We start from the raw sequence: 62446 nt of genomic DNA on the forward strand, positions 1-62446 counted from the left end.
AGGGCCCCTCTTTGTTTTATTTTCTCCCTTTTACCCTCATCCTCACTCACCACTTCCCTCCCTTCTCTGGTACCCACTCTGGTGTAGTTAATGTATGACCTTCCAGTCCGTCTAGTAAATGTCTGTTTAGATAAATGTGCATCCATTTAAAAAGTGTTTGTAAGTGTATGTTTTAAAACTATACAAATAATATTGTGCTACAAATTTTATTTCTTACTTTAACCTTCCAACTTTACATTTTTGAGAGATATCCATATGCTACATGTAAATCTAGTTTTATTTTTTTATTAATTAATTTGTCTTTTTTTAAATTTTTTTTAACGTTTATTTATTTTTGAGACAGAGAGAGACAGAGCATGAACGGGGGTGGGGCAGAGAGAGAGGGAGACACAGAATCGGAAGCAGGCTCCAGGCTCCAAGCCATCAGCCCAGAGCCCGACGTGGGGTTTGAACTCACGGACCGCGAGATCGTGACCTGAGTCGAAGTCGGACGTCTAACCGACTGAGCCACCCAGGTGCCCCTATTTTATTTTTTAAAATTTACATCCAAATTAACATATAGTGCAACAATGATTTCAGGAGTAGATTCCTTGGTGCCCCTTACTCGTTTAGCCCATCCCCCCTCCCACACCCCCTCCCGTAATCCTCAGTTTGTTCTCCATATTTATGAGTCTCTTCTGTTTTGTCCCCCTCCCTGTTTTTATATTATTTTTGTTTCCCTTCCCTTATGTTCATCTGTTTTGTCTCTTAAAGTCCTCATAGGAGTGAAGTCATATGATTTTTGTCTTTCTCTGACTGACAAATTTCGCTTAGCATAATACCCTCCAGTTCTATCCACATAGTTGCAAATGGCAAGATTTCATTCTTTTTGATTGCCGAGTAATACTCCATTGTATACATATACCACATTTTCTTTATCCATTCATCCATCGATGGACATTTGGGCTCTTTCCATACTTTGGCTATTGTTGATAGTGCTGCTATAAACATGGGGGTGCATGTGTCCCTTCAAAACAGCACACCTGTATCCCTTGGCTAAATACCTAGTAGTGCAATTGCTGGGTCGTAGAGTAGTTCTATTTTTAATTTTTTGAGGAACCACCACACTGTTTTCCAGAGTGGCTGCACCAGTTTGCATTCCCACCAGCAGTGCAACAGAGATCCTCTTTTTCCCCATCCTCTCCAATATCTGTCATTGCCTGAATCGTTAATGTTAGCCATTCTGACAGGTGTGAGGTGGTATCTCAGTGTGTTTTTGATTTGTATTTCCCTGATGATGAGTGATGTGGAGCATTTTTTCATGTGTCAGTTGGCCATCTGGCTGTCTTTTTTGGAGAAGTGTCTAGTCATGTCTTTTGCCCATTTCTTCACTAGGCTATTTGTTTTTTGGGTGTTGAGTTTGAGAAATTCTTTATAGATTTTGGATACAAACCCTTTATCTGATACGTCATTTGCAAATATCTTCTTCCATTCTGTCAGTTGCCTTTTAGTTTTGCTGATTGTTTCCTTCACTGTGCAGAAGCTTCTTATTTTGATGAGGTCCCAATAGTTCATTTTTGCTTTTGTTTCCCTTGCCTCTGGAGACGTGTTGAGTAAGAAGTTGCTGCGGCCAAGGTCAAAGAGGGTTTTTTTCTGTTTTCTCCTGGAGGATTTTGATGGCTTCCTGTCTTATGTTTAGGTCTTTCATCCATTTTGGGCTGATTTTTGTGTATGGTGTAAGAAAGTGGTCCAGGTTCATTTTTCTGCATGTCGCTGTCCAGTTTTCCCAGCACCACTTGCTGAAGACACTGTCTTTATTCCATTGGATAGTCTTTCCTGCTTTGTCAAAGATTAGTTGGCCATACCATTGTGGGTCCATTTGTGGATTCTCTATTCTGTTCCGTTGATCTGAGTGTCTGTTTCTGTGCCATATTTTTTAAATTTTTTTCAAGTTTCAGTTATTTATTTTGAGAAAGAGAATGAGCACGTGTGCACAGGCAGGGGAGGAGGGGAGAGAAAGGGAGAGAGAGAATCCCAAGCAGGCTCCCTGCTGTCAGCACAGAGCCCAATGCTAGGTTCGATCTCATGAACAATGAGATCATGACCTGAGCCAAAACCAAGAGTCAGATGCTTAGCCAACTGAGCCACCCAGGCGCCCCTGCAAATCTAGTTTTGATATTTCCACCTGCTGCATACTATTCTATCATATGCACTTGCCAACTGTACTTATCCATATATTTCAGGACACACCCCCAAGTTTTGCTCCCAAAACACTTCTATGAACATCCACATATATTGCTATACTTACACTGCTCTCTAGGCTAGTCAGAGAAACTATCCCTAGAGAGAAGTGTTCAGTTTCTCCTCTTTCAAAACTGTCTGGTTTTTCTGAGGTATGTCCTCCCTAGGAGAGCTGCAGTCACCTACCTTCTCATACCCGTTGTGCAACGTTTTCTTTCAACTCATCCTCACCAGCACTTGGTATGTGTCAGACTTTATATAGTTTTTACCAAGCTGATGATGTGCGATGCGATCTCAGTGGTGTTCTGTTGGGCTCTTCTCTGACTGCCAGTTGGGCCGATTTTCTGTCTCCTCACATGATTATCTGTCACTCAAGATTCCCCTTCTGCTGAAATGCCTTTGCATGTCCATTGTCCTTTTCTCTCCGTTGTTGTTTCCATCTTTTCATTAGCTGATTTGCACCAATTCCTTGCACATTCTGGCTGTTAACACTCCAAAGTTTTGGGTATTGCAAATATCTTCTGGACTGTCACCAGCCATCTGTCACTGTTAGTTTTGTGATGTCCTTCATTGAACCCAAGTCTTCCATTTTTGTATTGTTGTCATTCATCAATTTATCTCGACATTTTCAGTTTATGAGGTTTTTACTTAACCCAAAGGCAAACTAGTATTCCCCAGTGTTTTCTTCAATTAGCACATTTTGAAGTCACTGCATTTTGAGACACTTTTTAATGCATCAGGATAGGGGTTCAGTTTTATTTTTCTCCATTTAGTAAAATCGTCTTCTCCACGATTTTTGAAATAGTCTACACTTTCACTCTATATTCATTTAGCAGTCCTTATCATATACTTGCTTCTCCTAGATGCATGCTTTATTTGGGGATTTTTCATCCTTTCCACTGGAATGTTTGCTAGCTCTGCACTTCAGCCTGACAGTTGTCATTTCTATTCTTTCTCGAATGTCTCATTTTCAAGTAGAGTGGTTCAGTCCCTTGCTTCTTCTTTTTCAAAGTGGCTTGGTTCCTCAAGAGCCATTATTCTTCCATATAAAATTTGAAATCAGCTCATCACAATCCCAGAAATGCTTGCTGTGAATTTGATTGGACTTGTAATGAACTATAAAGCAATCTGGGGAGCAGAATCCCTAATAGTACCTAGAGTTATCTGTATTCAAATGCGAATGTTGCAAATGTTCGCAGGTAGAGTTGAAACAAATAGGAATATCCCTCTTTTTTTTTTCTTATTTGAAGTCTTTTTATTTTTTTTCAATATATGAAGTTTATTGTCAAATTGGTTTCCATACAACACCCAGTGCTCATCCCAACAGGTGCCCTCCTCAATACCCATCACCCACCCTCCCCTCCCTCCCACCCCCCATCAACCCTCAGTTTATTCTCAGTTTTTAAGAGTCTCTTATGCTTTGGCTCTCTCCCACTCTAACCTCGTTTTTTTTTGTTTTCCTTCCCCTCCTCCATGGGTTTCTGTTAAGTTTCTCGGAATATCCCTCTTTTTGCTCTGTCATTGTTCACCTGTTCCACTGGGCTAGATACTCCACAAGAGCAGGGACATGGTCTGTCTTGTTCATGTGCTTAGACTGGTGCCGTGCACAGAATGGACACTCAGTAAACACTTTTGGAATGAATGAAGGGAAGCCAGATCTATCAGAAATGGAACATCAGCTCTTTCTGGTTTCCTCACCTCATCTATAGGCATCCACCAACCTCTGGGGCAGGGAGTAAGGTCACCAGATACAACTTGCTATAAAGTGCTTTCGTGGTGCAAACAACTGCCTAGTTAAGGGCCAGCTCAAGGAGCACTTTGAATTGATCTGCCTGGAATTCTAACGAGAAGAGTGAATCCACATGGCCCCTGACCTGACTTAACCCCTTAGTTCCAATGAATCCACACATTCCTGAGTTTATCTTCCTGATAAACTGAGTAACCTGAGATATCGAGCCCCTGGCAATGTTATTGAATGAATGAGTAATGCAACAAGTTACAAAGTTCTTCAAAGAAGGTTGGAGGATTATCTCCTCCCTGTTCTCTCCTGGTTTTCCAGCCTCTGCTCCTGGCATATAGTGGGTGGAATTGTGGGAAGGGAGGTCATACGAAGTGATGATCGATTGTTCTGTTTTTGTTTTCCTTTTGCTTCTACTCCCCTCACTTTGTTTTTCTGAGGGAGAGAATGAAGAGGACAGGACTGGAAAGGTGGCAGATTTCTAATGAAATCACTTTTTTTTTTTTTTTTTTTAAGAAAATGATAACACTAAAACCATAAGGCAAACCAGTAGGGGGTGTTAAAGATAAAATTACCACTCAGAAGTCAATGGAAATGCAGTTATAGGCAATTATTGCATGTTCTCTGTGTCCCTTGTAAGCGAATTGACCTTTAAAAATAAAATTGCTCTTGATTGTTTTTAAATCTCATTTTCTGTGTCTCTGAGATTGTTTCCAACTGGTATCTGTATATTTTTAAAATCTCCAAGTGTACCGTCATAAATAATAGTAATCAAAGTTTCTTGCATTATTAACTTTCCCTTATATTAAAAAAAAAATACTCCTATTGCCCATCTGGCCATGAATAAGCAAGTCATAATAGTCCCCTAGACTGGAATATTATGCAGCCATTAAATAGTGTTTTAAAGAAGTTTAAGATATATGGCAATGTTTAATATAGAATCTTTTCTTTTTTTTTTTTAATTTTTTTTTTCAACGTTTATTTATTTTTGGGACAGAGAGAGACAGAGCATGAACGGGGGAGGGGCAGAGAGAGAGGGAGACACAGAATCGGAAACAGGCTCCAGGCTCTGAGCCATCAGCCCAGAGCCCGACGCGGGGCTCGAACTCACGGACCGTGAGATCGTGACCTGGCTGAAGTCGGACGCTTAACCGACTGCGCCACCCAGGCGCCCCTAGAATCTTTTCTTTTAAATTAATGTTTATTTATTTGAGAGAGAGAGAGAGAGAGAGAGAGCATAAGCAGAGAGAGGGGAGGGGCAGAAAGAGAGGGAGACACAGAATCTGAAGCAGGCTCCACGCTCCAGCACAGAGCCCAACGCGCGGCTCAAACACATGGGCAGCAGACCACGAGATCATGACCTGACCTGAAGTCAGACGCTTAACCGACTGAGCCACCCTGGCGCCCCTATTATATAATCTTATATAAAAAAAATAAGATACAAAACCACATATAGAGAATATTCTTTTTTGAGTTTTTTGATGTTTAAAATAATGATTATGGGATTATGGGTTGGTTTTATTTTCTTCCTTATGTAGCTCTCCTCTGTAATTTCCAGGTTCTCTTCCATAAATGTCATTCTTACAATCCAAAAAAAAGTATAAAATTACTCATGTCTTTCTGATGGAAGTTAATTTGTCCTGGAGGTATCTTTTGAGGTAGGTAGGAAATAGGTACGGTTTTTCTCATTTAAAGTAGATTCCTGAGACATCATAAAGAGCCCTGCCTCAAATCACATAATTCATGACAGAGAACTGGAATCTGAAAGAGAAACCAACCTCTTGGACTTGGTCCTGGCCTCACTTAATAAACCTGGTGAGAAAAGCACAGGGCTGGTATCTTCTCAGAGCCTCTACTTGGCTGGTTCAGAGGAACATCCTTCCTCCCTGCACTGACAGCCCCTGGAGGAGACCCAGACAGAGAGTGAGCTGAGGCTCCCCTTCCCAGGTAAACTCTCTTCAGCCTTTTGCCACGGGAAGGGAAGAATCTGGAAACACATCTCTGGATTATCACGATTTCCAAGTGAGTGGCTCTATCCAACTGAGATCGCTCCAGATACAAATGCTGTTGTCAGCAAAGAGCAATGTGTCCATGTTCGTAAATTACTGGAAGGCTAACTTCAGATACGTCGTGTCTCCAATCCTTGAACACTTAAGAATAGGGATTGTGTCTATTCTTTTCCGAAGGCTCCTAGCCAAATTCCCAATACAGAGACATTACGCTTGCCATGTAATCTTTCTAGATACTCATTAACTCACTAACCATTGGCCTTAGAACATTGTACCTTGAGGGCACTTCTTCAAATTCAAACCCGGTGGACAGTGTATGAAATGTGCAACATCTTATTACGATGTGAGGTGACTCATTCATCAGTGTGGGATCTCTACATTGCCATTCAGAGAATCGATAAATCTTGTGATTTACTTTCAAGTGGCTCTTTTAATTTTTTGAAGGGCCAAATGACAACTATTTCTTTTGGTCATAGCTCTCGATAAATTGATTGCCTGGGCTCACCTACAGAGATTTCGCTTCAACTGACCCCCAATGGAGCCCAGGCTTTGGAATTCTTTTAAATCTCTTTTGATAATTCTATTGCTCAGCCAGGGTTGAGAACTATTAATTTAAAGTCTGAATTTCGGCTCTATGACATATTTAGTATCCATGATTTATTTGATGGCAAGTCTTTGGTCAAGAATGTAACATCCAATTATAACACAGATCCCACGGGTAAGATCAGATTTAGGATTTTCCATGAGATTTCCAGAAATGTACTGCAGCAACAATCAAGTATTGTTGGATATTTTCTATTTGTCTAATACCCTCCGAAGAAGCACTAGGAGAAACCGGTTTTCTTAAATCTGTAGCTCAATTTAGGGAGAATGACTTCCTTGCAGTATTAAGCCTTCCAAACCATGAACATTATTTATTCCTGAATTTGTTTAGGTCTTATATCAGCCAGGGTCCAGTGACGAGATGGAAACCAGATCAGTCATTTGAATGGGGAAATTTTAATATAAAAATTTATGTCCAGGGTGCCTGGGTGGTTCGGTCAGTTGAGTGTCCGACTTCGGCTCAGGTCACGATCTCACGGTTCGTGAGTTCGAGTCCCGCGTCCAGCTCTGTACTGACAGCTCAGAGCCTGGAGCCTGCTTCCGATTCTGTGTCTCCCTCATTCTCTGCCCCTCCCCCGCTCATGTTCTGCCTCTCTCTCTCAAAAATAAACGTTAATTTTTTTTAAATATCAAAAATATTTTTTAAATATTAAAAAAAATTGTATGACTAGTACAGCTAGAACAAAGGTGGGTATCTATTCTTACAAGGGTAGAGGGTGACCCTAAGGGGTACGGAAGGAGCAACCACCAAAAATAGCTACTCCCTCTGGATAGTGAGGACATGTGAAAGGGTCCCCTTCCCCACCACCAAGGCTGAGGTTCAGACCTCTCTGGAGGAGGCGTGGCTACCATGGGAAGCTGCAACCCACGGGTGATGGGGAAGCAGGGAGGGCCGCAGCTGACTCCCAGGAGTGACCAACCACTGTGCAGAGGGGGACGTTCCTGGAGGGCACGGGCTGAACCGCTGCCTACGCAGGACGGAACTTCCTGCGTAGTGGGTGGGTGGGGGTAGTAGCTATCAGGCACGCACCCCCAACCTCAGAGAGAAAATTGTCACTCTTTTACCAGATCTCTTTTCTTGATGGTTTTAGAGGCTGTGGGCAACACCCAGGGAAAATCACGATGCAGTTCTACGAGAACCCAGCCCTTTGTTAACAGAAGGATATGCTACTTACGGTAGCAAGAGCAGCCTTTAAAAAGGAAAATGTGGATACCAAAGAAATCTCGGTTACCTGTGTTGAAAGGGAAGACTTTTGCTGCTAAGCCAGCAGCCCTCGCCCCAGGGCACTGGGCTCCCGGGGGGGGGGGGGGGGCCTTCCAGCCTTGCCTCAACTGGGTCCAGAATCGGTCCTTCCCCCCACCAGCCTTCTCTCCCACAGCGCGGGGATCTGATCTTCCACATACGAAGCACAGATCCGGGCACAGAAAGACAGAATCTCTTCTGACTAATTTTCAGAGGAGCCAGGGGCAGAGGCTCTTCTGTGTAAAGGCAGAGACGCGGCTGGACGGATGTTGTGGCAGAGAAAGAAACAAGAGTGGGTGAAGGAACAAGGAGATTCAAGGCATTGTCCATCTGGCAAGAAAGGGGACGGGAAAAAGACAATAATGCCTCAGGGGCTGTAAACTATGATTCCAGATCGATATCAAAAGAGCCGTATCAGAAACTAGTTCTGGAGAGGAAATTGGTGAACTTTGCTTCAGGACAGGATACGGTGGATAAAATCATCTTAGGGCTGCTTTTCAAATTTAAGCAAGTGACCTGATCTGAGGCCAAGGGCACATAAGGGAGCCTGTTGGGAGTTGGAACAGGCTACTTGGGGCTGCCTTGGCACTTCCGACCCCCTGCCCTATCTCCAATGTCTGCCGAAACCTTACCCCAGCTCCAGGCCCAGACCCTGCCCCCTCGCTACTGCCCTCCACGTTCTCTTCAGATTCGTCCTCCTCCAGCAGCTGGCAGAGGGAGGAGAAAAGTCCAAGGATGCTGGAGCCCAGGTGGCCATGAAGTGTTGCTGCGCGACATCACTCAGTAGCTTGAGGAGACCCCAGACAGGTGTGACACAGGGCCCCGGGGACAGTCACGGGAGAAAGAAGAGGCTTCCCACGAAAGAAATAGGGCTCTTCCTGAGCTAGGAGCCCTGCAAGAGATTTTAATTTAATGTTACCTTGACGCCAGCTCGCAAAGAGGAAGAGGCTTCCTTGAATTCTCTGCAATTCCGAGTAGTAGTGCGAATGTGTGTATATCTCTGTGTGTGTTTGTGTGTATGTGTGCGTTCAGATGCAGCTCCCTTGAGAAAGGGATAAAAGGAGGTTGAGTGGGATTTTTAAGAGGAACCTATATGAGTACCCAGGGCATCGTGGAAAACTCTATTTTAAAAGAACTGATTCTGGGGCACCCGGGTGGCTCAATTGGTTGAGCGTCCAACTTTGGCTCAGGTCATGATCTCATGTCCGTGAGTTCGAGCCCTGCTTCAGGCTCTGTGCTGACAGCTCAGAGCGTGGAGCCTGATTTGAATTCTGTGTCTCCCTCTCTCTCTCTCTGCCCCTCCCCACTCCCTCTCTCTCTCTCTCAAAAATAAATAAACATTTAAAAAAATTTAAAGAGCTAATCCTTCAAATTACACGTTTTGGATAGCCCTCATTTTTTTCTGTTTGGAAGGAAAACATTCCTGTTCTTTTTTTTTTTTTTTAATTTTTTTTCAACGTTTTTTATTTATTTTTGGGACAGAGAGAGACAGAGCATGAACAGGGGAGGGGCAGAGAGAGAGGGAGACACAGAATCGGAAACAGGCTCCAGGCTCCGAGCCATCAGCCCAGAGCCTGATGCGGGGCTCGAACTCACGGACCACGAGATCGTGACCTGGCTGAAGTCGGACGCTTAACCGACTGCGCCACCCAGGCGCCCCGAAAACATTCCTGTTCTTAGAGCTGACTCTTCTGGTGGTCCTTCAGCTAAGGACACAGCACAGTGCAATGACAAGGGAAGGGGCTGAGGTCCTGCTTTGACATTAAGCAGGAGCTCTGTGATGCTGGGAAAACATGTGCCCCCTCCCAGCCTCATTTCCAGTCTGTAAAACAGGAGGTCAGCCCCAGTTATTTCTGGTGTAGAATTTTCATTCCAGAGGCTCAGCGTCCTTTGCAAAACCCACACTGCTGGTAAGCAATCGCCCTATCCCCTGCATAGCCCTCCGCCAGCTCAAGAGCCACATGCTGCTCCCTTGCTCTCGGTTCTGTAGGAGACATTTCTGATGGGCGGGGAAGGGGCTCAAAGGAAAGGACAAGCCTCAAGACCACCCAAGTGCCCAGCAGTTCTTTTCCTTCCCATATGTTGTCTTTGCCAACCCAGCCGTGTGATGCCAGCTCTGTCTACCCATGGATACGGAAGACGCACTTGGCCCACAGGGCCCTGGCTGGCAGGTGCACTCAATGCTCCTGGATCCTCTTCTCTTAGTATGCAGGTGTGTGTGGTTGGGAACCAGGACTGCAACTTGACCATGCCCGTCCCCGCCCCCCCCCCCCTGCTTTGGGGAATAGGAATGGCTGGCAATTGAGAAAGCTGCAGAGAAGCGTTTGCTGTGACATCTGGCTCTTAGACCCTCAGCATTCCTCCCAGGATGCCCACCCCTCTCTCCTGCTGTCTGAGGAGCTGGAAGCAGCCTCCTGGATCCTCTGGGAGAACAAGGTGATTTCAGTCACACATATTTCTATGACATGGATGTCCAAACAGGAAACCAAAAGGAACTGGCTTTTCAGTTTTGGGTTTTTTTTTTTTTTTTTTTTTAAGGCAGCACGCGGCCAGGGATGGACAAGACCAACATTACTGCCGTAATTCTAAATGCCTGCAGCTTAAGAAATCCACCACCGGATTGAGGTAACCGGATACAAAACGACTTGCACTGTTTAGAAAGCAAGGTTTCTGCACCGCCCACGGGCTGTGTGCGCCTGTATTTAGAAGTCCGCGCAGGACCTCGGCTGATGCTCCCGCACCTGCCAGGAGTTGCTGATGTGAACCAGGTGGCCTGCTTCAAGCCGAATTCAATTACCCAGATGGCAACTGTTTCCTAATTCAAAGCTTTAACATTGGCCTTATTATTTTTTTTTTCCATTATGAAAAATGAGAGGGGGCAGAAAACACATAGAGCCTGAGCACTTCTGGTTTATGAGATTAGAGGCAAGATAGGGAGATGGGTCCCTGGCCTCCCCCAGCTCCCTGCAGCTCCGGCCTGCAGCGCTGGGGGGCCTGGATGACTGGCTGCTTGTTCCAGGAACAGCAGTGACGGCCCTACTCCTGGGCCCCTCCTTGGGAAGCTGTAAGAATTCTCCCTTGCTCATTAGCGATTGCATTCGCAGATGGGATCTCTCTCTTTTTGTGCTGTGTTTTGTTTTGTTATTTAAGGAGAAGGGAAAAATAAGAAGAGGACATTGCATTTGGAGACCACGCCTTCTTTTTCCTAAGGAGGCTCTCTGCCGTGTCAGTCCTCCCGGTTCAGAACGTGGCTATTCAAGCGTCTTATTCTCACGGTGAACGTGTCCCAGTGGGCTGCTGGTGCCGTGCGTTAGCAGTGGGTTCACTTCCCCGGTCCTCACCTGTGGCTTGGGGAGAACCAGTTCAGACAGGTGGAGAGCCCAGCGGCCCCCACCCACCCCGCTCCCGCCCTCCGCACTCTGTTTACTGCCGCAGGCTGGCAGAATATACGGGCCCACGGTTGGGTAAAGGAGGTTGGTGGGGGGAGAGAAAAGCCAGCGTCAAGTAGATTCTGTGCTCACGCCCTTCTCCTCTAGAAGAATTTTCGTGGACGCCTTCCTCCTTCTTTCGGTCTTCTTTCTCTCAGACTGAGTAGGAGTTTGAAATCGGGACAATTCCTCACGCGTTTTGGACAGTTACCGTGTGGCCGGGCGACGTTCCAATCATCCAGGTGTGTCGTGTCAGTGGATGGTTGTGGCGGCCTGGTGGTGGAGTTACTGATAAAAAGGTTCAAGAGTTTCGTGGGAATAAGGAAAATGCTGTTGCTCGGGAGACGTATGTGACTGGGGTCCTGTCTTTTGATCAGCCGTCTTGAGTCTACTGCCTCTATCGTCATTGCCGAGTCCCCCCACCTGCCCCTTCCCCGCCTCCCCCTCCGCTCCCCCCACCATCTCTCCTAACACCCTCCACCGCCATGCCTCCCACCAGACGCTAAATGTCAAATGGATGGGGAAGTCCGCAAATAAAAAACAAAACCAAGAGCTGAGATTTGTTTATACACGAACATCTTCTGCTTGAACTAGCTGGACAACTGAAGCTAACGTTTGCATTAATTTGGCCTTTTACGCTGTCTTCCTTACCCTCTCTTGTCCCAGTCTTTACATGGGGAATTGGGAGCCAGGTGGCTTAACTTTCCTTTAGTCTGGGGAATTGCCTCAAGAGCTGGTCTATGTGAGCCGTGGACCAAGTCCTGGGGCGCCTGGGTGGCTCAGTCGGTGGGGCGGCCGACTTCGGCTCAGGTCATGATCTCGCGGTCCGTGAGTTCGAGCCCCGCGTCGGGCTCTGTGCTGACGGCTCAGAGCCTGGAGCCTGTTTCAGATTCTGTGTCTCCCTCTCTCTCTGACCTTCCCCCATTCATGCTCTGTCTCTCTCTGTCTCAAAAATGAATAAACGTTAAAAAAAAATTTAAAAAAAAAAAAAAAGAAACCGACCAAGTCCTTGGCCTATCTGGAATTCAAGTTTAGCAGAAAACCATTAGAAAAACTGAAAAGGCCAGCAACTCCTCAGCTACTTGAGCCACCTTCTAGGGATAGGCTGTTGTAGGCTAACAGACTGTTAAAATTATGTCCAAATCCCAGGTGTGTGTGTGTGTGTGTGTGTGTGTGTTTTGTCATATCCAGAAATTTAAAGCCTCTGTTTGGGGGAAGCAGTGGGTAGTGGGAATTAAGGATGCATGTGTGCGCACAAAAAGCAAAACAAAATTAGCGTGTTATCTCAAAGATACATGGGGAGACACAGATGTCTTGGGAATCTGAATTCAATAAGATCAGAAGAGCTTTGATAAATGGCCTGATTGCGAAGGCTTAGCCCGGCATTCTGGGACTGCCAGAGAAATCTCTCCAAAGCACAAATCTGATCATGCTACCACCTCCCTGCTTCAAACCCTGCCGTGTCTCCCCATGGCCCACAGGATGAAGTCCAAGCCCTTAGACTGGCATCCCGTCCCTCCACGATGTGGACCCTGCTCACCTCCCCAGGCTGATCTCCCGCTTCTCTCCCCCTCACTAGTGACGCTCCAGCCACTTTAAATTACCGGCTCCCAACACACTAAGTCTATGTCCTGTGGGGTTTGACTATGCCACGCCTTTTGCGTACAACCCCCCTCCTCCCTCCACCCCCCTCCTCCCCAACACATACTGCTCTACTTCAGGAACTCCTACCCGTCTCTCAAGAGCCAACCAGGGAAGCCTTTCCAGCTCTGCTGACAGACGGGACCCTCCTTCCTTCACGCCCTCATGATCGATACATGCTTCCATGCACAGATATCCGGCACCCCTCACCCTGTTACTAATACCTCTGCCTGTCTTTCTTTTATGCCAGATGGGGAACTATTTGAGGCTAGAGAACATGTCTTGGTCATCTTTAGCCACCAGCAACAAGCACAGTGCTAGGCTCAGAGTAGATGCCCAATAAAGGGCTATTCTGGGTTTTGTTTTTTTGCATCAACTAGCCTTCTCTTTTGTTAAACGCGTAAACAACGTAGCATGCCAGAGGAAGGGGCTGGAAAGGATTCTTCTTGAGACGGGAAGAAAGAGAGGAAACCTTTCTTCGGGGCTTATCTGTGGGAGTCCATATGCGGAGGTCACCCATCAACCAAAATGGCAGCCTCTAGAGTAAAAGCCAAGCTGTGAAAAATGAATTGAGCCGGTTACTATTTTTGTCCCTGACCTACTTGTGGGTTACTTTCTACTGCTAGAGTTACAAAAACTCTGGGAGTTTGTGTAAATGAACCAAACGGCTTTTCGATGGTTTTGTATTCTCTCCTTTTCACTCCACTGGAAGGAAAACCCGCACAGTCCCTAAAACCCAGTTTTCATGCAAAAAAAGCATCTATGGAAGAGTGTAGATGGTTCTCAGTAGGACCGTCTTCCACGGGACTTTCTCGATTGTTTTTCCATGGAAGATTTAGCGGCCAGGAATAGCAAATCTATCCACCCCAGTGGCAGCATTCATTTCCTTAGTGCTCATGACTCTATTCCCCTGAGAACTAGAAGGGCTACACAGCAGTTATCTCCTCCTGCCTCCTCTGTGGCGGGCTTGCCCACACCGGGTTGTAAGCCTGCCCAAGCCCCGTCTCCGCTGGCTGAGCGCAGATGGGACTCTGGCAATAGACAATTTTCCGGTCTAGATCCTTTCTTTGTTGCCATTTTGGTTTGCAGTGCCCCAGTGGTCGCTGATTTCTAGAAGACAGATGATGAGGTGTCACATGTCAGGACACTGTAACATTCGATAGATCTGCAGTTGGAGTGAGGGCCATAGACACGTCCAGGGAGTGGATGGTGGAGGAGGAGAGCAAAGCCCGGCTCTGAAAGTCAGGCTTCTGTGGAGAAGCAGTGGAAAAAACAACTTACCGTCTTCCCTACTAGGACTGCTTAATAAGAACAACTGATTTAAGTGGCTGTTGCACGAAAGGGATGCTGAGGGGAAACCGAGCGCTTGACTCTCTTTGGTGATAATCGTTCCCGGGACAGGCACCAAGGAAATGCTGTTTTCTGAATTTCCAGAAGCAGAACTTGAGGGCTTCAAAACTCATTAAAGGAAGAAAATATGTTCAGGAGAGTCCTAAGGAGCCCTAAGAGGGAATTAAGAGATGAGTAGAAAATGGAGGCTGTGAGGAAAAGTTGGGGGGGGGGCGTGCAGTGGGCAGATTTATTTCACTGACAGATTTCGGATATCAGTGGTGTGCCCAGCGCCGTGCTGGGAGATAATCTGTCTGCTGCTGGACAGGGGAAAAGAGATCTGCAATGGTGGGATAGACGTGGTCTCAGAGGAACTTTGGACGGTGAGAAGAGCTGGCTTTAATGCAGTGACAGTGGTAACTAAACGGCTTTCTGGGGGACCTAGGATATAATGAAAGATAAAGATGCATGCTTACAATTGTTTCCACACCGACTCGCACGCGAGCTGGGCCAAAAGGACTTTTCAGCAAGTGCTTGTTCAAAGTGCTAGCACTCTTGGCTCAAAGTACTCACTTGCATCATATTTTTCATACATCTGCTGACTCGATTCACAATGGCTGGGCCAAGCCTCCCTGGTTGTGTCAGATCCTCCTCGAGGCCATCCACTCTTGGCAGCCTTGGGTCTACGAATGCTGAGTCTCCAGGGCCAGTTTCATTGTGACCCAAGCTAGGAGCTTAAAAAGAGCTGATAGGATGAGAGGCAGGTAGAATAGAGAGGCAGAACTTGCCCAGCTATCTCTTCTGGAAGTATTGCTTCTCCCCGGCACTGCTCTAGGAGTTGGAAGAGGTACACAAAACTCAGCCACTCTCCTGGGACCATCCAGTGTCAATTACTCCCTGGGCCTCGGGGCCTTCATTAAAAAAATGAAGGCAGTGTTCCATCTCGAAAGTTCACTCTCAATAGAACTTCGAGTGTTCTCCCGAGAGGAAGAAAGAAGGCTTTCCCAAGAAAAGGACTTTTTTCTCCTTTGGTCATCTATATTTTAAAGTGCCTCTCTCAAAGGGCACCTGGGTGGCTCAGTCGGTTGAGCGTCCAACTTCAGCTCAGGTCATGATCTCATGGTCTGTGGGTTCGAGCCCCACATCGGGCTCTGTGCTGACAGCTCAGAGCCTGGAGCCTGCTTTGGGTTCTGTGTCTCCTTCTCTCTCTCTGCCCTTCCCCGCCTCATGCTCTGTCTCTCTCTCTCTCTCTCTCTCTCTCTCTCTCTCTCTGTCAAAAATAAAGAAATATTTTTAAAAATTTTAAAAATAATAAAGTGCCTCTCTCATATCTGAGACGCCTGCACCTCAGTGCTGCCACGCTGTCCCTCTGTCTTGATTCCACGGACCTGTCCAGAGCTCCATATGACAACCAGGTGGGTATTCCTTCTACTACTCTTTCCCAGAAGACATTTGCAACTCTTGCTTTTTGACCATACTTTTCACCTTCACCTCTTAAAATTAGCCATTCACTCCTGGCAATAACCTTTACTCCTAAAAACACCCCTAAAGACTGCCCAGAAGTGCCTAGACCATATCACCTGGGGGTACTGTTTAGAGAAAGCATCAACCTTAGAGGACCCAGAGTGAAGCCCTTTCTGATATTCTGAAATTTTTTGTTGAATTATGTTTCTTTCAGTAAGACTGCAATGGCCAGTGACATTATCAAAAACCTTGCAAATGGATTGGGATTTGCCTCTGGAGGTGGTCAGGTGGATCAGAACGAGGGTGGGGGTGTGTGTGTTGATCTATTTCGGGTGTTTCTACAAAAGAAAGGTTCTCTGCCTTAGAGGTTGCACAGCAGACTGATGAAAAGTGGGGCTCGGTGGGGAAAGGCTCCAGTCGAGGTCTTCTTGGTTATAAGAGGAGAGGTGTGTAGGAAGTGTGAGGACAGCAATGTTGGAAGCAATTGGTCTCCCCCCCCCCCAACTTCCTTGGTGCTATGCTCAGATACCAAACTTCAGAAGTAGGAGGATGGCAGGGTGCCTGGGTGGCTCAGTCGGTCAAGCCTCTGACTTCAGCTCAGGTCAAGATCTCAGAAGGTGGTGAGTTCCAGCCCCGCGTCAGGCTCTGTGCTGACAGCTCAGAGCCTGGAGCCTGCTTTGGGTCCTGTGTCTCCCTCTCTCTCTCTGCCCCTCCCCTGCTTGCACTCTGTCTCTCTCTCTCAAAAATAAATAAACACTAAAAAGCAGTTTTGTGAAGGCCAGGCAATGTACAGATCTTAGTTGACACTTCTTACATTTTTATGCCTTTTCCCCACTCTGGAATATAGCTAGAACTTTGAGGTCTTCCAGGAAGGACCTTCAGCAATCTTCCAGAAGCCAAATAAACAGCTCTAGAGACAAAGGGAAATGCCTTGATCTATCACAGTTATATTCTTGAATGAAGAAAAAAAAAAAGAGGTAGTTTTACTTAAGAAGGGAGAAAAAGGACATCAGCTGGCAGGAAACATCTACATCATTCAGCCTTATCCTTTCTACATTTTGTTGTTTTTCTTGCTGCACTTTTCCCATTCAGACTAGGGCCCAGGGGATGATTAATCTTAAACAAGCTAAGAGATCTTTAGCAAGCAGAGGCCTTCTAGGGGTTAACAGTAATGGGGGCTATAAGGGCTTCTCCATGAACTATTTTCTAGAGTCCTGGAGACAGAGCCCTGATAATGGTCTGTAACTGGTTTTGAATGGCCAGAACCCTGTTCTGGACTTGGGGGCTCTTTCCCTAGCAGTCACGAACTTGAATTCCTCTGCTTTTCATGGGGGGATGTAACCAAGCCTGGAGATCCCTGGAGGAGGCACCAGCCCTTAACAAAGCCTTCTTCGGCGAGAGGAAGAGACTCCTGTAAGAAACAGTATCTTTTAAGAAGTAATAGAAATTACCCTAAAGTTCTGATAATACAGTTTTCATTTTTCCTTTTCTCCTTCCTTCCTTCCTTCCTTCCTTCCTTCCTTCCTTCCTTCCTTCCTTCCTTCCCTATTTCTTTCAAGCTTCTTATCTTTATCTGTTCATGTTAAATTAATACTTAGAGTCCACAGGGCCAACTTTAACTTGGTTAGGAAGTTAATAATTTCCTTGTTTCTTGTAGGCATTCCCAGACGCATACTGCCTTGCTCCTGCGAAACTTGTGCTTTCCTATAGTCTCTCTGACTTCCTGAAACCCTTGTTAGTAATAATACTCTGCTTTCTAAAGGTTGGAGAACTTCAACCACAGCAGCCTCTGCTAAGAAGCAGAAGCTGTAACAGGAGGGAAGTCCCACAGCGCAGCCAGGCCAGGGCTTGGGGGGGGGGGGGGGCGTCCCAGGGCTTATCATCATACGCCAGGCCCAGAGTCCCTCAGAACAGCCAAGGTTGCCCTGGCAAAGGCGCTGTGGTACCAGGTGGGGGGCCCCTCAAACATCTCCCCACCGAGTCAGCGCCTTTTGCTAAAGACAGGCATTGCTTTAGGCTTGTGTTCCTTCCCTAAAAACCGAATCCCCAAACCGGGCAAGCAGGTTTCTTTCACACAGCAGCTTAAATAAATTCACTGGACGCCCTTTGGGTGGTCACTGGGGTCATGAAGAAAAGCAGGGGGAGAGTGCTCGGGCCTTCTGCAAGACCAGCTCAGACCCATTCCTCCTGGGACCGAGGGGGAAGTAGATCACGCGGATCCCGGACCACAGGAGGCATTTGGGGGGGCACCGAGAGACTGGGGAGGCGATCCGCAGGTGGGCGCTGGGCTCGGACTGCCCAGGGAGGCGGAGTCCCTCAGGCAGGCGCGGGCTACCCTCACACCCGACCCCCCCACCCCTACCCCGGAGCGCCCTCGGTCCCGGAGGAGCGCCCTGATACGCTGGAAAGGCCCCTCCGCGCGAGGTTTCTGTCCCCAGTCCGCAGAGATTCAGGGAGCCCAGTTCCGAAAGCGTGCCCGCACCCACTGCGGACCTCGCTTGTCCTACAAAGCAGGCCGGTCACGCTGGGCGGCGGGAGGTGGGGCGCGAGAGCTGCAAAGCCGCCGAGTCCCAGCGGCCCGGGAAGCCGGCGCGCCCCGCAGTGGCGCGGCCGCGGCCTCCCGGGACGTGGGCACGCGCGCCCCAGGCCCCGGCGCCCTCCTGCCGGGAGCCCCGACTGGCCGCAGCCGGCGCGGCCCCGGCCCGGGGGCGGGGTTTGGGGCGGGGGCGGAGCCAGGCCCGCGGCCGGTGTCAGGTTGCTCCGGTAACGGTGACGTGCCGCGGCGTGGGCGGGGCAAGCACGCAGGTTGCATATTTTAGGAAGTGAGGAGGAGGCGCGGGCTCGAGCTGCGGCTGGGTCTGGGGCGCGGAGCAGCGGCGGGAGGAGGCGGACACGTGGCAGCAGCAGCGGTAGCAGCCCCAGCGGCGGCATCGGCCCGAGCCGCCCGGCCGGTCTCCCTCCCTCCCGCCCCGCGGCAGCCCTAGCTCCCTCCTCTCCGCTCCCCCGGCCGCGCTAGCTCGGCCGGGAGCTGCTCTCTTCTTTCCTCTCTGATTCTCGAGCGACAGGACCCGGCGCCGCGCACAGACCTCCGCCACCATGGGGAAAGGGGTGAGTGTGCGGCGAGCCCGGGGAGGGGCGCGGGGCGCCGGGAGGGAGGAAGGAGGAGGAGGAAGTCAGGAGGGCGACCGCAGCCAGCGGGAAGCGGCGGAGGAGGAAGCGGCGCGGCGCGGCGCGGCGTGGACGGGCAGGCAGGCAGGGCGGCCAGGCTTAAAAGACGACGCACTTTGGAAATGGAGGGAGCGCAGCCCTGGGGGCCCGGCGGGTGGGGGGAGGGGGCGCCAGGGGACGGCGGGCGGCAGCGCGGGGCGGGCCGCCGACCCCCGAGTCCCAGCGCGCCGCGGGCCCGGGGCTCCTGGAGGCGGCGCTCGGGAGCCGCGGGGCCGGGAGGAGGAGAGCGGACGCCGCGGGGCGGCCCCGGGAAGGCGCTGGCCGCCGCGGCATCCCCGAAGCCGGCTCCCCTCCCTCCCTCCGCCCGCCCTCACCTCCCATCTCTTGCCTTCCCTTTTCCTTCCGCCCTCCGTGCCCAGAGGAAAGGCGTGCTCCTCCCCTTCCCTTGGGGCGCGCTGCCCGGGCCCCTCCCGGGCTGCCTTCCCACCGCGGCCCCGGCCCGGGCGCCGGCGGGGGCTTCCGACGCGGGGGCTGCGCTGGGGGGCGAGGCGCCCGGTCCCGACGGCGCTGGGGCTTAGCCCGTTTCCCGTACTGGCGGCCGTCCTCCCCCTTCCCCCCTCCCCCTCCCCCCAAAAAAACTGGCTTCCCCTCACTGCGGAGCCGGTCGAGCTGGCTAGTGCCAGAAAGGGTGTGTCTTCGCCGCCCTAAGATGGCCTTTAAGGTATACTTTTGCGAGCTTTAATGGGACGCCTTCCATAAACACTAGATGCGCCCTGGGGCGGCTGGAGTGGTCATTTCCTTGATGGGGAGGGACGAGTAGAGTTTTCTTGGGGGGTGAGTCTGCTGGGGGGACAGGCTGGCGCACCAGGGCCTCTGGGTACAATCAACTCGAAAAAGGACTGCAGGCGGGGGGGGGGGGGGGATGTGCAGGACGCGGGGGTAGGAGCGCCGAGGCATTCCCGAAGGAACCAGGGGTCTCCGGGGCAGAAGAGGAGAATGCTGGAAGCTCTGGGAACCCCAGAGAGAGCCACAGCTCGTTTCTGTGTTTCTGTAACCGGTAGCCGTGATAACCCGGAGCCGCAGCAGAAGACTGAGCCCCAGACCCTAACGGGGCTAAAGTCAAGTGAGAAAAGTTTATACCAGATAACAGCCCAAAGTTATCAGTTCATGGGTTAAAATGACCAGGTCGTGAGAACACAGGTAGGAGAGAAGCCTCTCCATTATCTGTCGGGTTTGCACAGTGCGGGCGTCTGGTAGGTCTCTGGAGGTTTTTAGGGCTCTGCAGTGTGGAGTCAGAGGTGGGGGTAGAGGCAGGGTGCATTCTTTGGGGATTCTTAATTTTGGATTTTGAAGGCGGTAATTAGAAGGGCTCGGACGTGGTAGAAAGAGTGTGGAGAGGTGGAGTGGACGACTGGTATCTTTTAAAAGCACAGAATGTGGCAAAGAGCTGAGTGCCAGCCTCCGTGTTCCCCACGACAGAAAAGTGGGTTAGTGGCCTGTGCTTGTAGCAAGCATTCTGTCAAACCTTAGGTCATTCCCATAAACGAGCCCTGTGAAGCTCACCCCTTTGTCTCTCCCCCCGCAAAAAAAAGGAAAAAAGTTAATTTCCTGAGCCGGTCATTACTGATTTTGGGGGGTGTAGTGATCATGGATGTGTACCCGAGGCCTAGGAAGGTGAAGTGACTTGCTCAAGGTCAAATGGTTGGTTACTGACACACCAGACTTGCCTGATTTCTGAGCAGCCTGTGGTTTTCCCAGCCTGAACACTCCCCTCCTTAACGTTGCGTTAATGTGCAGAGCTCCAGCATTATTCTTCATGTGAAACGGGGGTCTTTGTGATAATTGAATTAATGGACCAGAGAGACGTCTGAGTAACTAAGTTGTATCCACATATCTGTATGTTTGTATACCCACATATCTGTATGTTTCGTAACCGAACACATGCACCGCAGTGGTGAAGATCACACATCTGGGTTGTGGGGGTTCACCCAAGATGTCTTACGGATCCTAAGAAAATACCAGCGGCCGGTAGACGCCAAATCGAATTACAGCTGGTCCACGGGATGATACGCCGCTTATGTGCCCGGGTCGTAGTTACTGTTTTGGGTGCTCTGATAAATTAATTGAACATTAAGGGAGGTGGGGGGGAGACGTGTGTGTTGGTTGGTGGTGATTCTCCTGGGATAGCCTTTCCCCCTTTAGTCCCCAGTGACTTATTGTGATAGTCCAAATGCTCAGAAGGATATTTTCTGCTGAAATGTTGGGATTTTTCCACATGGGGATTAAAATGTGGGTGGAGTGGTGACAAAAAAAACCCTGCTGATAATTGGTTAACCAAGAAGCCTGTGCTGGCAGCTAATTTTTAAGGTCATTGTTAATTTCTTCCCTTCCTCTTCCCCGCTGCCGTGGGGGCCCAGGTTTTGATGATACTTCAGGTGATTTTATTTCTCCTTATAAGCCTAGCCCCTGAGCTTTTGGGAAGCAAATGAAAGAACTGCTCCTGCTGAATCATTCCTGGATGAGATAGGATTTTGTCCTTTTTTTCATGTTGGTGTTTTTTGCCAGTGACTTGGCTTAAACCGGTAGCCAGGCCTACCCAAACTGTTTGGTTCACCAAAGGTACACCAAAAACTTGTGTCTTTTCTCAGGTTTACAAAAGGTGGGGGCAAGGGATGTCCCTAGGTCCTGCGGTGCAGTTCTCCATTGTTTGAATATTAACTTAGTTACCTAGAAAATGAATCCTACCTTATTTATGGGCGGTGATTTCAAGAGGAGAAGGGGAAAAAGCTTCAGGTGAAGGTTGCACAGGGAACACGCCTGTCAGCAGAAATCCTGGTTGTATGGTCACATTATCAACTGCTCTCTGGGAGCTCAACTTGAAAGTGTGACTGAACCGCCTCTGGCTGCTGTAAAGCTAGCACTTTAGACCGAAAACATTGTGAGGCAGAGTCCTCAGGGTGGAAAGTTGCCCAGGCCTGGCCAGGAGCAAAGCGGAGCCCTTACTGGAGGAACTGGTGACCAGCACTGGGGCCAGACCAGAGGGCTGGGATTGCATCACACCCCTTTGCCTGTTAAGCGGTTCAGTGTGTGAGTATGACAGGCTCCCCCCTTGGGGTTCTTTCTGTACCGTTCTGAGGGTGTATCCTCTTTTGGTAACTTAACTGGTTGCTAATTCGTAGTGTTCTTTGCCAGTAAGTTTGTAACACTCTAGTGACTCACCTTTGGGTGGGAGGGTAGGAAAGGGGGAGGTCTGCATCATAAATCGGAGAACGCTGAGAATAGGCTAACCCCTGTATCCCTCCCTCCCTAATTCCCCTCCCCGAAGGAGGATTTTTCAAAATCTAGTACCTGTTCATCCAGGTGGGGGCTGAAACTGAAAACGTACAGACCTCTGGAAACGTTATTGCCAAATCGCATTTGAAAATAAAAAGTGAATTCAAAATTACAAAGCACAGTGGACTGGGTACTCAAACATGTTCCATCCCAGAACCCCTCTGGAGCTGTTGGTTCGGGATGATTGTAGCAACAAATTAACAGTTATGTGGCTTTCTGTTCAAGGCAGGCTCTGTTCTCTTAAATACAACCAAACTTCAGAATGAGAAAAAGGCTCTAACTATTTAGAAGGATCGTGTATGTGAAAGTAAGTAAAATTAGTTTGTTGATTTAAAAACAAAAAGGTAAAAAAAAAAAAAAATGTTTTTAAGTCCCTGAAGCTTCAGGTTCTTGACTGGCCCTTAGGTGGACCTACTCACCCTGAGGACCAAGCAAAGTCATCTCCGTTCTGTCCAGCGTGAGGTCAGTGCAAGTAAACATCACCGCTTTCATGGGGCTCACCAAGTGCTGGGCACTGAGGGAAGATCAGATCTTCATTAACTGTAGGTTTCCTGTTCACCCGTTAGTCTTAAGCCCTTCAAAACCGGAGAAGGATTTTTCTTTCACCTGGAAAACATATTAAGGATTGAAAATCATAGGAAATACCATTAATGACCCTCCAAAGGAAAGCCCAGTGAAAGACTCTGTTGACATTGTTGACCTATTTAATAACATCTTAGAGTCTTTGACTACTTTCACTTTTCAAGCAAGGGACTTTACATCTTTTGAGTCTTTGTAAAAGTTGCAAAAGGGGGGGGGGGGCAGCGTGCTTTTCAGCCATCTGTGATGGGAGGAGGGTGAACGTTTGTACCGCGGTGCCTTCTTGCTGCCCGGGGCTCTCTGCCAGCCAGCAGGCCAGAAGAAGAAACATGAGTGTCAGATCAGATGGGCTCACGGTAATCAGAGTGGCTGCGTTTGGACAGCACGGCGCTGGGCAGAATGTTCCCCAGCCCTGCCAGAGCTGTCCAGTTCTGAGTTGCTCTGCAAACACATGCCCAGTAACTAACTGATCACGCGAAGTGAAGAGAATGTGAAAGTCCACTGGCTATTTTCTTAAACTCTCCTTCGTTTCTATATTTTTGGAAAAGGAGACGTAACCAAGTCAGGTTTGAACTTTCTCACGTTGCTATGAATTGAGTGTATGAGAGGAAGTGGATTCTTTGGCTTGAATCTCAGAGAGACTGTTCTTTGCATATGACTCACCTCATTAGTTGTGCTGGAAATGTGTTGTCAGGAATCCACAAGAAGTTCTTCACATTTATTTGACTGATGTTTGGGTAGCAAATCCTGTCAGACTAGAGCAGTTTTCCTCTCTGGTTTCCTTTGCATCCTGAGCCACGGGAATTTGGGCCCGCACACCTCATTCCTTGGTTCCTTTGCGACTCTACGATGAATGGTATCTGAACATTAATTATCTCTGTGTCTGGTTTTGTTCACCCTCTATTTAGTAACAGCTGTTGGGTGGTTTCTGTTGGCGATCTGAGACAAGTCGGCTCTTGGTGGCTTGTGCTTTGTCCTTGGGGTTTGTGTTGTTTGGGGGCCTGATGGTGAAGAAGAGTGTCAGGTTGTGGGGATCGGTGGGTCTTCGTGTCTGATTTATCTTTCCAGTCCGTCGTCATGGCGAGGGCTCTCCTGCACTTTGGGGTGAATATCCTCTTGTGTTTTTCTTTCTTCTTCCACAGGATGCTTCCCTGGGGCCATATTTGTTTCATTGTTTCAGTTCAGGTGCGCTGTCTCTCGGGCCTTGTGCCGCCTGCCAGCCCTTTTAACTCCGTATCCTATGCTTCAGGGGACCAACCGAGGAGTGGTGAGGACTCGGAATTTATTCAGCCCCTCGTGGTGCTGGTGCCAGTTACTAATCCTTCTTCTCTCCACCTGACCACATCTTTTGAGTAGCACTAGCCAAAGAGGGGTCTGATAAGATGAGAAGAGGGGTGAGGAGGGCAGCCAATGGAGGGAACAGGCAGAAAGTTTTAACTCTTGGTAACCCGGGTGTCTGATGGTAGAGGTAGGGTTAACCCCCGTGAAAAAACAGGTTCGGGTGTTGGGGGTTTTGTTTTGTTTTCGTTACTGATTGGTAACTGGAAAAGCAGGGCATATTTTAAAAGAGACAGAAAATCTCTTAATACATAAACGAGAATATATTGATCCTTAAGACAGTTTGGAATCTGATTCTCAGCCCTTGCGGGAGGGTGGGCTGGCAGGCTCGTTAAGAATTTACTTACCAGCAGGTTGGGGAGGGAGGTTGAGCCTAGTTCCTTTTGGGCTGAGGGAACCCGGCTAGAGCTGGAGATGGCTTTTTTGCCCCCCAATGGCTGATGGGCCGTGGCCCAAGTTTGGAGGTAGTGAGCTGGCCTCCCAAAGGGACCCATTGCTGTGGCTTCGCTACATGACATTCTCCAGCCTGCTGTACGTCCAGGTGAGTGAGAAGGAATACGAAGCCATGCTGGTCCCTTGGGTCCCCTCCTCTACAGGAGAAAAAAAGCTATTCCTTCACCGCCCGAAATGCTGCTCTGGGCCACAGAACAGCTGCAGTACTCAGGCGGCGCGTGTCCTCCCTCAACCCCAGCCGTCTCCGAGCCCTCACTCCCGGGGTAGAAAATTCCTTGCACGTAAACCAAACTACTTAAGGAGCAACTGGAGGCAAAATGAACTGGGCTTGATCATTTCTTCTATTTTCTTTCAGTTTTAATGGATGAGAGGGGCCTGGGTGGCTCAGGCAGTTAAGCGGCAGACTCTTGATCTCGGCACAGGTCATGATGTCACAGGTTCATGAGTTTGAGCCTCACACCAGGCTCCACGCTGACAGTGCAGAGCTTGTTGGGATTCTCTCTCTGCCCCTCCCCCACTCTCCCTCGCTCTCTCTCAAAATAAATAAACTCAAAAAAAAAGATTCTCTCTCCCTATGTCCCTCTCCCCCACTCGCGTGCTAGCTTGCTCTCAAAAAAAAAAAAAAAAAAAGTTTTAATGAGTTGAAATAATACCCCAAACGAGTTGTTTTTTTAAGATTAAGAGGAGTTATAGTGAGGAATGTCAGTAATTTATACGTTAATTAGAACCCAGTTATAATAGTAACCTTAGTGCAGTGCCTCGCCAAGTACCTTTACATACACAGTTGTGTCTGCTACTGATGTAATAGTACACGGCCCCAGGAAGACGGGAGGGCGCCTTCCCGGCCCCCTTTTTTCCATGCAGAGGACGACGGAGCCCTCCTCCTGGCCCCTCTTCGGAGCCCAAGGCCTTTGTGTGTGGGAGTGGGTTTTCAGAAACGGTGCAGCTTTTAGGTGTTTTGTTTTCAGACTTGACGGGAGCCCCTTGGTGAGTCAGACGATCAGAAACGCCTTCTCTAGACCCGTCAGGAGTCACGCCAAGTGGTATTCCCATTGTGGGGATGAGGCCACCGAGGCTGACTGTCCAGGGTCCCTGCAGCTGGCACGCAGCCTCCTGGAAGGACGTCGGCATTCCCGTCTGAAGGGCACGGACACCGGAGCTTCCCCAGAGGCCTCTCAGGGGGCACGTCAGCAATCTTAAGAACTCGGAGCTCCCTGCTGGCCACAGGGCCATCTGTTGCTGCGGTGGGGACAGGTGGGCTGGCCAGCGCGTCTGGAACGCCTGGCTGGGGAGAGCCTCCGAAGCCTGGCCTGAGCCGGGGAGACGGTGTGCAGCGTGGAGGCCCCGGGCGCAGCTGTGGTGTGCACAGGCCTCAAGTGACTTAACTCTGCCATGGAAGCTTCTCTCCTACACGTCCTTGCACCTTTTCGTGTGTGCCTTTGTGAACCTGAGGATGGTTTTACCTGTCCTGTTCGCCCCGCGGATTTTACTGAAGGAGAGGAAGGCACAGGCCGGGGTCGGGGGGGTGGAGGGGGGGGGATCGTGGTTTTAAGTGAGTGAACCTGATTACTACTCATGCTAACCTTGGTTTGTCCTGTGAAGAGTTTTCTCTCCCCACCTCCTGGGTGCTTTTGCCCTCTGCCCGGACCCAACGGTAGCAAAACACCTAGGGCATCTTTGAGCAGATGGAGCTCCTGGGAAGCACAGGATGAAGTAATGACACATGTGAAGCTGTGTCACCCTGGGCAAGCCCCTGTCCTCGTGGTAACGTCCCACTTCCTAAATTAGAATGGAAAAAAAAAAAAAAAAGCACAGACCAGAACCTAACTCACTTCATCAGTTTTACCAGTGGCCCTGGTAACTTGAGCTTCCCTCCCACTTTCTTCAGAGGCCTCATGGGGGTGCCTGAGGGGCTCCATCCATCACGGGGAGTGTGCTGGGGGCAGGAGGTGGGCAGTGTCATTGGAGTTTTGTAATTGAAGAAGTAGGAAGTAAGAGTGGGCAGGTTCCTAGAGTCAACTGACGGGGGAAACCACGTTTCTCATTCTCTCTCCCTTGCCGTAACCTATGTTTTCCCCAAATGGTTTTAAAAAGTAAAGAAAATGCTCCCCCCCCTCCCTTTTTTTAAATTTATATCCCTTTATAAAGTTCCTTTGGGGGTTTTTATAGTCAATCTTCCCTTTTAAAAAAATTTTTTTTTAATACTTATTTTTGAGAGAGAGAGAGAGAGCATGAGCTGGGGAAGGACATAGAGAGAGGGAGACACGGAATCCGAAGCAGGCTCCAGGCTCTGAGCTGTCAGCACAGAGCCAGACGCGGGGCTTGAACCTACATACTGTGAGATCATGACCTGAGCCGAAGTTGGACGCTTAATGGATGGAGCCACCCAGATGCCCCGTCTCCCCCATTTTTAGCATTGTTCCCCTATCCCACCCTGCACTCCTCGCCCCCAGACACACATGTACACGCACCTACGCACACAGATTTTTTTTTCTGCTTTGAATCTGTGATAATGGAGACCCATGGGGACTTCAGGAATGTTTAGTTCCTGTCACAATAAGCTAGTATTAAATCATTGTTTTATTGGTAGGGAAGAACCACACTGCCGAAGCCATCTGGTCTTCTGGACAAACTTTTCAATAGGCAATACTTAAAATCGCGAAGGAAGAGAAATTTCACATAATGATACTTCCCATGTCTCTTTTCACAACTATCCTCATTTAAAACTACGCCCCGTGTAGCATGAATTGGTGAGGAAGGGGAGGGGGTGGCTAGTAGGAAATGAAACTCCCGGCTCACTTAACCATTGATAATTGCGAGGCTGGAGGCAACATACTTTGTAAATAGGGATACAGCTTGGGAATCTGGGGCCTCGCTCTCCAATCAGTCTCTCTCCCTCTTTGGGAATGGAAAATGTTGAAAGTCTGAGGCGAAAGCATATAGGTGGTAAGGCAGAGGGATTTTAACTCTGATTTTTATATATTTGTCATTCTTAAAGTTACACAATTTTATTTTTTAACACCTCAAATGGGAAAAAAAAAAGTTCAAGATCCTGCAGAAATGCCAATATTCCATGGACATCCCAGTGGGGTTGGAGGAGTGGGAGGTGGGGGCTGGTTTTCATATTCTGAAATTAAACTTATTTTAATGATACTCCCTTGCGTAAAAGAGAATTTGTGAAGTGTATTTTAAAAATCAATGCTACAAACCGGCCACACAGCCTTTTAGAGATTCCCTAGTCAGTGCCTTCAAAATGATTTTTAAGTGCTGAGCTTTCCCATGAAACATGTGAAAGAAATCCCACTGCAGACTGTGGTTCTTGCCTGGTGGTGGCCCTGTCCTTTCTTTTTGTTTTGTTTGCTTTCAGTGTGTGTGATTATTTTCCATTTTAACCCTGGCACCAGGGGCCCTGTGCAAAGAGGCACTTACAAATGTGGTTGCTCCACAGTGGAGAGAATTTCAAGAATGTTGACTATCTTTAGACCTGCTTCATTCGTCACAGATAAGATAGAAACAAAAGAACTCCACGCTGTTGGAAGAAGAAGTTAGTCAAGGAACACTGCAGAAGTGACCACCAGAGTTGAACCACGTGAATAACATAAACGTCCTTGCTTGTGGGCGACACCAGCCCATTTGGGGCAGGACTTGGCTTTAGAGCCTTGAGAAGAGGGTGTTTTCAAATTCAAGTGGACGTTGTATTTAGTCGCCACCATCTTAGCTGCGACTGAACTACACCTATTCCCCCCTTTGATTTTTTTTTTTTTTATTAATTTGATTTTTAGCCCAGTAAAATGTTGATCCGGACACCAGTTCCCACTTAATTCTTCAGTGGCTGGTAGAGTGAGAACTGAGTAAGGGAGAGCCACAGAATAATAGTTAACAGCACCACCCCGCATCTGTTTGAAGAAACATGCTAATATCTCCTTCCCCTGCCCTTGTTAGGGGTGGTGGTTGGTGGGTGGGAGGTAATGTGTGGGGTTGGGGTGTCTGAGCAGGGGGTGGGGGGGGCGCCCCTTCTCCACAGACTGAGCTCTGGAGCACCAGGTTCAGGCTTTGTGCAGATAAGCTCAAGCATGTTAAATGGAGTGGGGGGAGGGGTGTGTGGAACAATCTAAATTTAAACTATAGAATCAACATTTTCTCTAAAAATTGTTCCAGTTTTCCGGAGGCGTGGGTGGATCCTGTGAATTGTGTGCTAACGCACATACTTTTCCTACACGCTGCTTATGTCAAAACATTTCCAGGGACTTTCTTTTGGGGGGTTTATTTTCAGGCTGTAGATTGGGGGTAAGAACTCTTTTTTTTTTTTTTTAATAATTTCAAGGATTCTTAGGATGGCTTTCGATTAGAAGATGGAAAGGTCGGTGTTCTGATGTAAGCCCTGAAAGAACTTAAATTCGATACTTAATGACTTCTTTGCAAATCTAAGAATTTGAGCATAATAACAAAAGCCACTTAGCATTTAGGTGTTTTGTTTAAGTTAGCATTTGGTTCTCCCAGAAATGGAGGTTGGCACTATTCTTTCCATGCCGTGGAAGAAAAACTTGAAGCTCCAGCAAGAGTCAGTGACCGACCCCAGGTTCCGTAGTGAGTGGTAGAGTGTGGATTCTAACTTGGACGCTTCTGCTCAGAATGCAACGGCCTGAGCATGATACTCCTAAGTTAATAATGGAAAGGTGATTTCATTCTTGCAGTGGGGAAGGTGGAAGGCTGTGGGATAGAGATTTTGATAGCGCAGGCCCCTCCCTATTCACCCCAAATGGAAGTGACTGGCAGGACCGTCCCATGGTTGCCGTGACTTCACTGGTCTTACTGCCCTTGGGCGCGGAGGGCACATCTTGAGCTTAGGACCGTTGCTTTTGTTTAGGATGTCATGTAAGCAGTCCGTTTCCATGATTATCATCCCGTTGACTATTCAGAATGATGGCTGCCCTAAAAAATGCCGAAATCCCTTGCCCCAGAATCTTCTGTTCGTTCATAATGCACAACCACACTTTCCCCACATTCTTTGGTAGGTTGGACGTGATAAATATGAACCTGCGGCTGTTTCAGAGCATGGCGACAAAAAGAAGGCCAAGAAAGAGAGGGATATGGATGAATTGAAGAAAGAAGTTTCTATGGTAAGTATTAGGATGCTTTTCGTTCTCCTTAAAAATTACTTGTATCATTTTTGTTGTATGATCTTCCCCCTCCCCCACTGCCCCCCCTCCTCCCCAGTCATTTGAGTCAGAGACTTGGCTTTATTTTAAAAGGAAAGCAGTCATTGTACAGACCTTACCGAATTATAGAGGTCAGTATGGAAAATTTCCATTTTTCCAGGCTGTTACAAGGGTTGGAAGAGTTATCCAGGCACCCTGGCCTAGCCAAAGGTGCACAGAAGGAAGTGTGGTTGATACATCATGGGCCTTTGCTTTTCTCTGTTTCTGGATTATACCAAACCCGGGGAACCTCCGACCTTCTGGGCTCTGGAGGCTTCCACGGACACAGGCTGGCTAGAACCTCCCTGGTCATCAGAGAAGGCAAGCAAGGTTTTCCTCGAGCTCCAGGACTGATGGGGTTTTCTGAAGTGATGTGGCGGGCACCCAGGGACTTCACGCCACAGCTGTCTCTGTCCTCTGGTGACGGGCGCTCGGCGCACAGCTGTGTGGTGGCAGATCCATTAGGCCGCGGTGAGAGACGTATATCGCCTTCTGCGCCGGAGAAAAGCCCGTTTTCGGAGCTTACTAGCAGCAATGAGCCACATGAATGCATCACCCCAGTGTTTTTTTTCTGGTACAGTGTTTAAGTCTTCTGTTTCTGTTTTTCCTTAGGATGACCATAAACTTAGCCTTGACGAACTTCACCGCAAATATGGAACAGACCTGAGCCGAGTATGTTGAATTTCCAACTTGTACAGTCTCTCACGTGTCCCTGTGGCATCTCCTCTGTGTCCTGGGCGTAACCCTGGGGACCCTGGGAAGACAGTGATGACAGGCACCATCCGAGTATCTGCTGTGCGACATGCAGAGCTTGGGTTTTTATGTGTTTCTTCAGTACCTTGTTTCCCCACGAAACTTTGAAAGTAGATGTTATTTTCCCCACTTCGTAACAGGTGAGATCCAGTCAGGGAAAGCACCAGGATTTGATCCTGAATGACGCCACAGCCGCGCGCGTTCCCTGGCCCTTGATTACAAATCTTTCTCTCCATTTTTCTACATTCGCGAAATGGAGTTGAATAGTTGACCCTCCAGTACTTAATCTTTTGTACTTCTACCAGTGAGTTCATTGCAGTATGAGAGAGAGAGAGACACAGAGCACGGGCGGGGGAGGGGCAGAGAGAGAGGGAGACACAAGAATCCGAAGCAGGCTCCAGGCCCTGAGCTGTCAGCACAGAGCCCGATGTGGGGCTCGAACTCACGGACCGTGAGATCATGACCCGAGCCGAAGTCGGACGCTTAAGACTGAGCCACCCAGGCGCCCCTCATCACCTCACTTTCGATGACACCTTAAAAGCGTTGTTGTGAGAATTCAGGCGAGGCTCTGGATTCAGTGCCTGGCACGGTGAGAGCACTCTGATGCTGAGTGGTGCTGTCTGTTACTCTGCTCAGGGTGGGGTGGGGTCACATGGGAACATGAGGCAGAGGAAGATCCTAACTGAGTCCTCGTTTCCCCTTAACTTCTTGGTTTTCGTTTCCCTGGTCCCCGTACTCCTCAGGGAATTCAGGTATTTAAAATAATGTGGACACAAACTACGTGGTAACAGACACTTTGGGCAGAAATTAGCTTTGTGTCTTTTTTTTTTTTTTTTTTTTCTTTTTTCTGACTTGGGCATTTTGATAATACGAGATTTTGTAATGGTAGCCTTTTATCTCCTGTCTGCTGTCCCATGTGTTTTAAGGCCTATTTAAAGAAGCGTAAGGCCTTTAGTAACAATGGATTTTTCCAGTGAATACTTCTAAACTGGCAACTTGCCTGGGGGTTAGCTAGACCGTGCACCTACATGAACCCTCTCCAGCCAGACCCTGTGTCAGTTGCCATCCAAAGAATAAAGTTCTTTATTTAAAACTTGGCTGTTAACCACTAACAGGTTGGATTCCCACAGAGATTTTTTTTTTCCTTTTTTGTTTATAGAGGTTTTCTGTCTTCCCCTCCCTGACAGATTCAATAATGCAAAAAAAACTCAGAAGCTCTTAATTTGTAAAACTGAATCAAGGAGTTGGGGTGCCTGGGTGGCTCAGTCGGTTAAGCATCCGACTCTTGATCTCAGCTCAGGTCATGATCTCACGGTTTGTGAGTTTGAGCACCGTGTCGGCCTCCACGCTGTTGCTTAGGATTCTCTCTCTCTCTCTCCTCCTCCTCCTCCTCCTCCTCCTCCTCCTCCCTCCCTCCCTCCCTCCCTCCCTCCCTCCCTCCCTCCCTCCCCCTCCCCTGCTCTTATGCATGTGCTCTCTCCCCCTCAAAATAAATACACTTTAAAAAAATAAATGAACTAATGAATTAACATTGCTCTATCTTTTTGGTAAAAACGCATTTTGGCAGGAGTCAGTCCCTTATCTAAATTTAGAAGAGATCAGACTGGATTCAGATTTGTTCATGGACCAGTTTAAAACGAATTTCAGTGTGGATGTTGTGCGGTCCTCCGGGACCTTCCTTGGGCAGCCGTGCCTGGCCCGGGGCTGGGGGAGGGGGTGGGGGGAGTCCTCATCAGAACTGGCCGGGTTTTACAGGCTCTGTAGCTTGGGGAATTTGGTTTCCTCCTGAACCCGTTATCCTAGTTCTCCAGCTATCAGGTGGGTATATCCTCTTGTAAGGGCCGGGGCAGGGTGTCTTACGTGTATCCATCCCTCTGCTTCTCAGGGCTTAACAACCGCTCGAGCTGCTGAGATCCTGGCCCGAGACGGCCCCAACGCCCTCACCCCACCGCCCACCACTCCCGAATGGGTCAAGTTCTGTCGGCAACTGTTTGGGGGGTTCTCAATGTTGCTGTGGATTGGAGCGATTCTTTGTTTCTTAGCTTACGGCATCCAGGCCGCCACAGAAGAGGAACCTCAAAATGATAACGTGAGTTCTGTAGTTCCTAACTTAGATGACAAAGTGTGCACAAAGTATTCTCCTGGTTTTTGCCACCCGCCAGTTTTCCACCGGTTACCGCTGGTTGGCTGATGTTTTTTAAGCACGAGGGAAAAGCAGGGTTAGCAACTGGGGCCATCGAGGCCCATCCATTCTTCTTCATTTGCGGTTTCTGCCTCCAGCTCCGGCCCTCTAGGTGCTCTTCTGGGCTGGAGGTCCATCCTGCATGTCGCTGCTGTGACAAGGCGGCTCTGCCCAGGTCCCGGCCCGGGTCCGGCTGCCACTCACACGGCAGAGCACAGCCTTTAGTGTTGGCACATAACACACGTCCAGAGATGTGCGGTGGCCATCCCTCAGAAGTCACATGTTGTTTCAGAAACATGTTTGTCTTCATAAAATGGGAGAAACAGATTCACCTAAAAGATTTTCAAAAGTCTGTCGAGGTGGAGCGACCGAGTCCCTGGGACCCCATTTCTGGCACTCCTGTACACGGTCTCTGGGAAGCTGAATGTGAAGACACGAGTTCTGTATTGGATAATTTCTGAAGCCTTGACCTCTCTGTTACAGATTGGTTTTGTATTCAATCAAGAACTACCTGAATGTTTGCGGCTCCTCACGGAGAGCCCGCGCTTCTAACCTGTGTGTTCCCTTCCAGCTGTATCTTGGCGTGGTCCTCTCCGCTGTCGTCATCATAACTGGGTGTTTCTCCTACTATCAAGAGGCTAAAAGTTCAAAGATCATGGAATCCTTCAAAAACATGGTCCCTCAGGTACCTGCTGCTTGGTCTTTCCCCGTTGGCAGCCCCACGGGTGTGAACTAGTGTGAAGCTAAGGTTCCCGAGTACTTAGTGACTCCGTCAGAGAAAGGGAAACCTCCCCCCCCCACCCCCCGCCGACCCAAAACCACACCTGTTCTTAGACCTCCGGCAGAAAGTGATGGCCTGCCTTCTGAGCATACCCTGACAGAGCACCTGAGGGGGACAAGAGAGCCACCTCCAGATGAGCGAGATTTTATAGCTTGTATAAATGCAAAGATCAGCAATCTTTGTCGTGCACTCGGATAATTCACATCAGCGATCATTTTCTAGTTTGGCTTTCTCGTGTGGCCAGCACCCTGCCCTTGTCGGTAGTCGCTTTTCTCTCACTGAGCGCTGTCAACTTTTCTGCCTCTAAAGCAAGCCCTTGTGATTCGAAACGGTGAGAAAATGAGCATCAATGCCGAGGAGGTTGTAGTCGGGGATCTGGTGGAAGTGAAAGGAGGAGACCGAATCCCCGCAGATCTCAGAATCATATCTGCCAACGGCTGCAAGGTGGGTTCAGCGGGGCCCGCGCGGCTCGGGCGGGGTGCGTGGGGCGGCCCGGTGTGCGCTCACACAGCCCTCCCGTCTCGCGGGCAGGTGGACAACTCCTCGCTCACTGGCGAATCAGAGCCCCAGACCAGGTCTCCGGACTTCACAAATGAAAACCCCCTAGAGACGAGGAACATCGCCTTCTTTTCAACCAACTGTGTGGAAGGTAGGCCCTTTGGAGGCCCCCGTTCATATCCGCAGCACGGTGTCTGTCTCGGGCATTCGCAACAACGACAAAAGCCAGAGACGTCGTCTCTCTTCTTGCTTTATTGGCTCCGTGTCTGACCCCTGTGGTCAAGCACAGCAGATGCGGTTCACTCGCTGGCAGGGAGGTTCAGGAAGCCTGTGGGCGGTCTGTCCTGCTCCCCCACCCCCAGCACACATCTCCTGTTGGCCATGCTAGGCTGGCATGGACTTTGGAGCTGTTCTGCTCACGGATAGAAAGCCCTCTGCCGGTCTCTGAAAGAGCGTACCCCCCACCAAAGCGCGAGCCCTTAAAAACGTGTGTGGCTTGTGTCTCTCTCTTAACCGTGCCAGGTAATCGCGCAGATTCCGTGGCCTCGTTGGTGAAGCGAGGTACATCCAGTTCCCCCTCCCTCTCTCGTTTAAGGCACCGCACGTGGCATTGTCGTGTACACTGGGGATCGCACGGTGATGGGAAGAATCGCGACACTCGCGTCCGGGCTGGAAGGCGGCCAGACCCCCATCGCTGCCGAAATTGAGCATTTTATCCACATCATCACGGGTGTGGCTGTGTTCCTGGGTGTGTCCTTCTTCATTCTTTCTCTGATCCTCGAGTACACCTGGCTCGAGGCCGTCATCTTTCTCATCGGTATCATTGTAGCCAACGTGCCAGAGGGTTTGCTGGCCACTGTCACGGTGAGCAGCTTGGGGAAGGCGGCGTTCGCTCTTAGACCAGCTTGCATGTGAGACTCCTCCCCTGCCCTCTGCAGAGCGGCTGCCGACCACATGTCTGATCGGACGTGTGTGTGCGTATAGTCTTTCTTCAGAGCCACGTGGTAGGGTTAGACAGCGAGAAGGCCTCGGCATGGTTTTCCGTGGGAGATAGTAGCCCCAAAGCATACGTTTCGGCCTCACCCCATGACCCGCAACAGTGTAACGAAGAATTTGGGGGCGAGTGGGAGACCTACAGTGTGGTAAATCCTAGTTGTTTTCACTTCATCTGTTGCTTTATTGGGGGGAGAGAGAAAGCCCTCTCTGTACGTGGTCCTGTGACAGTTCGCATTTCCCAGGATGGCTGGAGAGGTTTAACTTCAGAGAAACTTCTTCTGTATCAGGATGTAGCCAGAGTTGGTGTGAGACTCCCTCCCGGTCGAGATTGAAGTCCTCTGCTTCCTCCTGGTGTCTAGGTATGTCTGACCCTCACTGCCAAACGCATGGCAAGGAAAAACTGCTTGGTGAAGAACTTAGAAGCCGTGGAGACCTTGGGGTCTACGTCCACCATCTGCTCGGATAAAACTGGAACCCTCACCCAGAACCGGATGACAGTGGCCCACATGTGGTTCGACAATCAGATCCACGAAGCCGACACGACAGAGAATCAGAGCGGTAGGTGCGGGGGGGGCGGGGGGCGCCGCACGCTTTGGCCCCACCTGTTCACATGGCTTCTTTTTTTTTTTTTTTTTAAGTGGTTTTTGGTTTTAGTTTTTTTACTGTTAGGTAAGGAGTCGTGGGCGTGGGTCTTAGACTTTTCTTGACTTTGCCCGAGAGCCTGATGAGTTTCATTACTTGGGAAAGGAGACGTCATCGTTTCACCTTTTATGGGACTTGCGTACAAAGTTGAATGCGTGATTTTCCCCTCTTGTTTCCCTGCCTCCGTCAGGTGTGTCGTTCGACAAGAGTTCAGCCACCTGGCTCGCTCTGTCCAGGATCGCGGGTCTTTGTAACAGGGCGGTGTTTCAGGCTAACCAGGAAAACCTGCCTATCCTCAAGGTATGCCCAGAAGTTCCTGTTAGCGGTGAGGCTGCTTTGCGGGGGTGTAGATGCCACCCGAGACCTCCCCCGAGAGTGTTCTCCTTAATAGCGCGTGACCTTTGTGTCCCGTAACGGAACCGTTCCTCGTGCGACACTCGGAATGGCCCGTGTGATGCTTTGCTGGGTGTAGCTTGTATTGCCTGTGGATCCGGAATTCCCTTGGTTACCCCGTGGTTCAGAGAGGTTAGAGAAGAAGGACTTAGGGTCAAAACCGACCAGAGGTGGGAGGCAGTCTTCACTGTGAAAAACTGAACAACATCCAGCCTTCCTCTACAGTGTCACCTAACCTAGCAGGGAGGGAGGGAGGGGCTGCTTCTGTGACTGGATGATCGCATTTGCATATCGGGATACAGTAGATTCCAATAAATCCCTTAAGCCGTGTGTTTTCTTAAAATAGCTCAGCTCTTTCTCTTATCTTATTTGTTCTCCGCTTGCTTACTGATGATGCAGAACTAAGCTCAGCCTCATGGAATCCATGGGAATTGGGAAATGGCTGTGATTTCACTGTGCTGCCCAGTGGAGACACAGCCTCAGAAAGGTCACGAGCTGAGCATGGGGTTGGTAGGATGAGGAAGGCATGTGCAAGGCCCCCCGGGCTCGCCTGTTCTCAGTGAGGCTGCCTGTGGTGCTTCCAGGGGGGTGGGGGGGAGGGAACCAAGCTGTCAAAGAGGATAAAGCTCACTTAGATGGAACAGAGATGGCTTCCACTGTGAAGATAGGACCCCTTTGTCCTTTAAGGGAGATGTTCTTGGCATTGAATTGATGTCGATTTGGGGAGGGGGGTGTTTCTCCTGGGATAAAACTTGAGATGCCTGCCTCCCATGTTTCCTTGCATCACAGTGGGAATTTTGTAGGCTTTGAGCTTAGAACTCAACAGGTGTCAGACCTCTCCCAGTTAAAAAGTGCCAGAAAAGGGAGCATGGGCTGTATTTCTGAGTATTTCAGGGGTTGCGCCCCACAAAAGGCACGCAGTCCTGTTCAGCTTTACTAACTGGCCTTTATTAAAAATGATCCCACTTATTTCACATTTCCTACCAAACCTGACTACCTTTCTTTTTTTTTTTTTTAATTTTTTTTTTCAACGTTTTTTATTTTTTTGGGACAGAGAGAGACAGAGCATGAATGGGGGAGGGGCAGAGAGAGAGGGAGACACAGAATCGGAAACAGGCTCCAGGCTCTGAGCCGTCAGCCCAGAGCCTGACGCGGGGCTCGAACTGACGGACCGCGAGATCGTGACCTGGCTGAAGTCGGACGCTTAACCGACTGCGCCACCCAGGCATCCCGTGACTACCTTTCTTCTTAAATGAGGCTACACTTGCATGTGCAGTCCTGTACGTCCCCAGTTCTAAAGTATTTATATAAAAGTTGGCTACAAGTCCAAATGTTCTTAGTGTGTCAAAGCATACATGTGTCAACAGTATATCACAAAAAAGAAGTATGTGTTACCTCAAGTGTGGTCTTGAACTTAAGATGTTAGCTGATTATATGACTGTTGGAGCTAATAATAGCTTTCAGTTCACACCATTCAGGCCCAGATAATTTTGCACAGTTGAATTATGTTTAAAGCTCTCTGTTTTGCCCTTGACACAGTTTGCCCCCAGTCCTGGGAACGCACCTAAGGGATTTTCTTTTACGTTGGAGGTGCTGTAAATATTGGGATTCTCACTTGGTATTTGCAGATTCATAACCAGAAATACGTGTTTGGGAATAGTGTTGGCTTTGAGACTTTGCAACAGGGGAAGATAAAAAAAAAAAAAAGGCAAAAGTAGGTTGGAAGCGTGTGTTACAGTCTTCCCCAGGGTGGGGGACCCCTCGAGGCACCCCTCTTCTAGGAGAAGCCGGATTTGGGATGACGAAGGAGGCCTGACGGGAGGAGGCAGCTAGGGTGTGTGTCTGAAGGGCTGTGACCGGCCGGGGGTCTGAGCACAGGGAGGCCCGTCCCCGCCAACAGCACTGCTTCTGCCTCGCCCGCCCGGTCCTCCACTTCTGACACGATCAGAGTACATCCGGGTTACACCGAGTTTTCTGTGGTGCCTGGGTGAAGCGTTTCAGGCCAATTAAGAACGATGTCTGCGTTCACAGCGGGCAGTTGCAGGCGACGCCTCGGAGTCCGCGCTCTTGAAATGCATTGAGCTGTGCTGTGGCTCTGTGAAGGAGATGAGAGACAGATACACCAAAATCGTGGAGATACCCTTCAACTCCACCAACAAGTACCAGGTCACCTGGCGTCGGTGCGGGTGGGCGAGGGGGTGGGCGGGGAGGCACGGGAGCTGGAAGAAGGGCTGTTTGACCTTTTTGAAATGTTACAAGCTTCCACGCTTCCTAAAACCGAACTATTCAAACTTCATGAAAGCTTTTAAGTTTTACCCCAGGCTGCGTATAGAAAGTCCTAATCTATTTGAGTATCATTAGGCTAAACGAAGCCTCCCCTAAAATGTTTGGGGCTCTCTGGGATACTTACTAAGGGTTTGGAGGGGGCGGCTGGGGAGGGGGCTGGGTGTCCAGGGATGTGCCCATCGTTGTTGCCACTGTCCCTTCAGGAAAGCTTTGGATACGAACCCGTGCCAGGGATTTCGGGCCGGGTCACTATGCTTGCTTTTTTGGTAGCATTCAAAGCAGGCTACAAGGTGGGAGACCCCAAAGTTCAGATGTAGGAGGTTTTGGTGGTTTTCATGACCGATACCCAGGAGCCAGTGAGCTGTGCTCCCCATTCGGGCCAATGACGCCCAGCCACGTGGCGTTCACGTCTCCACTGTCCTTTATAGCTGTCCATCCATAAGAACCCCAACACGTCTGAGCCCCGGCACCTGCTGGTGATGAAGGGCGCCCCGGAGAGGATCCTGGACCGCTGTAGCTCCATCCTCCTGCACGGCAAGGAGCAGCCCCTGGACGAGGAGCTGAAGGACGCCTTTCAGAACGCCTACCTGGAGCTAGGTGGCCTCGGAGAGCGTGTGCTAGGTATGTGGGCAGCCGGCGGCACCGCCACCCGCCCGGTCCGCGTCTGCACGTTGTGCTGACCTCCCCAAAGCCTTTCGGGAGGAATCCTCCTCCTCGATCTGCCCCTCCCCCTTGTTCTGAAAACCACAAGGGCCGGGCTGGGGAAATGTTTGGTGCATTGGGCCCGTGAGCAGCAAATTCCTGCTGGTTTGCTTCTGATCCGTACTTAGACCTTTGGTCTCATGCTGGTCAGTTCTGTTTGCCCGGGGAAGAAAGATCGGGGAGAAGAGCTTCATTATCAAACTTTTGTTGCCATGACCCTGACCTACAAACTTAATGAAGTTAAAATGAATTGCCAGGGCTTCCAGAATAAAACCGTTTCCTGCCTGGCACAGAATGGTTATGCGTTTACACCAGAGCTTATGCGTCAGCTCACAAATTAGATTAACGGTAAACTTTTCACCTAGGATGCTGCCTGTCCTTCCTACCACATCAGAGCCGGTGCAGATCAGAAGGACGTTTCACTGATTGTATAATGTAACTGAAACGGTGGCATTTGTGATATTTTGGAGGTGGACAGATGAAAGTTCCTTATGTAATTCTTCCTGTTCTCCTTAGCTTAGTTACTCAGAACTGATTGCCTAGTTCCATACTCTGGTTCATACCTTCTCCTTCATCTAATTTTGAGGTGTCTTTCTTAACATACCCTGGTGCTCAGTAATACTAAAGGAATAGCGAGCAGAGATGTGGGCTCGATTCTTTCTTTTTTTTCCTAAAAAAGGAAGCAGATGAGGCACCTGGGTGGCTCAGTCGGTTAAGCGTCCGACTTTGGCTCAGGTCATGATCTCACGGTTTGTGGGTTTGAGCCCCATGTCAACCTCCGTGCTGACAGCTCAGAGCCTGCAGCCTGCTTTGGATTCTATCTCCTTCTCTCTCTCTGCCCCTCCCCCGCTCTCGCTCGCTCGCTCTCTCTCTCTCTCTCTCTCTCTCAAAAGTAAATAAACACTAACAAAAAAAATTTTTTTTTAAGAAGGAAGCAGAGACCAATAATTAACATGCTTTGCCAAATCTGAGTACCTGAGCGGGCGGGTCTAGAAGCCTGAAATCCTGGGGCTCACCTGTCTCCTCCACATTGGACGATGCCTTTTCCTTTGAGGCTTGGTGATGGATTCTGTCATTCGCATGTTTTGTCTTCCGGTGATTCCACACCATTCATAAAGGTTAAATAAAGCCTCATTCTGTTACAAAAAAATAATTCCCACTATATACGGAGCCGGAGGCGGACTGTGTGACTAGCCAGCTGCTGTTGTCCTGTGCCTGTTCGGTCGGTGAGGTCCTCACGGGCTGCCTCCTCTCCTTGCAGGTTTCTGCCACCTTTATCTGCCAGACGAACAGTTTCCTGAAGGCTTCCAGTTTGACACTGATGATGTGAATTTCCCTGTGGAAAACCTCTGCTTCGTGGGGCTCATCTCCATGATCGATCCTCCTCGGGCTGCTGTTCCCGATGCCGTGGGCAAATGCCGAAGTGCTGGAATTAAGGTGGAGCCCAGGGTGCCTCCTTGGCATCAGCTTTTAGTGCCCCCGGGGCGCCCTGCTCGGTGCCGCGGGAGCCACGCGGCCGGCTTGATTTCTCACCTGGCCGATGAGTGTCTTACCTCCAGCACTTCAGTTATCACCAGAAAGGGCCAAGTTGTTTTAAAAGGGTATCATCGGTAGATGGGGGGGGCGGGTTTAAAAGAAAACACACACACATTTGGGGGGAAAGAAATGGAAGCGTAATAATATTTGAAAAGAGCAAACGACTTAGCAAGGTTTTACGTTTTGAAATGCTTGGCAGTGCATGGCACGTCTTCTCTGCTCTCAGTCAACCGGTTTTCTAATGGACGGTGTCCTCTGAATCTTGCTAAGCCCCGGAACGTTGTTTGGGTGCACCGACCCGGGGCGCGTCGTCTCCCTTGGTGCCGGCTATCTGATTTGTTTCCGCCTTTTCATTCTCGTTAGTGAGACTGCCCCTCAAAGCTTTGGAAAAGTTACTCCCCCGCCACTCGGATTGCGTTCTTAAGTACGTTTTTCGGAATGTAATCCTTGGGTCAAAAAAGAGCAGTCACAATTTTGAATTCCTTTTACGTACTTACCCTCTCTCCCGAATTGGGCCAGTTTGGGGATTGTTGACCAGCAGTATGTGGCACCTTTGCCTGTTAGTGTGAGCCGCATCAGATTTTTATCTTTTTTTTTTCTTTCTTTCTTTTCATGGCTAGTTTCAGTAAGTTTGAGTTTTTCATGTGACTGTGTAAAGGAGAAGCAGATACCATGTATCCTGTGTGAACATGTACCGAGATCAAATCTGGTTATTGCTTTGTGTTCTCTGTAAACACACGTTTGTGTTTATATTTTTGGTCAGTCACTGTTGTATCAATTCAAGTTTGCATTCTTTCCTTTTGATCTTCCAAGATGAGTAATCCTTAATACTTCCTCGTGCCTGTTTACAGAAGACTCTCTTTGAGGTCATTTCGCTTGGCGGCTGCCTTTGCTAAATTGTCCTGTTTCTTGTTCAGGTTATAATGGTCACTGGAGACCACCCCATCACAGCCAAAGCCATTGCCAAGGGTGTGGGCATCATCTCAGAAGGCAACGAGACCGTGGAAGACATTGCTGCCCGCCTCAACATCCCAGTGAGCCAGGTGAACCCCAGGTGAGGCAGGAAGCTCGAGGCCCGGTCTGCCTTGAATGTGCAAATGCTGGCAGTTGGGAGTCATCAGCCTGGGTCTCCGATGGTTTGCTTCCAGGCTTGCTCCTGAATAGGGATTGCCCCTACGGTTCCAGAAGGCAACCTTGTCCTTCCACGGGAGGGTTGCCCTGAGAGCGAGTCCTTATCGCCAACCCCTAGGTGGTGCTTACGGTTCTAAGCACTTGGCGCAGTAATGTATGAAAGTAGGTATTATTCCCACTTGGCAGAGCAGGGAAGCTGAGGCTTCGTCCTGAAGTACGCTCTGCGGCCGGGCTTCCGATTCCCTGCTGTTAACCGCAGATCCTACCGCCTAAACCTAGCAGCAAGTCCGTTTCTAGGGCCACACTCACTTGTCCAAGTAGGTCAAACATGGAGAATTCGGCAATACGGTAAACTAGATGAGAGATAAAGCAGTATTGCTTTGATGTTTCGTTAAAGTTTGGGACCCCTTCACCTACTTCAGGGTTATTAGAGGGTTTGCTCTGCTGTCTAGAATTTGGTCCTTTTACTTCGGTGCGTCTTCTATAAAGACCAGGAAAGGAAAATGACAGGCAGGCTGCCCCCCAGGTGTCTGATCCTTGAGTGGAAGGAATAGATAAGAAGATGCTTTGTATCCTGTAGAATACCGCACAGAGAATCGCTTTCACCTGATGGGGAAAATTCCCTCTGGCTTTACGTTGCTTACAAAGTGTTCCGCATCGAAGAACAGCCCCGCTCGGTGACGAGCATCATGTTGGCGAAGCACTGGGTGACCTCTTTTCCTATCCCGATCCTAGAGATGCCAAGGCCTGCGTGGTCCACGGAAGCGACCTGAAGGACATGACCTCCGAGCAGCTGGATGACATTCTGAAGTACCACACGGAGATCGTGTTTGCCAGGACCTCTCCTCAGCAGAAGCTTATCATCGTGGAAGGCTGCCAGAGACAGGTTAGCGGGCAGCCGGGACCGGGCTCTGATCTCCGTGACGGCAGGGCCCGGCTTTTCTCAGACTCACCGTCTGTGTGCCAGTGTATGCCCCAGGCGTGGCTCCGGGGGGGGGGGCGGAACTTGACAACGGTCTAGCAGTGCCATGCCCTTTACAACACACGTCTTCACTGTGGCCCAGAGTCTGAGCCCCCACACTTGTCTGGAATAGCAGTACAGGCTCTTCCTGTCTACACTGGGGCTGTGAATGGCCAGGAGAGACTCTCATCCCGCTCCTTGAGAAGACCTGTAAAGGAATGGGGTTTTCCAGAGATCTCCCCAAAGTCCTGCATTTGAGGAGCTCTCGTTGGGGCGGGGAGGTGGGGAAGATGTATTTGTCATCACTCCTCCGTTCTCTTGTTGAGTAGTGGCTGGGTGGCTTCTTGGGCTGAGCCGGTTCTGAGCCCCCAGAGAGTCTCCGTAGGAAAGGGACAGTCTGTAGCACCTCGGGTACTTCTGCCCAGGGACTGTGTGGCTCTTACAGACCCCTCCCCCTTCTTCGGACAGGGGGCTATCGTGGCCGTGACTGGCGATGGTGTGAATGACTCTCCAGCCTTGAAGAAGGCAGACATCGGGGTTGCCATGGGGATCGCTGGCTCTGACGTGTCTAAGCAAGCTGCCGACATGATTCTTCTGGATGACAACTTTGCGTCCATTGTGACTGGAGTCGAAGAAGGTGAGAGCAGTATGTGTAAAGCGCCCCCAGAAAGTCCTTCCGTTGCTGTCAGTCTGTAGCCGTTTCCAGCCTGCCCATCTCTTTTGAGCTACACGGTGAAACAAACTCTTGCGTTCCCAGGTCGTCTGATCTTTGATAACTTGAAGAAATCCATTGCCTACACCCTGACCAGTAACATTCCAGAGATCACCCCCTTCCTGATATTTATTATTGCAAACATTCCACTACCACTGGGGACCGTCACCATCCTCTGCATTGACTTGGGCACGGACATGGTGAGTGTTTCTCACAGCTCAGGCCCTGTCTCACCCACGGCTGCTTGCCGGCATCCACGAGGCCGTGGTGGCTCGCTGTAGTGACACTGGTGTGCGTCACAGCCTCCGGGAAGCCGTGTTCTCACTCCTTCTCTGAGGCAACTGTCAACGCCTGTTTGTCAGCAACATTATATAAAAGGGAAGATTCTTTTTTTTTTGATGGTAATAACATCTCGTGGTACAAAGAACGGTTTTAAAAGGGAGAGGGCAAGGAAGGTTCACGAAGTCAGCTTCCTGGTATCTGACAACGTTTATACTCCTCCCTCCCTCCCCCCCCCCCCAGGTTCCTGCCATCTCCCTGGCTTACGAGCAAGCTGAGAGCGACATCATGAAGAGACAGCCCAGAAACCCCAAGACGGACAAGCTTGTGAACGAGCGGCTGATCAGCATGGCCTACGGGCAGATCGGTGAGCCACTGTCCCCGGACACCGGCACTGAGCAGGGAGCGTCTGTAGTGGTGGGGGCGGCCTAGGGGCTTGCTTTGGGGGACTTCAGATCTAGCAAGAGCCAGGAAACAGTGTGAGACTCAGGGGAGCTTTTTGTACAAAATCCTCTTGAGTGAGAAGAAATCTTCTGCTGTCTGCCCAGTTACTTCTCAGTGGAAACCGTAGTTCTTCAGCCTGGGCTCAGCGGTCCCTCAGCTCGCCAGGCACAGGTCATTCAGAGGCAGTCGTTCCCGGGGGTACGTAGTACTGGCCATGGATTTGGATAGAGAGTTAGGCTTTGACGAAGTTGCACGAGCTTGAAAGTTTGGCTGGCTGGTCACCACCACGTGGTGACCCCGCACCGGGCTTGATCTCTGCTCCACCGGTGGAGCTAACAGGTGGTCTCGGAGACCTCATTTTAAGGAGGTCCGGAGCATGGGAGGAAACGTGCCCTGGGGAATTCGGGGCAGTGTGGCGAGACCAGATGCCAGCGGAGAAGCGAAGGGCCCTGAAAAGGAAGGAGGGGGAGGATTGGGTCAGAAAGTGCCCCGTTCACTATTTCAAATATGGGAAAAAGAGATGGGGAAAGAAGTCTCCGTGTAGCAGAGATTAAAACATAGGGAAGCATTTTCCCCTGAAAGGCGGTGCCCTGGTAGGGGCAGATGATGAAGTCCGAGCCGGGGGGGCACATGTCTCCGAGTGAGACCTTTGTGTCGTCTTTTAAAGCTCTGAAAAGGGACTCAAAAAGAGAAGAGGGCGCTGGGTGAGGGATGTGTCCCTGTGGTCCTCCATACTCCCTGTCATCTGTCAACTGGTGACCAAGACCACCCTGAAGGCAGTCAGGTGAAGTGCGTGGAGATGCCCCAGACCAGGTTAAAGGCGTTTTTCCGCACTTGCAGGGATGATCCAGGCTCTGGGAGGCTTCTTCACTTACTTCGTGATCCTGGCTGAGAACGGCTTCCTCCCGACCCACCTGCTGGGGCTCCGCGTGGACTGGGATGACCGCTGGATCAACGACGTAGAGGACAGCTACGGGCAGCAGTGGGTGAGCACGGGTCTGGCCAGTGGGAGGACCCTCCAGCCCCCGGGGGGGAGGTGGCCACTCAGCCACCGGCCATGTGGGCCGCGGGCCAAGCTTACCTGGCTGCCTTCCGTGTCCCAGACGTACGAACAGAGGAAAATCGTGGAGTTCACTTGCCACACGGCCTTCTTCGTCAGCATCGTGGTGGTGCAGTGGGCTGACCTGGTCATCTGTAAGACCCGGAGGAACTCTGTCTTCCAGCAGGGGATGAAGTGAGTAGGGAACCCTCGGGGCCCTCACCCAAGGGGTCTGGGGATTTCTCAACTCTGTGCAAAACCCCGGCACCTGACACATGGCAGTTTCTGGAATCTTGCTTTTAGAGATTTAAGAAGCAAATTGATTTTCTTTTTTTTTTTTTTTTCATCTGCCCTCACGTTCCTGAGTATAGCTCCTACACAGAGACCTCGATCTGCCCTTTGACGCATGGATGGCTTTGGAAGATAAACTTCTGTTTGTGTCCTTAAGCTTTCTCTCCCCTTGATTCTTTAGGAACAAGATCTTAATATTCGGCCTCTTTGAAGAGACGGCCCTTGCTGCCTTCCTTTCCTACTGCCCTGGAATGGGCGTGGCCCTGAGGATGTACCCCCTCAAGTAAGTCGCTCCTTTTCTAGCTCCACAAAGTGCGAGATAGACGTGGAGCGTTTCCTGTCGTGACGTGTGCCAGTAGCTACTATTGTTAGGAATTGCTCCAGAATTCCTCTGGACTGGAAATTAGGAAGGACTGGCCAGTGCTCAGGCTTTGGCTAAACGGGCTCTGGTATCACGGTACCAGATCGCTCACCGGCCAACCGCGTGAGTGCTTGTGTGCCCCATGGCGCCAGTCCAGTTGTCATTAGAGGTGGACCAGATGTGCCCTGGGGTTTGGGGATCAGGTTCAGATCTTGATTTGCTTTCCCTAGCCCCTGTGTGTTCCCACCACAGGCCCCAGCCGCTGTGGGCCTCTGAATCCTCTGCTTTCCCAGGAAGGAGGTGGGAGAAGCGGGCTTGAGTTGGATCACGGGGGGAGGGGACCAAAGAAAGCTGACCGCTGGTCTTTGCTCAGAACCAAACTGGCCTCTTTAAAACACAGTGAAGGACTTTGTGGTAAACCCCCGTATGTGAAAAATTCGGGTTTATCAGAAGTCCAAATTCTGGTACTTTTAGAAGCAGAGGGTGTTGGGTGGGGTCTACTTACTGGTTGAGGTTAAGTGACTGCATTTGATGAAAAGATGCTAAGGCACAGAATGTGGCCCCTGTACAACACGAGCTTTTGATGTCGAAGTCTCCCCAGCCTCTCTCAGACCCATCCCACCTGGCTTGTAGCCGACACTTCTTCCATTGACCCCAGCCAAGCCCCATGGGCCTCACTGACATCTTGTCACTGCAGACATCCTCGGTGCAAGGCTGGCCTGGCATCTAGGGTCTGTCTCACTAGCATCTAAGCGGTCTTTCTAGCCTTCTCTTGTAGCCATTCTTGTAGCCATGCAAGTTTCTGTAGGTGAATTCGATACTCTCTTCCCCTGCCCATGTACTTGGTCAGGATGTTTCCCCACCCCCCACCCCATCGGCCTGGGTAATCCTTCAGGGCTGATTGCCCTGGAGCTCACCCCCCTCAGACATGTGCAGGTACACCCCTTCTTTGGTATTACTGGTCACGTCTACTCCTCCCTAGATTGTAATCTTTAAGGCATGGGCTATCTTGTTTGACTTCGCGTCCCCAGCACCCTGCACAGAGCTGGCATACAACAGGGGCAGGCCTTGTCCGAGGGGAATTCTGTCTGCTGGAGGCCAGGAGAACCACCGAGCTCTCTCAAAGCCTGAAGTGGAGAGTCACACTGAAATAGAGTAGTGCCTCAGGACCTCCTTTGCTGTGCCTAGAGAGTTTGTTCCCAGCAGGTTCTACCCAATTAGGAAGGTGGTTCAGTTACTCTGGGCGACCGAGCCAAAGGAGATCATCTCTTAGCTGTGGAGGAAGACCTCTAGCGCCAGGAAGAAGAGATTGCCAGGCTTCCGCCCTGGGAACGCCTTCCTCTGTTGACTGCAGAAGTTGGTAGTCAGGAAAGCATGGCCCTTGACAGGGCTGTCCAGGGTGCCTGTCTCCAGGCTGGGGATGTGGCAGCAGCCGCTGGGCTCCCAAAGCTCTGTTCTCTATTAGGGCTCAGCTTTTTTCATTCCCTGGCGCTGGGATTCAGCACCCAGCTGACTGAATTCAAGGGATGGATACATGGTTCTGATCTACTCTGGCAGTGCTTTATCTTCAGATGCCAGGACGTTAGATATATATATACCACACTCAAGTTCCTCAAACACTTTAGAAAGGGGAAGAAAGTAAATGCCCATTTGCTGGGGGATGGTCAACAGAAAATCTCAACTTACCCTATAAACCAAACTTGTAAAAGGGGATTCCTTCATAAAGTCTGCAGTCTGGTTTCCTGAGCCTCTCCAGGCCCTGGGCGCAGGGAGCAGCATTCTGTTCTTAAGACCTTTCTGTGTGTTCTGTACTAATGGCTCAATAGTTAACCATGATTATACTTGGCTCCTCCTTCCAGGCTATTCCACTGTCCTGGGTGATACGTGATTTCTCTTTCCTTTGACTTGTGTTCATGTATAAATTAGTACCTGATTCTATTTCCAGACCTACCTGGTGGTTCTGTGCCTTCCCCTACTCTCTTCTCATCTTCGTGTACGACGAAGTCCGAAAACTCATCATCAGGCGACGCCCTGGCGGTAATTTCATCTTACCTTCAGCAGGGTTGTGGGAGAGGCGGTATTTCTGTGTCTTTTATTTCCTCTGAAGTGTCTGGGCTCGGCCCAGGCCATTGGACCACCCAACTGCAAACTGCCCAACGCTACAGTCCCATCCTCACAATCTCCATTGAGGTTTCAGAACTGATCGTATTTTAGACTATAAACCAAATACGATCCAGTGGAAACGATCCAGTTGGGCAGAAACCTAAACCATCTTCCCAATTAACATGTTCTTTCTAAAAACAAAGAAAGAGAGTTGAGGTCTAATGCCGAATTTGAGTGACCCCCCCCTCCCCCACCCCCCGACCCTAGGCTTTGTCACCCACCCCCAGGTCACTCCTCAACACTTTCTCCCACTGTGCCCTAGAGCCAGGACTTACTGCAAGTGTCTTGTCTCTCTTTGTTGCCTATAGGCTGGGTAGAGAAGGAAACCTACTACTAGGCCCCCCCGTGTCCTGCACGCCGTGGAGCATCCTACCACGCACCTGCACCCACCCCCCCCCCCACGCCCTCTTTGTGTACTTCAGTCTTGGAATTTGGAACTCTACCCTGGTAGGAAAGCACCGAAGCATGTGGGGGAAGCGAGACGTCCCGGAATGAAGCATGTAGCTATACGGGGGGGGGGAGGGGGGAGGGCTGCCTGACAAACACCGTCTATGGGAATGACAGCGGGGAAGGTTTTTATGTGCCTTTTTGTTTTTGTAAAAAGGAAAACTTGGAAAGACTGAAAGAATACATTTTATATCTGGATTTTTACAAATAAAGATGGCTATTATAACGGAATCGATCTTGTGCCCTCATCACCTTTGTGGCCCTGATGTCAGAGTGTGGTTCTCTGCGCGCATCCCTGTACTGGCTGCTTCAACAGCCCGGAACTTGTTGGCACGGCAAACCCAGACCCCCCCCCCCCCCCCCAAACCAAAGCTAACCAGTCCTCTGGTTGTATAAAAGCTCTCTAGGCGATTCTGAGTCCCATTCAAGTTTGAGAGCCGCTGTTGAGGGGGAACTTTGTGCCCTGGCTCTTTTGTTCTGAGTAGATACATTTGTGGACCTACCTCAGGGTGAGTGGTGTGGCTGCAACTCCAGCTGTCTCACATCTGCTCCTTGACGGAGGCACATGTCCTGTGAAGGATTCAGTGCCTTAGTACCGTACCCTCTTGTCAAGCTGGCACGGCCCCCGGGTCCCCACCACAGCAGCCTCAAGCGTCTCTATCTAGACCAAGGTCTGAGAAGCAGGCCTACACGGTCTCGTGGCCCGTGTATCACAAAGCGCTTCCCTATCACATAGCTCGTTCCTAATGTAGCATCAAACAGCTCCATTGCAGAAAGAGCTCAGGTGCCAGAAGGCACTTAAAGAAAAAGGTTAGAGAGACCTGTTTACATCACGGTCAAGTCTGAAAACACCTGTTCTCGAAGAGTGAGTGTAACCCCCCCCTCCCTTCCCCCCAGCCCTCGGTCTCAAGGCTCAGCACTCCAGTGTGCCTGCTGTCACCTAGCCATGCTCCGAGGCTGTCCCTGCTTCAAGCAGACACAATAGAGTCCTTAGTTCTGGCACCTGAGTACGTTGACAGGCAGGCAGAGAAGGAGTTCAAGTATTTTTTTTCTCTCTGAAAGCTTAAGGCATTGCTCATGCCTCTTGACTGCAGCTCACTTCCAAGCTGTACCGATGGGAGAGGAAGGGAACCAGCGAATTCCCGCATACTGGCTGTCATCGGCTGTCCCCTCTCCAGCTGGAGGAACTGGGAGGGCTGACCTTAGTCTAACCAGTTCTAACCTCCTCTCTCGGGGACACTTTCCCCTGGGATGATCTCTGCACTTGTAAGCAAGTCAGTTTTTAATTTTTTGCTTTTAGAGAGAGTGTGGGGGGGGGGGGTGGAGGGAGAGAGAGAGAAGCTCCAAGTTCAGCGCGGAGCCCGACGCAGACCTCAATCCCGCCACCCTGGAATCGTGACCTGAGCCGAAATCAAGTCGATACTCCACTGAGCCTATCAGATGCCCCAGCAAATCATCTTTCAAAATAGCCATCTGCTCGCCCAACATGGAAACTAGGATGAAGCTAACATAGAAAGTCCTCAGGATTATGAGTCCAGGAGACGGGTGGTAACTGGCCACTCGAGGACACCTTGCCCTTCACTGCTACGATGGCCCTCATGAGCACCCATCCCCCTCCCCATGCTTCAACCGGCACAGCCCTGTCAGATTTGCTGTCCCCACCCCTACTGCCCCTGTATCTGCTCTCTGGCACCCCTGGAGAGTTGACCAGTGAGCCCAACACCACTACAACGAAGGTCATGGGTATTCCTAAAGAGCTCAAAGCAGCCTGACACTGTAGAGTCAGGGTCAGGGGGTGACCCCAGGGAGATTCCAGGCCAGGCTTCTCACCGCTCTAGGCGCCCCTCGACTTCGAAACACCTGGAGGAAGGGTGGGGCAGGACAAGGGGAGTCTCCGAACCTCCCACCCCCTTCCCACCAGAACATTTCCACCTTCGGACAATCACTGAATAACCAGTTGTACAGCCAAAAGTTTGCTCCAGAGGAAGCAGCTAAGTGACGGGTGAAACTGGTCCCAGAACCAGGCCTCCTGATGGGTCAGATGTTTCCAAGCTTTCTAAAAGACTCAACGCCTGGGCTCATTTCTGCTTTGCACTCCAATTCTCACTTTAGCCCTCTCGGTAGTGGCTAAGTATGGCTCCAGAACAAGGACAGAAACAGCTGAGGGATGCTGACCCCAGAGACGGTGCACCCCCACAAATCTGCAACCCAGCCATCCTGACCAGCCTCCTCCCTCTACTCGCTCACCTAATCATCCCTCCGCCGCCTCCCGGCTCCTGTTAATAACACCGGTCCACTGACAACTGTCGTCTCTGACCTGATTCCCGGTCCTTGGCTTCTACAGCACCTGTGTCTCCATCACCCCCTTTCCCAAACTGGACCCATCATCTCTACCATCATCATGGCTGCCCACTCCTTAGCCTTCTGCCTCCTCCTCACCTGCTCCTTGGCTGTTCGTTTCCTCAGGGGGGTCCCCATGCCTTTCCCTCTGCCCGCTTCCTATTCTTGTGCATTTCACAACACCCACAATGCTTTCCTCTCTTCTGAGCCCCCAGACCCGTGAATCCAGTTGTCTACTGGACATCTGTATTTGCCCACAAAGCACAACACGCTAGTCTCAAAATGAACATAGTCTAGGCAATGACATCTATCGCCCCGTTGCCCAAATCAGAAAGCCGGAAGTCACGTGAGGTTTCTGTCTCCCTTACCTTGCTGCGGCCCCTGCCACCATGCAATCGCCACTCAGTTCCAGTGTGGCTGACAACAGGCTTTGGGTCTTAGCCTAGGCACAGTCGCTTACTGACCATGGGTACAGAATTTTGCCTCTCGGCGCTTCCTTTAGAATCCCAATGACATTTGAGAATTGTTGAAAGCACGGAGGTTATATGTAAAGAGATTGGCACAGTGGCTGGTCCTCGATGAAACCCTTTCTCTTCTGGCACTGCCCTTCACTTCTGGACACCCACAAGAGCTCCTGGCTGGTCCCCTGACTCTCAGCCTTCAGTCCAGTGCTTCTCTAAATGTGGTCTCTGGACCAGTATCTCCCGGGGAACTTGACGGCAATGCATCTTCTGATGCGCACCGACTGAATCTGAAACTGGAGGCGGGACACAGCAATCTGCTTCAAGGAGCCTTCCAGGTGATTCTGATGCATGTCAAAATCTGAGAAGCATTGCTCAATCCCACCTTCCCAGCTCTGCGTGGCTGCCTCTCTCACCATCCACGTCTTCACCCTTGACTCCAGCACAGAAACCTATCTCTGCTCAGCCATTCAGGCTCCCACGAAGTCCCTTCTGTGCTACATACTGCCTCCCCCCGCCGTCCTACAAGTCCCCCTGGCAAGCCACCCGCGTGGGCCCAACCTGCATTCCCCTGGCTGACTGACTCAACTCTCCGGCTACCATTCAGGCCTCTCTTCCTTGGGAAAGGCTCAGTGGGCCCTCGTGTTTTCACACCTTCTAGCACCTACGCCTATTTATTAGTGTGTTCCCTGATAAACTACGAGTTCCTGAGCACGCAGCCCAGGCCATACCCACCCCAACATCTGGCACATTGAGTACTCGTTGAATGAATGAATGCTCATTACCGGACTTTTTCCATATTTTTTAACACTTCACCCTCACCCTGCACTTCAGTTTCTTGAATTAGGGCTGATGCTTCACCCAAGGAAAATGTGTGCCCAGGTCTGCAGGAGCCTATGAATTTGCCTGTCTCCTAAAACTTTGAGGCTGAAATTCAGAGAGTATTCAGGAGCCATTCATGGAATCAGGATGTGAAGAAGTTTGGTGGGAGACCATGGCAAGTGAGGATAGAAGGCAAAGAGATGTACAAACAGAGGCACCAAGGTGGACACAGGTCCTTGGATGTGCCTGGGTCCCAGAGCTTTTGAATCCCTGTCTTGGGCCTCAAACGAGCTCATTAAACCCCCCCCACCACACTGCAACACCCTACTAGGTTGTCACCTCCTATTAGATAGCTGGTTACTTAGTACCCCTTCACAGAAGTCACAATTCTGTCATTCAATTATGCGATCATTAATATCCATTTTCCCCTGCTAACCTGTAAGTTCTGTGCGGTCCAGGAGCCTGTCTTTTCTGTTTTCCCCGTCATGTTCAGCCCAGCGCCTTCAGAAGAGAAGTTGGCACTTTAGCACAGTGGCCAATACTCCCTATTTAAGGAGAAAGGCGGGCTCCACTTCAAGATGGCATCATAGGAAGATCCTGAACTCGCCTCCTTCCATGGACACACCAAATCTACGGCTGCATATGGAACAGCTTCCTCTGGGAAAAAAACCTACAAAGAAGCAGAGTGATGCCTACACATCAGGCAAACAAGAAAAACCCAACACTGAAGCACGTAGGAGAGGCGGAAACACAACCCTTCCGGAAACCCCAACCCTGGCATGACTGCCACAACTGGACGGAACTCAAAACCCGGAGCTTTTTACTACCCCTGGGGAGCAACGGTTTCGTCCTCCACAGTGGGCACTCCACCTTCACCTGAGAGACAAGCCCCTAAAACATTTAGCTTTGGAAACCAATGGGGTTTATGTCCGTCATGCCCATAATGGCACAGCATACCGAAAACAGTTGTAAAAAAAAAAAAAAAAAAAAAAAAAAAAAAAAAAAAAGTTTATGAGAGCAGAGAGAGAGAATCCTAAGCAGGTTCCACGCTGTCAGTGCAAGAGCCAGATGTGGGGCTCGAACCCACAAACCGTGAGATCATGACCCGAGCCAGAATCAAGAGTCAGACGCTCAACCGACTGAGCCACCCAGGCGCCCCTGAACAAGCGCATTTACAAAGCTTGGCCCGGGGAGCAGCACAGAAGCAGCCAGTTGAGAGGAACCCAGGCTTTATGTGAAAGAGGTTTGTTTGCTGATCTTAAGGCATCAACTGAGGGGCAAGCTTCTAATGAAGCACACAGTCAAGACCCTACGGTCCTCCTTTCCGGAGCCCACAGAAGGCGGGCGCTATCTTCTCGCTTTCTCTCTGCCACACTCCACGGTGCCAGTATCTCCTGGAGAGGAGCTTGTACATGCGTCTGGTGCCCCAGGTTTCATGGCTTCCCCCCGGGAGATGCTCCTGGATTGCCTAGTCCTAGGTGAGCAGCAGGGCTTGCATTCCGCGATCCTAGGGGACTAGAACAATTCAGGAGATGTTTCTTGACTATCACCTCCAGGGCACTGCACAGACAGCAGACTGAGAGACGCACCAAGTCTCTTTGTGAGAGACCTATCTGCTTGTCCAAGAGCCTCAGCCCCAAGAGCAGGCTTCTGGTTTGGTACACAGCCGAGATGCACTCTGGGGATGGAGGCCACTGGACGCCATCTTTGCACTGTCCTCCTGCCTGGCTCCAGATCGCCAGCATCTCCCAGAAAGGAACTCGGACTCTCGTCTGACACCCTAATTTCTGCGACTACTACCCAGAGGGCACCTCCGGATTGCCTGGGTTTGGCATCTGGTGGGACTTGAGCTGGCAGCTCCACAGAACTATATATATAGAGAGAACTATATATATAACTATAACTATATATAACTATATATATATATATAACTATACATATATATATATATATATATATATATATATATATATATATATAATGTTCATGGTCATAATGGTCATGACTATATAGTCATTCTCTAAAAGGTACTGCCTAAGGGTCTGGTTTCCAATCAGCCTGAGTTTAGGTGCTGATTGAACTCCTCCCCTTTGGGACACTGACAGATGTTGGTACACCCTCAACTACTGAGGGCCACTGAAAACAATGCTTGGACAATCACAAAGGTTTGCAACAACCAAAAGCTAAGGCAGGGTTGAACTATAAGGTTCATTTCCTACATGAGGCTGCTCCTTAAAGATGGGGAGAGGGAGTTGTTTTATCTAACGCATAGAAACCAACACAGGGAGTCAAGGAAAATGAAGAAAATGGAATATGTTCCAAATGAAAGAGCAAGATAAAACCTTGAAGAAGTGCTTAACTGATGAAGTTTTGGGGTGATGGGGGGTTCATGGGGTCCGGAGCCAACGGCCAAGAAAGAATTCTTGAGGACCTCTTTGGTGCAAAGAGGTGATTTTATTAAACATGGGGACAGGACCCATGGGCAGGAAGAGCTGCACTAGGGTCGTGAAAGGTAACTCATTATATACCCTCAGGTTGGGAGGGGATCAGGGTTTCTACATAAGTAAGTCTCTATGGAATTCTGGAGGCAAGGTTTCCAGGATCTTGAGGGGCTAGCTGTTGCTAGGGAAATGCCGTTTATTACCACTTAATAAAACCTCAGTCATGAGACCCTTTAGATGTATATCAGGGGGCCATAAGCTTGGAGTATGATTGACAGCCTAGATCTTAGGGCAGTTGAGATAAAGGAAGTAGACTTACAGGATCCTTGAGGTTGGGACAATGTTAAGCTAAGATTCTCTTTTGTCCCCAGCAAAGTGTCATCTTGAGGTAGCTGAGCTCCTAGAGCAAAGGTCACTCTGCAGGTCTCAAGGACTTGTCAATGGGCTGTAGGCAGGAAGGGAATTTAATTTTTCATTTTTGCCTTAGTTTCCCACATGGCAGGCACTTAAACCCCTTTCCTTTGTTCTTAGGTAGCCAGGAATGTCCGAGGATATCACACATATCCCACCTGGAGTTGGGGGTGGGAGTGGGTACCAGCCTGTATTTCGCCCTCAGCTTGCCCCATGCTCCCTCACCATTAATGAACCAGAGATATGTGATTTATTTGATAGAGTTCAAAAGAATCGTCATAAAGATGCTCACCAAACTCAGGAAAAGCATGGATGAACACAGTGAGAACTTCAAAAAAGAGACAGAAAATATAAGAAAGTAGCAAATATAAAAATATAAATCTCGGGGCGCCTGGGTGGCTCAGTCGGTTAGGTCGCCGACTTCGGCTCAGGTCATGATCTCACGGTCCGTGAGTTCGAGCCCCGCGTCGGGCTCTGTGCTGACAGCTCAGAGCCTGGAGCCTGTTTCAGATTCTGTGTCTCCCTCTCTCTGACCCTCCCCCGTTCATGCTTTGTCTCTGTCTCAAAAATAAATAAACGTTAAAAAAAAAATAAAAAAATAAATATATAAATCTCACTGGTAAAAGGTAAATACATCATACAATTTCGATGAAAGTTGTAAAGATGGTGGATCGCCCACTAAAGCTAGCGTGAAGGTTAACTGTTGACTACAACAGTTAACAGATGCACAAGATAAACAGATGTAGAATATGACATTAAAAACATAAAACGTGGGGGTGGGGAGCAGAGTAAAAATGTAGAGCCTTAGAATGCATTCAAACTTAAGTTGTAAATTTATACTGTTATAAATTATCAGTTGTTATGTGTCAGCCTCATGATAACCATAAGGCAAAACCTTATAATAGATACACCAAAGATAAAGAAATCTAAGCATACCACTGAAGAAAGTCATCCAATCACAAAAGAAAACAGTGAAAACGAAACCTGCCAGAAAACAAATGACAAAACAAAATGGCAGTAACTATATACCTATCAATCATTACTTTAAATGTAAATGGATTAGCTTCTCCAACTGAAAGACAGTGGCTGAAACAATTAAAAAAAAAAAAAGACCCATCTATTGCTGCCTACAATAGACTCTCTTCAAATATAAGGATGCACACAGGCTGAAAATGAAAGGATGGGGAGAGATATTCGATATCCCATACAAATGGAAACCAAAAGAAAGCTGGTGTGGCTATACTCATACCAGACAAATAGACTTTAAAACAAATGCTGTAGGAAGAGACAAAGAAAGGCAGTATATAATGATAAGGGGTCAATCCAACAAGATGATAGAAGAGTTGTAGGTATTTATGCACTCAATGTAGAAGCACCTAAATATATAAAGCAAACAGTAACAGACCTAAAGGGAGACACAGACAGCAATATAACAATAGTAGGGGAATTCAATACTGCACTTTCGTCAATGGATAGATCGTCCAGATAGAATATCAATAAGGAAACATCAGCCTTATATGATATATTAGATGCCTATTAAATTCATCTGGTCTAGAGAATATCCCATCCAAAAGCAGCAGAACTAATATTCTTCAAGTACACATGAAACATTCTCCAGGACAGATCATACATTAGGCCCCAAAACAAGTCCTAATAAAGACTGAAATATAATCAAGCATCTTTTCTGACCAAAATGGTACAAAACTAGAAACGAACTATAAGAAGAAAGCTGGAAAATTCACAAATATGTGGAGATAAAACAGCATGCTACTTAAAACCACCAAACAGTCAAAAAAAAAAAAAAAAAAGAAAAAGAAAAAGAAAAAGAAAAGAAAAAAGAAATCAGAAGAAATCAAAATGTACCTTGCATTTATCATGATGAGCACTGAGTAATGTATAGAATTGTTGAATCACTAGGGGTGCCTGGGTGGCTCAGTCCGTTAAGCCACTGAGACTTCGGCTCAGGCATTGATCTCAAGATTCATGAGTTCAAGCCCCATATTGGGCTCTGTGCTGACAGCTCAGAGCCTGGAGCCTCCTTCAGATTCTGTGTCTCCCTCTCTCTCTGCTCGTCCCCCGCTTACACTCTGTCTCTCAGAAATAAACATTAAAAACATTTTTTTAAATAATTGTTCCACCACTATATTGTATATCTGAAACTAATATAACACTGTATGTCAACTATATTGGAATTAAAATTAAAAACTTAATACAAATGAAAAAAAGTACCTCGAGACAAATGAAAATGAAAATACAACGTACCAAAACTTATGGGATGCAGCATAGCAGTAAATGCCTTCCTCAAGAAACAAAACATCTTGGGGCGCCTGGGTGGCGCAGTCGGTTAAGCGTCCGACTTCAGCCAGGTCACGATCTCGCGGTCTGTGAGTTCGAGCCCCACGTCAGGGTCTGGGCTGATGGCTCAGAGCCTGGAGCCTGCTTCCGATTCTGTGTCTCCTTCTCTCTCTGCCCCTCCCCCATTCATGCTCTGTCTCTCTCTGTCTCAAAAATAAATAAATGTTAAAAAAAAAAATTAAAAAAAAAAAAAAACAAAACATCTCCAACAACCTAACTTTATACCTCAAGGGACAAAATGCAAAGATAGTAGAAGGAAGGAAATGACAAAGATCAGACCAGAAATAAATGCAATAGAGACCAAAAAGATAATAGAAAAGATCAATGAAACCAAGGGCTGGTTCCTTGAAAAGATGAACAAAATTGACAAAACTTTACCTATACTCACCAAGAAGAGAGAGAGAAAGGGAGGTCTCAAAATCAGAAATGAAAGAAGGGATATTACAACTGATGCCACAGAAATAGATGAGATCGTAAGAGAATACCATGAACAATTATACGCCAATAAATTTGACAATGTAGAAGAAATGGATAAATTCCTAGAAACATACAAACTATTAAGATTGAATCATGAAAAAATAGAAAATGTGCACAGACCAATTACTAGTAAGGAGATTGAATCAGTAATAAAAAATCTCTCAAAAAACAAAGTCCAGGACCAGATGGTTTCACTGTGAACTCTACCAAACATTTAAAGAAGAATTAATGCTAATCCTTCTCAAAAGTCTCCAAAAAAATAGAAAAGGAGGGAATACTTCCAAATGTATCTATGAGGCCAGCAATATCCTGATACCTAACCTAGACAGGGAGTCCACAAAAAAGGAAATTTACAGGTCAATATTCCTGATAAACATAGATGCAAAAATCCTCAACAAAATGCTAGCAAACAATAAATTAAAATACATTACATACATTAAATACAATACATTACATTAAATCCATTAAAGGATCATACATCATGATCAAAGAGGATTTAGATGCAGAAAAGCATTTGACAAAATTCAAATAAATGGATAAAACCATTTTTTATGGTTTTACCCATTTATGACTTAAAAAAAAAATAACTCTCAACAAAGTGGGTACAGAGAGAAGATACCTCAGCATAATAAAGGCTATATATGACCAACTCAAACATCACACTCAGCGGTGAAAAGCTGGAAGTTTTTCCTCTCAGGTCAGGAGCAAAACAAGGATCCCCACTCTCACCAATTTTTTTTAAGTTTGTTTATTTATTTTGAGAGTGAGAAAGAGTGTGCAAGTGGGGCGGGGCAGAGAGAGGGAGAGGGAGAATCCCAAGAGCGGGCCCCACGCCCAGCATGGAGCCTGATGCAGAGCTAGATCCCACAACTCTGGGATCATGCCTTGAGCTGAAATTAAGAGTTGGATGCTCGACCGACGGAGCCACCCAGGCGCCCCTCACCACTTTTATTCAACGTAGTATTGGAAGTCCTGGACACAGCAATTAAGTAAGAAAAAGAAATAAGATTCGTTCCAGTCCAAGATGGTGACCCAGAAGACCCAGAAGTCATCTCCTCCACAGACACACCAAATCTATACATACTTCTAGAGCAATTAATTCTTCCTGAAAAAGAACTGAGGGCTGTCTGAACAGCGTCTGCACAACAGAGAGACCACATAGAGAAAGGCAAGAGAGATGGAGACACGGTAACAAAAGCCACCTACCCCCCCCACACACACACACACACCAGCGCTGCGATTTGGCAGTAGGGAGGGATAACACTGAGGGACCATGAGCAGATCCATCTACTGTGGGGCACGGGAAAAAGCCACGGTTTAAACATGCAACTAGAATATAAAGAAACCAGCAAAATGGCAGGAGAGCTGCTGGAACTCTGGGCCAGAGGGACTGGCAACCACCACAGAATATGTTCCCTCTTCACCTTGATGACATGGACAGGGGGAGGGTCCAGGTGCCTTAGCTGGCCTGCCATCTCAGTGAGACCCAGTCCCTTGCCCACACAAGCCCCAGATGTCCCACAAGGCGGTCCAGTGCAACACACACTAGGACACCCCTGGTCAGTGCTCACAGCTCCATCTGACTCACCGAGGTGACACAGACACAAAGCACCGTGGAACACTCAGTCTGCACCACTTCGGCTTTAGAGGATTTGCCAGAGCACCCCCCAACACAGAGGGCTTCAGGAAATGCTGGCTCACACCTGCCTCAGATCCAATTGCCCCATCGGGGCAGTCCTGTGTGGAGCATACCAGGACCCCCTGTCTTGCACTCGCTGAAGCTTCAGCTATCCTGCCAGGGTGCCCTGGAACTGCCGTGGCCCGTGTCCACTTCAGCTCCAGCCATCCCACCAGGGCAACTCCAGTATGGAGTGCCCCAGGACCCTTGGCCCATGCCAGCCACAGCTCCAACCGGCCAGCCAGCAAAGTCATCAGGCACACACAGTCCTACAGGGGATGGCCACACATGGGCACGTTCCCTCAGACTTAGAAGAAGCAGTCGTTCCACCCAATTCATAGAAACAAACACAGCAAGTCAAGCAAAACGAGGAGACAGAGGAATATGCTCCACAAATGAAAGAACAAGACAAAACCTCAGAAAAAGAACGAATGAAATGTAGATAACCAATCTAATAGAGTTCAAATAGTCATAAAGATGCTCATCAGACTGGAGAGAAGAGTAGATGAACTCAGAACTTTAAGGAAGAGATTTAAAAAAAATACATAAAAAAGAACCAGAGCTGAAGAGTAAAATAACTGAAATGAAAAATAAACTAGAAGGAATCAACAGTAGATTATAGGACGCAAAGGACAGACCAGCAATTTGGAAAAGAGAATGGAAAGCACCTAAGTTGAACAGCAAAAAGGAAAAAGGAAAAAGAATTTTTTTTTAAATGAGGATAGGTTAAGGGATCCCTTGGATAACATCAAGCAAGCAAACATTCACATTTTAGTGGTCCTGGAAGGAGAAGAGAGAAAGAATGGGACAGAAGACTTATTTGGAGAAATAAACAGCTGAAAACTTCCCTAACCTGGAGAAGGAAACAGACATCCCAGTTCAGCAAGTATAGAGAGTTCCAAACAAGACGAACTCAAGGAGGTCCACACCTTCGCACATAATAATTAAAATGCCAAAAAATGAAGAGAGAATTTTAAAAGCAGCGAGACAAAGGCAAGGGGGTTACGTACAAGGGAAATGCCATAAGTCTATCAGCTGATTTTTCATCAGAAACTTTGCAAGCCAAAAGGGAGTGGCATGGAATACTTGAAGTACTGAAAGGGGGGGAAACCCACAACCAAGAACATTCTACCTACCATGGTTGTCACCCAGAATTGAAGGAGGAATAAAGAATTCCCCAAATAAACATTAAATCAACTCATCACCATTAAATTGGCCCTACAAGAAATATTAAAAGGGACTTGTTCAAATGGAAAAGGCCATGATTAGAACTTAGAAGAAAATTAGAAAGGAAAAAAATTTCATGGGTAAAAGTAAACATAGAGTAAAGGTAGTAGAGCCATCACTTGCAAAGCCAGTATAAAAATTTTAGACGGTAGTAAAAATCAATTATATCTAAAAACTCAGTTAAACTCCCAAAATAAAAAGATAGAAAATATGAAAATATACACATAAAATGTGGCAGAGAGAGTAAAAATAAATTTTTTTAATATTTTTTTATTTTTGAGAGAGAGCAAGAGTGTGTGTGTGTGTGTGTGTGTGTGTGTGTGTATGTGTGTGTGTGTGCGTGCGTGCAGGGGAGAGGCAGAAAGAGAGAGCAAGAGGGAGACACAGAACCTGAAGCAAGCTCCAGGCTCTGAGCTGTCAGCACATGGCCCAATGCCGGGCTCAAACTCATGAACCGCGAGATCATGACCTGAGCCGGAGTCAGATGCTTAACCAACTGAGCCACCTAGGTGCCCCCAAGTTCTTTTTTTTTTTACATTTATTTATTTTGAGAGAGAGAGATAGACAGATTGACAGAGAACAAAAGCAAGGGAGAAGCAGAGAGCAAGGGAGAGAGAGAGAACCCCGAGCAGGGGAGAGGCAGAGAGCAAGGGAGAGAGACAGAGAACCCTGAGCAGGCTCCAAGCTGTCGGTGCAAGGCCCAATGCAAGGCTCAATCTCGCAAACCATGAACTCATGATCTGAGCTGAAATCAAGAGTCAGACACTCAACTGACTGAGCCACCCAGGTGCCCCTAAAGTCATTCTAGAATGTGTTCTAACTTAAGTGACAACTAATATAGACAGCTATATACTCAATATGTTCTATATGAGCCTCATGGCAATAAGAAACCAAGTATCTATAATAGATACACAAAAAATAAAGAAAAAGAAAGCCAAGCAAAGGCAAGCATAACACCAAAGTCATCACTCAAAAGGAAAGCGGGCAAGAGAAGAAAGGAACAGAAAAGAACTGTCCAAAAAACCAGAAAACAATTAACAAAATGGCAATAAGTACAACCCTATTAATTACCTTGTGAGTAAGTAGTCTAAATGCTCCAATCAAAATACATAGGGTGACAGAATGGATTTAACAAAACCCAAGAGCCATCTATATGCTGCCATAAAAACATAACGATAAAAGATCAATCCAACAAAAGGATACAGCAATTGTAAATATGTATGCATGCACCGTTGGAGCACCTAAATACATAAAGCAAATATTAACAGCCATAGGGAGAAATTGACAGTAGTAGAATAATATTAGGGGACTTTATTATCCCAATTACATCAATAGATCAGTCATCCAGGCAGCAAATCAATAAGGAAACAGTGGCTTTGAATAATACATGAGACCAGATGGACTTCACAGATATATACAGAATATTCCATCATCCCAAAACAAGAGAATACATATTATTTTCAAGTGTACATGGGACATTCTTTGGGATAGATCACATGTTAGGCCACAAAACATGTCTCACTAAATTAAAGAAAATTGGAATCACATCAAGCATCCTTTCTGATCACAATATAAAACTGGAAATCAGTTACAAGAAAAAAAAAACTGGAAAAAAACACAAACACGTGGAGGCTAAACAACATACTACTAAACAACCAATGGGTCAGTGAAGAAATCACGGAGGAAATAAAAAATACACGAAGACAAATGAAAATGAAAACACAATGGTCCAAAATCCCTAGGAGAAAGCAAAGGCAGCTCTGAGAGGGAAATTTATAGTGATACAAGCCTACCTCAAAAACCAAGAAAAATCCCAAACGATCTGATCTTATAACTAAAGGAATTAGAAAAAGAAGAATAAAGCCCAAGGATAGAAAAAAGGAAATAATGAAG

At 48.7% G+C, this 62446-nt stretch overlaps 1 protein-coding gene and 2 long non-coding RNA genes across 3 annotated transcripts; 2 read left to right on the forward strand and 1 right to left on the reverse strand.

Moving 5' to 3' along the window:
* The first annotated feature begins 10100 nt into the window (after positions 1–10100).
* Positions 10101–12112, forward strand: LOC123379018. The gene is made up of 3 exons (XR_006582924.1): positions 10101–10249; positions 10352–10438; positions 10964–12112. It is a non-coding gene; the product is annotated as an uncharacterized LOC123379018 (long non-coding RNA).
* Positions 12113–18523: 6411 nt separating this feature from the next.
* ATP1A1 (ATPase Na+/K+ transporting subunit alpha 1) lies at positions 18524–48572 on the forward strand. The gene is made up of 23 exons (XM_011285086.4): positions 18524–18783; positions 29562–29666; positions 30357–30416; positions 32383–32586; positions 33251–33364; positions 33770–33904; positions 33992–34109; positions 34554–34822; positions 35314–35512; positions 35787–35896; positions 38021–38155; positions 38704–38896; positions 40239–40414; positions 41431–41567; positions 42380–42530; positions 43074–43242; positions 43363–43517; positions 43840–43963; positions 44881–45026; positions 45144–45274; positions 45552–45653; positions 47677–47768; positions 48203–48572. Exons 1-23 carry the CDS (start codon positions 18772–18774, stop codon positions 48229–48231), a joined length of 3066 nt encoding a protein of 1021 aa, XP_011283388.1. The 5' UTR covers positions 18524–18771; the 3' UTR covers positions 48232–48572.
* LOC109502556 lies at positions 22240–23996 on the reverse strand. The gene is made up of 2 exons (XR_002161225.3): positions 23419–23996; positions 22240–22782 (listed from the first exon to the last, which is right to left on the reverse strand). It is a non-coding gene; the product is annotated as an uncharacterized LOC109502556 (long non-coding RNA).
* Positions 48573–62446: the final 13874 nt, after the last annotated feature.

The sequence above is a fragment of the Felis catus genome, chromosome C1 (genome assembly GCF_018350175.1).
Source record: "Felis catus isolate Fca126 chromosome C1, F.catus_Fca126_mat1.0, whole genome shotgun sequence".
Lineage (NCBI taxonomy): Eukaryota > Metazoa > Chordata > Mammalia > Carnivora > Felidae > Felis > Felis catus.

What these genes read in the sequence shown, in the direction of transcription:
- ATP1A1 (XM_011285086.4), top strand. An exon ending in GTTTGCTGGCCACTGTCACG is followed by an intron (nt 34,823 to 35,313) that starts GTGAGCAGCTTG and finishes CCTGGTGTCTAG; the next exon opens with GTATGTCTGACCCTCACTGC. An exon ending in TGTGACTGGAGTCGAAGAAG is followed by an intron (nt 43,243 to 43,362) that starts GTGAGAGCAGTA and finishes TTGCGTTCCCAG; the next exon opens with GTCGTCTGATCTTTGATAAC.